The 68,797-nt window shown below is 35.1% G+C and overlaps 6 protein-coding genes across 6 annotated transcripts in view; 2 read left to right on the top strand and 4 right to left on the bottom strand.

The window, feature by feature from the left end:
- The first annotated feature begins 1,709 nt into the window (after window positions 1-1,709).
- Window positions 1,710-14,085, top strand: LOC133199172 (uncharacterized). The gene is made up of 11 exons (XM_061335028.1): window positions 1,710-1,881; window positions 3,447-3,480; window positions 3,919-4,086; window positions 5,953-6,065; window positions 7,040-7,157; window positions 8,498-8,715; window positions 8,994-9,041; window positions 11,303-11,417; window positions 11,702-12,355; window positions 12,470-12,511; window positions 12,596-14,085. Exons 1-11 carry the CDS (start codon window positions 1,786-1,788, stop codon window positions 13,612-13,614), a joined length of 2,625 nt encoding a protein of 874 aa, XP_061191012.1. The 5' UTR covers window positions 1,710-1,785; the 3' UTR covers window positions 13,615-14,085.
- Window positions 14,086-25,681: 11,596 nt separating this feature from the next.
- LOC133198860 (uncharacterized) lies at window positions 25,682-32,151 on the top strand. Its single transcript, XM_061334813.1, has 8 exons — window positions 25,682-25,825; window positions 27,491-27,654; window positions 28,096-28,217; window positions 29,189-29,343; window positions 29,816-29,876; window positions 29,995-30,154; window positions 31,365-31,566; window positions 31,916-32,151. Exons 2-8 carry the CDS (start codon window positions 27,511-27,513, stop codon window positions 32,143-32,145), a joined length of 1,074 nt encoding a protein of 357 aa, XP_061190797.1. The 5' UTR covers window positions 25,682-25,825; window positions 27,491-27,510; the 3' UTR covers window positions 32,146-32,151.
- Window positions 32,152-33,530: 1,379 nt separating this feature from the next.
- On the bottom strand, window positions 33,531-47,553 carry LOC133198435 (aggrecan core protein-like). Its single transcript, XM_061334529.1, is given in 19 exon segments — window positions 33,531-33,541; window positions 35,213-35,302; window positions 35,560-35,730; window positions 35,934-36,215; window positions 36,306-36,503; window positions 37,658-37,777; window positions 37,945-38,055; window positions 38,367-39,899; window positions 40,152-40,607; window positions 41,203-41,346; window positions 41,565-41,684; window positions 42,421-42,561; window positions 42,782-42,916; window positions 43,454-43,609; window positions 43,786-43,954; window positions 44,744-44,814; window positions 45,127-45,165; window positions 45,772-45,864; window positions 47,526-47,553. Coding segments are annotated over 19 exon segments (4,068 nt in total).
- Window positions 47,554-47,637: 84 nt separating this feature from the next.
- On the bottom strand, window positions 47,638-51,481 carry LOC133198436 (uncharacterized). The gene is made up of 5 exons (XM_061334530.1): window positions 51,430-51,481; window positions 50,873-51,049; window positions 48,698-49,162; window positions 48,082-48,125; window positions 47,638-47,843 (listed from the first exon to the last, which is right to left on the bottom strand). The coding sequence occupies exons 1-5, from the start codon at window positions 51,479-51,481 to the stop codon at window positions 47,640-47,642; spliced, it is 942 nt and encodes a 313-aa protein (XP_061190514.1). The 3' UTR covers window positions 47,638-47,639.
- A 4,761-nt stretch (window positions 51,482-56,242) lies between these two features.
- LOC133198861 (uncharacterized) lies at window positions 56,243-58,188 on the bottom strand. Its single transcript, XM_061334814.1, has 6 exons — window positions 58,140-58,188; window positions 57,654-57,845; window positions 57,323-57,460; window positions 57,038-57,097; window positions 56,586-56,666; window positions 56,243-56,370 (listed from the first exon to the last, which is right to left on the bottom strand). The coding sequence occupies exons 1-6, from the start codon at window positions 58,186-58,188 to the stop codon at window positions 56,243-56,245; spliced, it is 648 nt and encodes a 215-aa protein (XP_061190798.1).
- An 8,111-nt stretch (window positions 58,189-66,299) lies between these two features.
- The window catches only part of LOC133199173 (uncharacterized), a 5,944-nt gene continuing 3,446 nt past the window's right edge, over window positions 66,300-68,797 (bottom strand). The window contains exons 4-5 of the mRNA XM_061335030.1: window positions 68,150-68,337; window positions 66,300-67,116 (exon numbers count right to left, since the gene is read on the bottom strand). Of these exons, the coding sequence (XP_061191014.1) occupies window positions 66,320-67,116; window positions 68,150-68,337 (985 nt within the window). The 3' untranslated portion in view covers window positions 66,300-66,319. The remainder of the gene's footprint in view (window positions 67,117-68,149; window positions 68,338-68,797) is intronic.

Raw genomic sequence — 68,797 nt, forward strand, 5'->3', positions numbered from 1 at the left:
ACATTGAAATATATTTGAAAAAATCTTTAAATTCCTCTTCTCCAGAACCACTTGGCTATAAAACCTGAAATTTACGTTAAAGCTTTCTTGATAAAATGTAAATTATTAGAATAACTTGAAATTAAAATTGCATCAATTATATCTACAGTTCTATTACAAAACACTAATACTAGGTTCATTCTAACAAAAGATAAAAATGGAGGTCATATAATATTGATCGCTGCTGTGATTGAATTTCAAACAATATAAAAAGACAGGTGTCTAAGGTGCTTTTACTGGAAATGTTGTCTAAACTAAAAATAAGAGATATTGATCAATAGAATAATATCCTTCCGAGGTCTTCAACTTACTAAAAGGAGATGCGTTAATTATTTAAACAAGAACAGACGTCCATATTTGTTTACTTTCGAATGCGTCTCGTTAATTGATACCATATTTAATTCTGACCATTTGCAACTATAATTGTGGTCTTCCGCTAACTATGTATAATTTTATATTTAATTCAAAAGAACTTATGAAATTGTTTTTCATGTTCGAAGCCATTGAAGCCTTTCAGACTTTTGATTCTTAAGTTATGAACCCAGGGTTTATGTTTAGGATCAAAAATATTTTGCATTCGACTTTTCTAAGTTTTTTCCTGTTTTTTCTCTACCCATCTTTCAAAAACCTACCTACCTATTCGCAAAAAACAAACAAGCCAAAAACTAAAAAACAGACTTTAAACTCATGAAAATGACGTCATTACAAGGATTTGAATTATTATTTATTTTTTCTCGCAGAAATATCTTTTCTTTGGCAAAATCAACATAGTAAATGCTTAATATATACCTTATAAGATATATAGTAGGCAAATGTTTAGAGCAATTGACAGAATTCATAGATTTCGACCAGAATTATCAATTTCACGAGTCCTTAATTTGTTTGTTTTTTTTCTGATATGGGGTGTCAAAACCAAAGCTTATAGATTCATTGGCCCTCTGATAAGAGAGATAACTCTCACTGAGATAAATGACTATTATTCCTTAATAAAATTATCAAGTTGAAAGACCGGTCACGGTAGTCTAGTGGTAGGGCGCTCCTTTCGTGATCGGGAGGCCCGGGTTCGATTCTCGTTCGCCGCGCCGCGTCAAACCTAAGACGTAAACATAGGCAGTGACTGTTCCTTCGCCTAGCGCCTGGCACTAGAAGTGGAAGTCATGGGTCTTTCGGACGAGACCTTAAAAACCGAGGTCGCGTGTCACGGTAGGCGTTGGCACGTTAAAGAACCCTCACTGCTCAATGGCTCTGGATTCCGAGTATAGGTCTAAATTTGAAGCCCTTCACCGGTATATGGTGACGTCTCTCTATGAGTGATATATTCTCGAATTGGACGTTAAACAATATACAATCAATCAATCAAGTTGAAAGCCATTTTTATAAAATTTTGCCATGCAAGGTATGGTGAAATTGAGTGCAATTTAGTTATAAATTTAATTTCTTGTGGAAAATTGAATACTTTCAGTCCTTTGAATAATTTCAGTACTTTGATTAATTACTACGTACAGTTGCTGAGATAAGGTAGAAGTGTTTTTCCGTCCGATCTAGCAGCTCTATGCGACGTTTCCGGCTGCTCGGCCCTTTCCGTTGATAGTAACGCTGTTCATTTATGATATAACCGTCGTACTCATCCTCGCCACAGTAGATTCTTTTGTGATAAATGGCCGCGGTACTCAAGAGTTTAAATCAGATAAATGACGCTCTACTTTTTCTGCTTTTATTATTCATTGGAAATGCTCGGGAGAGGAGATGGGACCACTTACTCGTGTGTTCCTCTTGACTGTGAGCTGTATCGCTGTTATTGATACCAGAAGGGTATCGGAGAAGTATTGTACCTTAGTCCAGGTAAGTCAGTAGAAACCTAAGGCGGATCAAGCGGGGAAAGGGGGTTGTCTGATCACGATATAAGAATTAATATATTAAAAAAATATATATTAATATATTAAAAAAAACATTTTTTTTAAAGAAATAATACTTGTGCCATACAGACACGGAAGCAATATGGGGGGGGGGGGGGGAGCCAGAAATTCCTTGCTGAGCAAAGAAGAAAATAAAAGGATCATCGGGTTATCATAATCATCATCATTGTTATTATTTTGAATGTTGTTGTTTTTGTTGACGGGGAGCAATTGCATATTTATAAATTCATTGTTTAGGATATGTTGGATGCACCCACCCCCATTTCTTAAGGGCCTGCGATGATCTGCTTATGATTAGTGAATTTATATAGTAGTTAATAACTACACCGTCAGCATTTATGTTTGAAAGACAAAAAAAAATTAAAATCATTGGGGAAAAATTTAACGAAACAGACAAAAAGCAGACAAGTTCTTAGATACTGACAAAAAATTCTATTTACTATAAAATCATATGTTTATTACAAAGAAAGCAAAAGTGCTCAAAAAAAAGTCCTTGGAATTGTGTTTTTGCTTCCTTTAATTTTGCTGATTTGCAGCAACGGGAAATACTGGCACTTGACACCAATAATAAGTACTTAAGATAGTCCATAATATTATTCTGCGAACTGAAAATCGCTGCCTGTGACGTATATGTTCACTGATTTTAAATAATGATACGCTATGATGTTTTTGTGGTTTTTCTCTTTGAGGAAATCATGTTAGATTCTGAGAATTTGCACTTAAATATTATAAAGCGCTGTGATTTCTGAAGAGATATTCTACCTTATCTAATTTAATTTAAACATTTTTTATTTACAAAAGTGAATGGGTTTGGATAGCAGGCTCAGCCTATTTTAGCCTTTTGTCTTAGCCTTCTATTTAATTTGACGATTATAACATAAAACGAAACAAAAAACAAACAACCCAACAAAACACACAAACAAACAAACGAAAACTACTGTTGCAAAAGTAAACTTGTCTTCTTTTATTAACCCACCCTTATTCCGTGGTCCTTATATTAAGGAAGTTTTTATTTATATTTATTTTATAAAAGATTATAGTTGTTACTTAGACACCTTGCTTGACAGCTTAAAAAGTAAAAAGTAAAACAAAATATTAAGGGGGTGCAGCGGATGTGCTTATTTTTAGAGTATTAAAACCTTTTTAAATAAAATAAAACTCTCTGTATAAAATTATAAGAAATCGCATAAAACATATTTGTGTGTGAGTGTTGGGGGGGGGGGGGTACTTAACAATTGTTTATGGTGTGAAAAATCATATATCATTTTTTGGATGAATGTGTTGTTGTAGACATCCGGCTTCCTTAAATAAGGAATAATAATCTTTTTTTTTTTTTTTTTCAAATAGTATTTTTGACTATATATGTTGGATAAGTGATGCAAAAACAATTTTTACTTTAATGATAGACAGACTTTAGAAATTAGATATGAAAATGATATTAATTCGTTCGTTAATTTATTCATGTTTCACTATCTACTTTTGTGTTTTTAGTCTGGAGAGAAATGCAGAGCGGTGTTCTATACAGGTATGAAACTCTCTCTCTCTCTGTTTCTCTCTCTCTCTCTCTCTAATATAGTTGTTATCTCAAGAGAATCCCAGAGCTATTGGTTAGTAAAACAAAATGTTTCTTTTCTTTATTTTTTTATTTTCTTTTTTTTTTTTTTTTTTTTTTTTTTTTTTCTTTTTTTGTTTACCAAATAATTCTACACCAACACATAAAAGCAAATTCTTCAAAATTGATACACATCAAATGAACTTGATTTCTGTATTAAATTACAACTCCCATGGGTGGATACAGGATTATCACTGTCAATTACTTGGGAGGGGGGGGGGGGCAGTTTTTAAAACTAAATCAGAAACAATGCTTGTCCTTAGTAAGAGTTCAGTGACAGTCTGGTAAAGATTTGGGGTGGGGGGGGGGGTTAATTTTTTTCACCTTCAACAGATCAATTTATTTAAGTAGAATGCACAGCAGAGTTCCTTCAGAGGGAGTATCCGGGTCTTTATTACCATGGCAACACTACGATGGCGGCTCCTAACCTCACAATAACAACCACGGACAAAAGTTACGGGAGAGGACCGGAAGTCAAATGGTACTCGGAAGTTGACGTCATCATTCGACCAGATTCAAGTAATTGTTTTATTATGTTTGAATAAAGAAGGAAAGGAAAGTAAAAGATAAAAAGAATGTTCTACTTATCACAGCTGAAAAAGATGTACATCATTTTAATTTTAAAAAGTTGTATATATATATATATATACTTAAATAAATGAAAACAGAATGCTACAGTCCAAATTAAATAAAATCTTTACTGTTAGCGCTTTCAGCCATGTTGGCTCTTCAGACAGTTATAACAGTTATAGCCAACATGGCTGAAAGCGCTAACAGTAAAGATTTTATTTAATTTGGACTGTAGCATTCTGTTTTCATTTATTTAAGTATTTTTTACTGTACCAAGAATTTAACTTATCAACGTATATATATATATATATATATATATATATATATATATATATATATATATATATATATATATATATATATATATATATATATATATACTAATGATATGATGGGGACGCTTTGTTCGTTTATTTTTTAACATTGAGAGAACTTGTTTGAGAGACGTGAGTTACTGTAAGTTTGGATTTCATGAATTATCAAAAAGTTCGCGGACTGACTCCATTAAATTAATGCTATGTTAGTGGGAAAATGATTTCCAAAAGAAATCTTATGTAGAAATAATTAGAGCAAATTCCAATATATCTTGCCAGTCTTGGCAAAATTTGACAGAAATGACTCTTTACTAAGACAATTTTGAACAGGAACAATAGTCATTTATCCCAGTGAGAGTTATCTCTCTTATCAGAGGGTCAGTGAACTTTAATCAAGGGTTCGAATTTAACTTTTGTAAGCACTGGTCCGTACGGACTTGTGTCTTCCAGTTTTCACTAGTCTGCAAAGCATTTGACTAGTCCACCTTTTGTCTTACGATAAAGATAACATACCCATGATAAACCTTCTTTGTTACTTTACCCCCCCCCCCCGATCTACTTTTATGAGATAAAATTATTTTTTGAATACAAAATTGAATTCTAATTCATCTGTAGCTAAAAAAAAATTGCAAGGTATTAAACATATAAATATTTTTTTTTAATTAGATCATTATGAAAAAAAATAGTTAAACTTAGCAGTGATATACTTTTAAAAAAAAATTCCCAGAAATGTCAGTAAACAGAGTATCAAAAAGTGTCAATAAACAATTAAAACAATGAATAAATGTTTTTATGAATTGATTGTATCACTGAGTGAGAAAGAAAAAAAAAATGGAGAAAAAGGTTGGTTGACATTTTTGGGGCATTGCTGGTATTAGTCTCACCCCTGACCTAATTATGTCTATAATATTACAGAATGACAATTGTCTTCATAACTGTGATCTGTGTGATTAAATAATTTTCTAATAATGTTTATTCCTTTTGTATCCTTACAAATCATCTGTGAGCATTTACCAGATGTGTTGCAACAATAACTTAATTATAACTTTTTATTGCTTGAAGATATATATATGTTACGATTTTGGGAACTTGCAGGCTGTAAAAACAGCTTTAAAACATACAGAAATTTTCAATACATTTACTATAATTTAAATAATCTAAGACGATTTTGTGAATGTTAATAATAATGCACTTGGCAGTTAACCTCTCCCTGACGGCCATCTTCTCGTGAAAATCTGTTGTTTTAATTTTTTGGCAAAATCGTCTCTGGTAATGCTAGCAACTTATCTAAAGCTTGTTATTGTTGATAAAACTGCAGGCTCTTTTGCTTAAACAGGCATTCATTTGAAAGAAAACATTGAGGAAAAAAATACTAAGATTAAATTTATAGTCGGCTTTTTCACAAGTCCGTACGGACTAGTAGTACATGAACTTGACTCAATTTTTACTAGTCTCGGACTTCCGGACATGAGCTAATTTCGAACCCTGTAATCTCTTACAGATTCTACGACGAAAATCCACGGATTTGAGGTGTGGATCCAGTCGATTGAAGGAACACGTTGTATGGTGGTGACTCTCTCTGATAATGGGACGTTGTCAGATATCAATTCAATGGTGAGTTTAAAGGTCCATAATGAGAGAATAGGTCATGAGCCAATGCGCAATGTGTTAACAGTTCACGGGTGAGTATTGAGTGTACGTATACGTGTAGGTCAGAGGTCAATGATGAGCATAGGTAACAGCTCAGTGGTTAGAGTATAGGTCATGGGTCAATATTGACAAGTCAATTGTTGGTGTATAGGTTATGGTCAATAATTTGTATAGATCACGGGTCAATGGTTAGTGTGAAGGTCACAGGTCAATGATGAGCATAGGTAACAGGTCAATGGTCACTGTATAAGTCCCGGTTCAATGGTTAGTTTGTAAGTCACGGGTCAATAATAGGTGTATAGGTGTCAATTATGAGCATAGGTAATAGGTCAGTGGTTAGTGTATAAGTCACGGGTCAATGATGAGCATTGGTCCCGGTTCAATGGTTATTGTATGAGTCACGGGTCAATGATGAACATAGGTCCCGGTTCAATGGTTAGTATATGAGTCACGGGTCAATGATGAACATAGGTACCGGTTCTCTCTTAGATAAGTTAGCGTCCGGCTCCTGCAACAAGTGTCAAACCCTGACTACTATTTAGGCATAGTGCATGCAAAGTACAACACTATTATATCTGTACATCGACGAAAAACAAAGTAATTAATAACTAACCACAATTAAAAACCTCTGTAGAATGATTAAGTGGATTAATGTACATGTACGTATAATTATGTACATTTTGTGTTTATTTCCACTCCACCGCGCAAATTCAAAATTTACATCAGGATTAATGTACCGATCAGGAAAAAATATTTTTGCTCTGAAATTATCATATAAGTTAAGCCGTACAAACTCGAATTTACATTTTTTTTTTACACTTATTCAGTGAATAAAGTAATTTTTAAAAAAAAACTGTACAAATCATATAAAGATTGGAAGGATAATTTATATAAGTATTGCCCCAAACAAATTTTAATTCAGTGTTTTCCATTTTCAGAGAGGAATAAATGTCTCGCTGAAACTTCGGATGTCCGCCAACATCACTGTGTGGCAACTTCCCAAATCAGCATCTTCTTCTCCGGCTAGAAGCTTGATCCGCGCCGGAATAAACCGAGGTAAGGTACTACTTCCCAAGTCTCCAACTTCTCTTCTATATAGTTAGAATTTTGATCCACCGAGAGATAAAGCAAGATAAATAAATCTCCAAAGTCACCGGTTTCTCCTCTAGCTAGACGCTTGATCCACTTCGGGATAAACCGAATTAAGGTAAAACACCTCCTGTGGTAAGATAAAGCAAAGTCCTCTCCATCTAAAGGCTCGATCCACGCCGGAATAAACCTGGATTAGATACAACTTCCAAAACCAGCAGCTTTTCCTACAGTTAGAAGCTTGATCCAGGCTAGGATTACTCTGGAACCAATTTTAACCAATGTGCATTCATGTATAAAAGTGAATAAAAGAATTGATTTTCATGGTCTCGCTCCCCTTGGGCCTAAGGGATGGGGCAAAAAGCATCAAAATTAATTCAATCTTCAAAAATCTTCTTCTTTACCATGGACCTCAAGCAATCAAACTGTTGGCATGATGTAATAAGCATTGAGTCCTCTAAATTATAAAATTCATATCCTCGGGGTAGGGGGCTCTGGAGTTAGGGTCGGGATCCGTTGATCTTATAGTGAAAATGCGTACATTTTTTAAAATCTTCTCTGTTCTGTGTTCATTATTGTTTTGATTGGTCTGCATGGTAATAATGTCAAGTTATGGGAATGTATTAGCACTGGCAAGTACAGGCAAGTAAATAGATCAACTTTAAACTGAGTATAAGACTAAGTATTTTACTGATTCCTGACCATCTTATTTTGATTTTGGGAAACTCATCTATCAGTTTATTTTTTTTTATTTATACTCGTAATCCCTGGTTCCTTTACAGTATTTTTTCACGCAGATGACCGTTAAGACCCCTTGACATCTTCTTTTGCATATGTTTATAATATTGATTTACCAGACTATTAACAATCGCTCCTTCCCCCGATGCCCAAGAAGAGTATCAGGTGTCTGACAGATTAATCAGTGCATGATAAATACCATTATGAATTGTAAACTGAAAATAAAGTTGTGAAAGTTTTATTAATTAATATCTGCTTATATCAGTGGGGAAAATTTAATACGTGTACTCAGTGTATACTTATAAATAATTATAGCGAAGTCGTACATGTAACAATATGCGACGTTATCCACTCAAATACTCTAATGTCTATGTGAGTTTTTAAGAAGTTTAATGGTGATTCATTATGTAATTGTCATTGTTTCTGAACGTAATTCTATGTATCAAAAGAAAGAGAAGAAAGTTCTCTTTTTAAATCAGTGGAAATCAGAAAATGTGATAATTTTCATTTAAGCCTGGTTTTACATCGCATGCACGTTTATAGTTATAGAAACATAATTTTTTTTAAAGAAATTCCAACCGAAAACTCCTCGCTCTGGTACAGTGAGATCTTATTCAGAAACAAGTCACGCGACCGAATCGTGGAGGTTCAGTTTCAGTCAGCTCCAGAGAACTATGGAATAAAGTATTACAACATACAACTCCGGAGAGTCACACAACTCACCACCAGGGGCGCTAGTTATCGCACCACCTCCCACTCCTGGATGGAATACGTCCGCTCCCCGTGGGTAAGTGTGACATAAACAAGTAGAGAAATTGGACGCCCTTTATAATCTTTAACTTTACCGGCGGAAATTAGCTTATAAAGCAAGTCAGTTTATCGAGCAATATGCATTTGACGGTTTAATGACGTAGTACACAAATTCGATATGCAGTCTGTATTTTTTTTTTCTTCTTTTTTTTTATCTTTCGCTAATTAACTTCTTACATCGATGAAGTACATAAACATCCCGATATCTGAACATAAATCTTAAATTCTAACATATTTCCTTTTTTTTTCTTAAAGGTCTACGTCAAATTTAGGGACGTGAAGCCAGGGACATACGATGTAATGGTTGGTATAACTAGGTGAATTTTGTTAGGAGGAAGTGGGTATCATTATGTGAAAGTCGGTACAAAGAAATGAAAGTTTGTTTTGTAAGGAATTTCGGTATAATAAAGTAAATATTGATACATTAAAATGAGGTGAGAGAAAAGGATTTTATGATTAGGGAAGAGTCGGTACATTATAATGACGTCATGTTTTGTATAAGTACAAATGTACTTTTAATACTGGAAAGGGTAATATGATTTAATGAAAAACGGCAAATGAAGTGATGGTTAAGTGTATTGAAGGGTGGAGTGAATAGGTTAAAGTAAAGGTTGATTTATTGAAAGGTGGAGTGAATAGGTTAGAGTAAAGGTTGGTATATTGAAGTTAAGGATGCTGTATAATTAGATAGAGGTCGATGTGATAAAGTAAGAATTGTTATAACGATGTAAAGGTTGGCTTATTATTAGAGTTTAGTTAAACCGAATGAAGAAATCGGTATAAAGAAGTGACGTTTGGTTGAATTATTTGAATTGGTCATATAAGAAGTGAAGTTTGGTTTAACTAAGTGAAGGGGTTATATAAGAAGTGTAGTTTGTTTTAACTAAGTGAAGAGATCGGCGTACTTGAGTGCGGTTGAAAAAAAAGAAGAAATGAAGCGGTTTAAAGTAAGGAAGTTTATCCACACTTCAGACGTAATGTCTTACTACCTATTCAAAAACTGGTGTAAATTAAATATGGATTCTAAAAAATTGCAAAGAAAATTTTCAAAAACTGTCAATATGTTTCAAACATCAAAAGCATCAAAACATATGACTTTTCTATGCTTTTTATTTAAAATCAATCCTCACATCTTATTAAACAGCAGGCTTTTTGACATCATAGACAACTGCTTTCTCAATGAAATTGGAATTCGTAAATTTTCATATCTTGTGATTTGTCATCTATTACTATGTCTAAAATTATTCTGATACAAGTACTCTGAAGTTGATATTATAAAGGATGCTGAACTTCCACATAAACAATGTCCAAGTCGTCTCTTGAGACCTGGTCTTCAAACAATATCTGTTGGAATATGGGTACTAATTATGACCCTTTATCCTGCAACTACCCCTTGCATTGACCTAATAAAGGTAACCTAACAAACCAAAGCTTTATTCGGTCAATGCCCTAATAAAGCCTCGTCCATGTTAGTCCGAAATATCTGACGTTTTCCTGGCTTTTTTACGATTTTGATATTTTACGTGCCAGGAAAACGTCAGAACCGGCGCCATTACGAAAACTGGAAATTCGCCGCCTCCAACTGGAGGCGGCATTCTCGGGTTGATTTTCGATACTTGCGAACCGAATTACATGCTGAATTCACAACTTATCAATAGAACAATGCCTTTAGTACTCATCAACATCGTTTTTATGGTTTGTTTACAAAATATACAGCCCGGTGAAAACATTTTATCAGACCCTCGAATTTTGTTTACAATTCGTGCATTTTAAAATCTTGCAAGACCTGTATCGAAATGTAGAGTGATCTTTCCTTTTCATCGATATTGGTGAGTATTAGAAGCATTGTGCTATTGATAAATTGTAAGTTCGGCATTTAATTCAGTTCGCAAGTATCTAAAATCAGGTCCGATTGAAGACGGCGAAATTTCCAGTTTTCGTAATGGCGCCGGTTCTGACGTTTTCCTGGCACGTAAAAGACCAAAATCGTGAAAAAAGCCTGGAAAACGTCAGATATTTCGGACTACGTCCATGTATTCCGATGTTCTAAAAGCAATGTGACGTCATACACATTTCAATGTTTACGCCGTGGTATCTTAGTTTCAACTGCAGAGATGTACCTAAATCAGTTGAAAATAGCTCGTTTTGGAGGTCTGATGTAAAAATATATTGCAGGATAAACAATATACATGGATGCTGTCTTGAAATATAAGCGATATTTGGGTCGGGTCGAAAACGTGATAGGGGCTCGGCAAGCCTCGCCCTCTATCACGTTTCTTACCCTCGCCCAAATATCGCCTTGTATTTTATAATTATTAGCCGACCTGGTTTTTTGTATTCACATAAAACAGAATTTATTCAAAAACTTTTACATGAGGAGAAGAATGCTGTGGCCTTCGACTGGAAAATGAGATATATCGACGACGTTTAATCAATTAATAAAAGTTACTTTCATTTATATGTCGACTTTATATATCCCAGTGAACTCGAAATTAAAGGCACAGAACTTTAGTTGTATATTGGTAATTTTGTATAAAGTTTTTTCGTTGACCTCTGACCTGTAGGTGGAGCCTTATGATGACCTTGAGAAGAGCAAAAATAACACGTGTCGCTGTAAGAAGTCTGCTAAGTGTTATCCATGTAGAAGCACACGGAGCCCTATTTTTACCATTACAGAAAGTAAGAAATTAGAGAGGATAAATGCTAAAAGCAGGCGATTTTTTATTTTTGAAAAAAGTCCATTGAAATTCACGGGAGAGGGAGGTTTGAAGTCAATGACAAGTTATTTTAGGAATTTGTAATGGGAATTGAATTGAATCTATCTTTGAAGTGTTCATTTTGAGCATCCAAGATGGACTTGTTTGCTGTCTTGTTGTTTTTGGGTTCATTATTCTCACCCCTAGTCGTTGTAGATAAAAGTCAAACGTTTCAATTCAATATTATCAAATTACTGTTTTATTTAGCTCCATTGTATACCACTGATGCCGAGATAAAGACGTCTGTAACGATGCTCTCCTTGACCCCATCTGACCTCCAAAAATCGGTTAATAAACTAACGTCCTCTAACCACACAACTGTCATCAAAAAACAAGACCAGATCTCTGATGGGGCCCAGTCAGCTGGCGACATCACTGTCATCGAAACTCCATACAAGTCTTTCAATCCACACTCAAATGACGGTCCAACTCTCATCAAAACTCCAAACAGGGTCTCCAATTGGTCCCGGTCAACAGATGGTACAAATGTCACGAAAACTCCAAATGGAATCTTCAATAGGCCACACTCAGCTGATAGTACAAGTCTCATCAAAACTCTTAACAAGATTTCCAATAGGGTCCGGTCAACTGATGTCCCATCTGTCACCAAAACTCCGTACGAGATTATCACTAACCCAGTGGTACCCCTCAGACCGTCTTCTATTCTGAATCCCAGTTTGTCTGAAGTGTCCGAAAATAATAGCCATATGGGGAGGAATTTTGAGGCGGATGTCGAAGATTCTGGTGGATCACAGCTGAGCGGGAAAGAGTGGGAGATCCCCGTCAGTGTTTTATCTGTGTTAGGGATTACTGTTGGGGCAGTATTGTCTATCTTTGCTGTGGTCAAGTTCAGAAGGAGAGGTAAGTGAACTCAGTTTTTTTTTCTTTTTATTCATCTATCAATCTTTGTAAAAATCCTGAAATAAGCCATACTTAACTTAAATACACTTACTCACCTTGATTTTCTTTTCACAGGTCAATTTGTTGTCTCGAAATCAAGCTCTGCCATTCAACCACGTAAGTATATACGCTCAGTGGAATTGCTGTCGAATGTCATCATAATACGTCTGATAAGCATGTCCCTATCATCCTCTTTTTCAGGAACCGAAACATCTGTGTTGATCGTGCATGACATTAAACACTCCGAAGATGCCGAAGGCCTGATGAGTTTGATAATCAAGGACCTACATATTAGCGTGGAGAATGTGCTGTTTCCCAACAAAAGCAGCTTGATAAACAACTCAGATTTTTCCATATTTGTTCTCTGGATGAATCCACGTTCGTTTACAAAGTTTGAATGCAGCTTTTTGAAAGACAAAGAAATACCTTCTGTGGCGCAGACTCATCTTCAGAGTCGATTTGTCGTCGTTGAATCAAGGAATGCTGAACGTCCTATCCTGCCGAGGATACAATATTGGACAAAGTTTGTCTTAGACACGGAACTGGACTTGTTTCTCGAATTTCTGCGTAACAACACAAAAGAAGAGCTGCAGAAAAGCTGGACAGCCGATCAGCATGTTAGTACTGAAATACCAGAGAAATCCAACGCGATTCCGGTACCATACAATCGAATGGACTCGGGTATCCATAGTGAATACGAAAACGAAACTGATTATCCTTTCTTTGAGGACAAAAGCCACGAGGAATATGCAAGTATTGCAGCTGTTACCATAGGAGAATATCAGATGGGTGTACCAGTTGGACATCCAAATAAGGTCACAGCCTCGTTTCCACAGTTGAATCTTTCAAATTCAACAGTTGCTAAAAATGTGAGTATATCGAATGGACGTGGACAAATTCATGATATTTCACGATTGAACACAAGAGAAAGCTTTATTCCTCCGGAGACCACGTCCTACTATGATGCAGACGGCAGTCTTTTTTCGGAAGCAATTATGCTCTTCAACGAACGAAACATAAAGCAAACGGGACCTTCCGAAGATCCCCTCTCTCTGATTGAGGAGAACGTGGGTACGCATTGCAACTCGACGAATCGTCGAATAGAAACACCTGTCTGCTACCAGAACATGCTCGGATTTGACGACGAGGAAAGGGAGTCGGAGGATGAGGAGAGATTTATGGATAAAGACACAATCAGTGTCGGAGGCCAGAGCTGTTAACCGTCAGATTTAATTTGTCTACCTCAATATTTGATCCCTACCATAATGTACGGGGACTTGCCTCCATAACTGGTTTTCCAATACACACAGGCACGTATTTCTGTAACTGATACACTATTGACAAACATACGGGGACTTATTTCAGTGACTGTTATATATAATCTACTGCCAATATATATACCGGTACCTACCTCCTTAAACTTCTTACAACGTACCCTACCATCCAATATTTTCAGGTACCTCTATGTTATGACTTATTCCCTACCATCCGATATATACAGAAACCTCTACTGTTGTAACTTGTACCCTACCATCCAATATATACAGAAACCTCTACTGTTATTTTAGCATTGAATTCTTATTTTTGCCGGTCCTATAACACACCTGGCCGTGCCGACAAATTGAATACCGCGCGTTAACGCGGTATGATAATTTGTCGGCACGGCCAGCTCTGTTGTAGGACCGACGACATCCAAAAATAAGAATTCAATGCTTATATTTACTTTCTTTGATTTTCTCTATTTATAATTGTTTATTTCGTTAATCTTTATTATGAATTTAGTGCCTGCAAGAACTGGTGTGCTTCATTGAAGTAAGAGCCGTTTGTGACTTTGGAAAGTTAAATAACGCAAATGAACATTGCGAGAAAAAAAAGACGAATTCATTTTAAGCGCACATTTATTATATTTTACGTTAATTTATCAGGGTAGTTGATTTTTTTTTTTATTAAATTGAGTCAAAACAATATACATTTTGGTGTTTCTAGATATTGAAAATGCATATAGTTCCTGCTGTGTATTTTACCGCGCGGTGACAAGGTTTTGCCTGTGTTATAAAGATTCGAAAGTCGTAGATTTTTAATGGATTTCATAAAGAAAATTACACTGAATGTAAATATAACTTATTCCCTTCCATCCGATATAAACAGGAACCACTTGTACCTCCTTCAATCATCCAATATAGAGGAAGCACCCCCTACTAATATTGGGTTAAAGGATGTATTCACTATTACAAAAGAATTGACCTATAGGAGAGAACAATTTCCCGGAAAAAGTGACATTTAAAAATCAATCTTTATTTGTTGTTTTTTACCATATATATGTCTAGATTTTTCAAATTTGTATTTTACAAGTAAAATTTTTTATTTACAACTTTACAATAAACCTCCAAAATTGGCCGAAACACCATTTTGTCCGTCAAAGCGTTGATTTTTGCATGAATTTTGGCCTAGAAGTCCTTCAGGGCAGGCCTGCCCCCAAATGAAATTGTGATATTTTGATAGGTTGGGATGTAAGGAATAATTTAAGATAGGATTTTTTTAGGGGCACCCCTGCCCTAGGGTCGAAATCCACAAAAAACCTACAAAAAATAAGTAAACTTGATTTTGACTATCTGCTTCAAATTTATACCTTTTGATCTTATAGTCAGAATAGCTCAGTTGATATATGAGCTGACTGTTATATCGGTGGTACTTTCTTTTTAAAATCGGGGTTCGAATCCACCTGGTGCCACACTTTTATAGTTTTAAATTTTCGCCTTTTCAAAGACTATTTTAAATTTTTTATAGGCTTGTTTATTTTCCTTCAATTATCTATCCTTTCTGCATTTCCATTCTTGATATAAGAAACACTAGAGAGAGAATCCAATGTACAGTTGTCAGTCAGGCGGAACAAATCTCAGTATAAGCACACTTTCCCCGAGGACAAGAATAACTCACTCTGTGTTACTCGACGATACAGGTATTCTCGGCAGCATTGAGCTACGATGAATTTCAATTGTATACATGTATATTCCTTAGAATTTAATCACATTGCTTTTATTTTTTCTGTGCTACTAGTGCTTGTCTGGGTTACATGTAATATGTTATGTATTGCTTGAATTATTTGAGCTTAATACATGCATATTTAGAATAACATACATGTACTTTTGCTATCAGTCAATGTTCTAAGATCTTAAGTTTTGAAACAGTAGGTCTACATATATCAGTAACTGTACTCCCTTGGATTTCATTTAGGCCTATATAATTTGCACACATTAATGGCATGTTTTATTATATCCAGCGGAAATGTGTTGTAAAATAAATAGCCTAGACATAAAGAATAGAATTCCAGAGACAGTAGACATTACCATTATGTACAATGAGAAGTAAAGAAAAATATCAATTATTACATTTGGAGATAACAAACTCAGAATATCAATGAAAGTGTTCCTCCTACCTTTACTCACTAAAATAAAGATTATGAAAAACAAATTGTTACATGTATTCAGCCTAATGTCATTAATCGGAACGGAAATCCACAAGCTTTTTGTAGAGAAAAAAACCAAGCCCGGCCCTATAGGTCAGTTCCCTATTTATATAGAAGTGAACCTTTCTTTAGATATGAATTTGAAATGGTTACACAAACATATTTAGCCTAACATTATTTTCCTCTGTACAACCTTCCTTAAGCGAGTTTGAAAAAGCTACTAAAAATGCCTTTTTTTGGCAAAAGGTTTCAGATTATTGTATTGGAAGTAAAGACATACATTGTGGAATCATATTATATCATTGGGGGGGGGGGGGGGGGCAAACAAAAATTTATTGTTTCGTTAGGATATAATTTCGTGAAAAAAGATTCAGTCATTTTATGCATGGATAGCTATCGTTTGCTGGGATGTCTGTAGGTTCGTTATCTTCACCTTTTACATTTCATTGTTATAGGCGCGGATCCAGGCAACAACTTATGGGTGGGATTCCTGTTTTGTCATGTATGAATTTAAATTGACAGCAGTTTAATACAAAGAAAAACCGTTGAGTTTCTTTTATAGGTGTGAGAAGATGTATAGTTAGATATATAATTAAAATATACTTATATAGATGTATAATTAGGGCAATATGATGATCTCAGGTTAGCATATATGCAAAGCTGGATCTGCGCGAATGTTTTGTTTTTTTTAGTTTCAATCATATTTTTTTCGAAAACATCTTTATTTTTGTACATCATTTTTCATGCCAGTATTTTCTTGAATTTATCATTTACACTTTTGCACTGATTATTTTATGAACAATGGTTTTTAATTTATCGTCAACACGTTAAGTTAGTAACGTTTTTGTAAATTTACTTTGTCATTTCCTTTAAAAAAAAATTAAGTACTGTGTCATTCCTATATCTTTATGCACTTATAAGTAGAAGCAATTTTTTGTTATTTCAGAAAATTTCTGACTAGATATTTGGGATTCTGTTTTGTTTAAGTCTTGACTTTTTTATGCAGCTGTTTACATATGTTGGAGTATATGTTTGTCTAATAAATCTTCTTAATTGAAAGCTTTATCATTTGTTAAGTATCACTAATTCCGGGCATTGAGTTCTAGCTATGTAACACCAGATGGCGATGTGAACTAGACTTCCTGTCATATGATGTTCTATCTTTATCTCGCAATCGGCAATCCTCGGTTGACTCCGCTACGCTCCATGTAAACCTCGGATGTGATTGGTATAGGAATATGCATCAAATCGATGTTTCAGTAATGTCAAATTACTTTGTGATTTTACTTATTGCTGTACCATCAAGAATGTTCAGTTGTTTCTTATGGAAAGAAGCGTTGCATAATAAGTAAAATTTACTGATTTTTAAACATTCCTCATTCCAACGAATCTACATGTCTACAGTTAAAAACTCGGATACTATCATCTAGCTTTGATTGACTGTTAAAACTATGATAAAAGCAATTTACTGCTTTTGGCGTTGTACATAATGTAACAACGCAAAATATAAGAAACTACGAAAAATGTAGTAAACCGGGGTTATTACATCTTGCGTTATTATGTTTTGCATCGAGATCAACGCAGAATGTTATAATGCAAAATGTAATAACAATTTTCTAGGATTATTACATTTTGCGTTATTACATTTTGCGTCAAGATCAACGCAAAATGTAATACGACAAAATGCTATAACACAATTTTTGGATTATTACGTTTTGCGTTGTTACATTTTGCGTCGAGATTAGGCAAAATGCAACATTGCAAAATATAATAATCCTAGTTTATTACATTTTGTGTTGTTATTACATGCATTTCGCGTTGTACATAACACAACTTCTTCATTTAATCAATTTTGAATCCCTTGGCTTTCCATATTTTGTAAGAAATACATGTAGTGAACTGTTAATTTAGATTATTCTAAACACAGTAGACATAATTGATTTCTCGAGTATAACACTAGCCATTGTTACTGTGCATTGTTCATTAAAATATCAAGTATAAATTACACAGAGCCTGTCTTATCGGCGACAAAGTCTACCAATACAGAGAGAGCCTGTGTATTGTTGATTCCTATGTCTGGAAACAATGGTCAAGTAAAGAGTTGACCAATTGTTTTGACAGAAGCTTTTCTGTTTCGGTTAGACCATAAAAGTATTATACATAGAGGTCGAATACGGGTCACCAATCTCCTCTGTAAGGGATTTAATGCTATCTTTATAAGACCATCTGTTATAATCACAACTCCTAGTGTTTGTTTAAAGAGCACACAACTTGAAGATCAAGTACCACCGTCGTATAAATTAAGTACTTTATGAAAGTGTTACATAACATCACTCGATAAGCATCGGCCTATTCCGTCACCTGCCCCTAACGATGAGGTTCATAGGTACGGAATGTACCGAGGGTTGTCGAGTGGAAATTTCAAATGACCTTCAAAATTACACGTCATATTTGTCTCTGTTTATTAAGTGTATAAATTAAAACTCAATATTACTATTATATTTTAAAATAAATTTACTTTAAACGTTTATTATTTTTATATAAAAAAAGGAATTGGTCTCTTTTTAGGTAGTTCGAAACCCATGCCTTATCAGGGGCGGATCCAAGGTTTCCTGTTGGAAATATTATCTAAATATTATAAATGACAAATAACACAAAGAGGCAATGATTATAGGAAACTTGAAGTTGATAGTTGATGGAATATGACTTATAAGGAATTTTTAAACTTTTTTGGGTTAAACTTTCTCAAATGCAAATCAAATATTTTGGTACCCAAGGTAAGGTCTTGTCTCGAGGAATATACCTGTGAAATATGAGAACCCTAGCAGCAACCATTGAAAAGATATGGAAAAGGTAAAAGTTTTTCAAAAGTAAGTCAAACATCAAGGTCAAGGTCAAATGGTAAAAAATAATGCTGCCTAAGGAAAAGCCTTCTCACAAGAAATATACTGGTGAAATATGAAAGCTGAATCACCAATCGTTCAAAAGTTATAACCAAGGTTTAAGTTTTCCAAAAGTACGTCAAACTCCAAGGTCAAGGTCATTGGATTACAATTGTTGGTATCCAAATGAAGGTCTTGTCACAAGGGTTACATATGTGAAGTATGAAAGCCCTAGCACCAACGGTTCAAAAGTTATGGCTAAGGTTAAAGTTTTCCAAAAGAAGGTCAAACTCCAAGGTCAATGGGTCAAAGTTGTTGGTATCCAAAGGAAGGTCTTGTCACAAGGATTACATATGTGAAGTATGAAAGCCCTAGCACCAACGGTTCGCAAGTTATGGCCAAGGTTAAAGTTTTTCAAATGTAGGTCAAACTCCAAGGTCAAGGTAAAAGTGTCAAAGTTGTTGATATCCAAAGGAAGGACTTGTCACAGTGATTATATATGTGAAGTATGAAAGCCTTAGCACCAACCGTTCAAAAGTTATGGCCAATGTTAAAGTTTTTCAAAAGTAGGTCAAACTCCAAGGTCAAAGGGTGAAAGTTGTTGGTTTCCAAAGGAAGGTCCTGTCAAAAGGATTACACTTGTGAAGTATGAAAGCTGTAACTCAAACTGTTCAAAAGTTATGGCCAAGATTAAAGTTGGGTAAAACGTTGTAAAACTAGGTCAAACTCCAAGGACAAAAGGTCAAATATGGTGGTACCCAAAGAAAGGTCTTGTCACAAGAAATACACATGTGAAATATGAAAGCCATAGCTCCAACCAATCAAAAGTAATGGGCAATTTTAAAGTTTTGCGGACGAACAGATAAACAGACAAACGGACGGACAGGGCAAAAACTATATACCCCCGAATCTTCGATACGGGGGCATAAAAACTGTAAGAATCGCTTATAGATTATGATTACATGACTATTCATGTATTGACAAAGACTCCGGGATAGGAAATTGGATAAAAAATCAAATTAAAAACCACAAATGTGGTAATATAAAATAAAAAAAAAAAAAGAAGCGCTTGTTTGTTTTACTTTCTATAAAACAGAATAAAATGATATTTAAGAGGAAGTACAAACTAATTCTGAATAATCTAAAATTCAGATAAATCCACAAACAAATTGATATGACTAATATTAGAAAGTCCGATTACCTAGCATTATTCGTCATATAATTAAGAATTGCCTATAGATTATGATTACATGACTATTCATGTATTGACAAAGACTCAGGGATAGGAAATTTGATAAAAAAAAAAATCAAATTAAAAACCACAAATGTAAATTGATGAAATATGAAGCCAAATGTGCCTTTTATAAGAAAGATCTGTTGTTTCCATATCTACACATACACAAACATGCATTTGATTATTGTTTACATTGGTTACAGGATAGGCTAAGTATATGAATTTTCAAAGTTTATAAATGCATGAAAGGTAAACTCATCAATATCTTCGCCCAAACCTCATCATGGGTTTCCTTACTGGAGATATCACTACAGTTTACAATGTGTGCTTTGAACATTATTGCATGCACTGGCATAAAGGGGTGGGGGTTATCGCAAACCGACTGTCGCCTTCCACCTCCCCTATTTCTAAAATGAAGAAAATGGAGATTATTGCATGCCATTTAACTCGCACCTAATACAAGTACTGTGATTTTCTGTTTTGCCCTTACACTTTTTAACTTCCACCCCAACCAAACCCAAGATCAGAGATCCACCCCTTGGTTTTATATTAGACATTAATGTTTATTTCCTTGTCATACTTTCTTCTATAAATACTACTACTCCTTCCTTATTTTCGTGTCCTTGAACTACTTTAATGAAGTCTTTCGGGATCTATAAAATAAATAAACTTGAAATATATATTTGGTTACCACTATGCATGTTAATGCATTCTGTCCTTTTACATTTTTTATTTCAAAAAAATATTTATTGCAAAAGAGAATAGTAGTGACACCAATTTTATTTCAGATAAAAATTGTGTGATGGCAATATATATACATGTATATTTATGTGTTTACACAATCAATGAACGTTTTCTTGAGAAATTCATCTTCTAGGCGTTCCAGGTAACACCAGTTTTAACTATAACCTCAGTCGCTCAGTCACTGAAAAATGCGGATAAAATCACTTAATAATAAAAGAAAGACACATTTATAAATGAAAATCAATGTGTGATTATATGTTAGTCGCTCCGTCACTGATTAAATCACTTTAAGAAAAAGATACATTGATGTGTGACTCTATCTCAGTCGGTCAGTCATTGAAAGATGCGGATTAAATCACTTTAAGAAAGAGACACATTTATAAATGAAAATCAATGTGTGAATTTATCTTCTTTCAGTAAAAATTAGTAAACATCCGTTTTAAGTTGGTAAACATCCAGTGCAAATTAGTGCATCAACATAAACTTTCCTTGTTTACATGTGATTGAAAAACACTGATAAATTCAATTTTATTACTTTCTTAAATACTAATAAAATTGGGTCAAGAAAAGTAAACAGGGCTTTTACAAAGTTTTATCAATTTATTTGTATTTTTTTTTTTATTAAAAGGTTTATCAAACTTACACACATTTGGATATAAATAGAAGTACTTGAGGTCTGACACTTCATACCTTTTTGTATTTGTTTTGTTTAATTATTATATTGTTTGTTTCTAACTGCTTGTTCGTTTGTGTGTGTGTTTTTTAAAATGTTTTATTTTATTTATTTATTTTTGTTTCTCAATCACTCTTGCACCCCAAAGCATTAACCATTAAAGTAGAACTTTACATAATTATACCAAATAAAATAAAAAACACACACTGTTTCTCCAATCTTATTAAAATCAGACTTCTCAAAATTTTACCAAAATCAATAACATCAAAACGTACGACTTTTCAACAATTTATACAACCATTCCCCACGAAAAATTAAAGTCTAGGCTTTTTACAATAAAATTGTGTAAAATAAAAACCTTTATTGAAACAGTCTCTATATCATTTAGACAGCTGCTTTTTCAATAAAAAATGGAACTCGTAAATATACTTACCTTGTCATTGGTCATTTGCAAATTTATTTTGTTAAAAACATTCTGATTATACACACAGGTACTCTGGGGCTGATATTAAAAGATGCTTGAGTTTCTGATTGACAATATCTTTGTAGTATTTGGAGATCAAGTCTTCCAACAATCTGTTGGAATTCCCAAGGGGTATCAATCTGGCCCCGTTATTAGCAGACCTATTTTTGTATTCATATGAAACAGAATTTATTCAAGATCTTCTACATAAGAAGAAGAAAACGCTTGCTGTGGCCTTCAACTCGACATTTAGATTTATCAACGGCGTAATATCAATTAACAATAGTTACTTTCATTCAGATGTTGATTCGATATATCCTAGTGAACTTGACACAAGCATTCAGAGAGTATTGCATTAGCAATACTAGTCCCCTACAGGCGAGTGTAATCTGGTTCCCGTTAAAAATTGAAAATGCCATAATTCCGTCAAAAAATCAATGAAGCGGAACGAAATGCAAAATTGATCTATAACTCATCAAGGTAAAGTCACATACAAAAATCAGCTCAATATCTGCAAGCGTTTAAAAAATTGCGGAAAACCCGGAATTTTTTTTTTTTAAAAGTCGCAATTCCGTCAAAAATCATTGAAGCGGAACGAAAGGCAAACTTGATCTGTAACTAATCAAGATTCACTGACATACCAAAAATCAGCTTAATATCTGCAAGCGTTTAGAAAATAAGTGCGGAAAACCAAGTAGGACAGACTGACAGACAGACAGAGGGACGGCTAGACGGACAGACAGTCAGTCAGACGGACGGACGGACAGCCTCAAGGAAACGTATAGTCCCCTCCGGTTTCACCGGTAGGGGACAAATAAAAGACACCACAGAGTCTGGCACATCTGTTTCGTATTTGGATATTTTACTAGGGAAACCTAACAACAAAACTTTATGATGATTAACGTGATGACTTCATATTTTTTATCGTCAACTTCCTTTATTTATGTTGCAAAACACCCTTATCACCTGCATATGGGGTTTATATCTCCCAGTTGATTCGATACATAAGAGCATGCTCTACGTACGGTATTTTTTTTAAACGAGAAAAGCTATTAACTAACAAGTTGATGAAACAAGGATATCAACAGTCTCGTTTGAAGTCATCATTTCGCAAGTTATACGGTCGATACAACGACCTCAGCAAATACAATCTATCATAAACTCAAATACTGATTGACGTTTTTCATTATACTAATTGTTAGGCCATTATTTACACACTGAAATTTCTACGGATTTTTTTCCCCCGTTTACCCGATCATGACAAGGAGCATACATGTTGCTGGTGTGACCATTCGACAGGGGTTGCTTACTCCTCCATGGCATCTAATTCGCCTCTGATGTTTTTGGAGGTCTGTGTTTGCTCTGCTTCCGAGTTATATTGATTTAATGGACTTTGGGCGTCGTTATCTCCATATTTCATTAGATCCTTGCCGTATACACTCTGCCTTCCTACTCAGTGTGTATACGGCGCGGATCTAAGACATCTTATTTTGGTTAGATTTGATGTTTATCAGGTTTATCAGTTTCAAGGAAAAACCACAGTACTTTTTCTTTATCGAGTGTGTTGGGAGTAGACCTTTTTTTCTCTAAACCCTGACCTACCACCACCCTCCATCCCCTACTATTCTTTTTCACTTTCACTTCTGTCGTCTTCCTTACCTTTTCTTCCTAGCCCCCCCCCCCCGCCCCTTTCATTTACCTGGACTACCCTCAAATAATTCAGGAGTTACATTAGCAGGCACGTAGTATCGTGTGTTTTTCTAAACAAAATTTTGCTATTGAAAGTGTTCATTGAAGGACCAGTTAGCCCCCCCCCCCCCCCAAATATTCTATCAGTAAAGTCAAACCGTCCCCTGGGTATATATTAATAAAGTGTATTTGTGGAGAAAATTGGAATAGTTGGGAAAAAAGTTGGAATCTACCCCAACCCCTCCCCCAATGAAATAGGAGTTTGGACAATTTTCCTTTTCTTCTGCTTGTCGAAGATTTTTCAGTTGTCAAAGATTATTTTTCTGCCCCCCCCCCCCCAATACACAATTTCAAAAAAAATACTTCATGCTTGATTAGTATACGGAATGAGAGAAAGAAATGTTCAAACTAATAAGAGTAAGGGAAAAAACGCGCGCCAACGATCAAGTTTGATTTGATGGTAGATAAAAAATTTAGTATGAAAAAAGTAAAGATAACGGACAGTGATCAATCTCATAAATTCAGTAAATAAAACTCCGAATCATGAAGAGGACAAAACACGAACCGCTGGACTTCAGAGGTGGGATCAGGTGCCCAAGAGGAATGAACATCCTCACTTGATCGTTCACAATGCCATGAGCCCTCTATCATTGTAAATTATATCTTTCCAGGTGTTGTGATAAATTCAAAAAATAAAAGACATTAAATTCAGATTTTTCACTATGATTAGTCTCTGATAAGAAAAGAAAACGAAATATAAACTGAATATTTCTGAAAGTGTTTTCAAGGACTTATCGCATGCTCTTAAAAATTGTAAATTTATGAATAATATTATCTACAACCTTGTTTATTAAAATACTGAATTCAGTAAACGCGTTGTTGTATGCATATCTTAACCGATATTGAGAGATGAAATTCAAATACGGCAATATGCATTCGCGAAAAATGACGTCATAGGCGACATTTCAGTGATAGAGAGATGAGGAATTGCACACTGTTAACGGAGTTATCAACGACAAACGCAGTCTCATTACAAAAAATGCTGAAAAATTTAATTCCTAAAGTGTATTTCAAAAACTATAGAAATACGAACTAGTTCTAAGGTATAAGTTTTTGTAATATTTTCGTTTTTTTTTATTCTTATCTTTCAGAATCTGTAGAATCTGTAGCCCTGATTACGGTAACGTTTTGTGATGGAGAAATTATTTTTTCCTGTCCGTCAGCCTTTGTAAACTACATGTACTTGCAAAAAAAGTTTTATAATGAAAATGAACAATAAAAAGTACTTTGATGTTAATTTTGTGAATAAAATTGGTTAATACGTGTGATAAGATGAAAAAATCAAACTATTGTGAGACAAGTTTCTTCGTCTTTGCCGGGTCTCCCTCGCTATCTTCGCTATTATTGTACAAATGTTGACAGATTCTGCGGATTTTCTATTGGCTGACAGTTAAAAACTATAAGGTTGGATAACCAAATTCATATCGAACGTTGACGTTGAAATGAAAAACACACCCTGAAAAATTAGATGCATCAAATCTTCTTAATCTTCAAAATATTTTTCACAGAAAAGGAGAGACAACTCGTCTAAAGGATGATGACTTCGTACACGTGGTCGTGGAGTTATATAAAGAGTTACTACTTCACGTGTACGGTATTAGAAACTATGCTTAATTCAATAATCACAAACATACATATAAAATATCGACAGAGTTCATAGAGTAATTAGAAGTATATAAATAATTAAAATGTCGCTGCTCTGAATCGATTTTTAATACACAATACACTAATGGCCGAAAGAATAAAACAATGTACACTTCAGGTAAGATTATGTTTTTATTGTAAAACCTTCCAGACATAAAAAAAGTATCTATAACAATCTGAGCACATTGGTTTAAATCGTCATTTTCATATTTATTTATTTTTATTTTTTTTATATTTCTTTACCGAATTCTCATACTTTGATTATAATTCAAAGCATTATGTTTGTTTTTAATATATGAAAAATAAAATCTTAATGATCATCAATTTTGTTTTAGCGAATTAATGTACAGTAGGATCTTTTTATACGGGAGTCTAATAATTGATTTGCCTGGTTTACACGCCTGATTGTTTACATCTGAGCTTGAATTGATTACAAACACGCATACATAAAATAAGCTAATACACAAATTGACCATCTTAATATCAATCTTTTACTTATTACAGGTGTTTATGTTTTACTTGGAGCCTTCCTTTTGGGTTGTTTTACCAATAATCCCCAGGCTTTTAACGCAGAATGTAAGTTGTTTATTTATTTATTGTAATTTTTTTATGTAAACTATTGAGAGATGGAGCGGGAAGGTGAGAAGTGTTGTTGAAAATATCTATATCACAGTTGTGGTTGTTGTTACTGATTTGTTGTTGCTGTTGTTATTATTATTGTTGTTCGTTGTTGTAGCTGTAATAATAACTGTTATCGTCACTGTTGTTATTATTATTGTTGTTCGTTGTTGTAGCTGTTATAATAACTGTTATCGTCACTGTTGTTATCATTATTGTTGTTCGTTGTTGTAGCTGTTATAATAACTGTTATCGTCACTGTTGTTATCATTATTGTTGTTCGTTGTTGTAGCTGTTATAATAACTGTTATCGTCACTGTTGTTATCTTTATTGTTGTTCGTTGTTGTAGCTGTTATAATAACTGTTATCGTCACTGTTGTTATCATTATTGTTGTTCGTTGTTGTAGCTGTTATAATAACTGTTATCGTCACTGTTGTTATCATTATTGTTGTTCGTTGTTGTAGCTGTTATAATAACTGTTATCGTCACTGTTGTTATCTTTATTGTTGTTCGTTGTTGTAGCTGTTATAATAACTGTTATCGTCACTGTTGTTATTATTATTGTTGTTCGTTGTTGTAGCTGTTATAATAACTGTTATCGTCACTGTTGTTATTATTATTGTTGTTCGTTGTTGTAGCTGTTATAATAACTGTTATCGTCACTGTTGTTTTAATTGCTGTTATCACTTGTTGTGTTTGTTGTGTTTGTTGTAGAATTTTTTCTGCAGTTACATCGGTATTGATATTACTTTTGTTGTTGCCGCTGTTTTAATTGTTGCGGCTGCTGAAGTTTTTCTGCTGTTGTAATGTTGCTTTCATTTCAAGTAAAACTCTCTGCAAAAATTCACAAGACACATAAACGCCAGTGTTCAAGTTAGATCGCAATTCCCGTTTTTCTGCAAAATTCAAAAAAACATTCAAGAATGGATAGAAAACTATATGTTTCTGTTTGTATTCTGTTTTGTTTGGACGGAAACATAAAAAAAAATAATAGCAAAGGAAATTGCCACCATGTGTGTTATGTCTGGGAGAAGAGAAAAATTCAGGCCTCAGCACAATTGATGCAATAGAATTTTTATCTGCAATTATATCGGTACTAGCTACCCAGAATGGTTTGCAAATAGAATGTTTCTCCAGAAATACTGTACTGCTATCTTGCTTACGTTCTCAAGGTATAACCAAAAGAAAAGTTCGCAATTATTAAAAAAATAACCCAGTGTTTTTAATGGTAATTGCAAATAGATATTAGATTAAAAGCTCTTTGTAAAAAAAAAAATGCGCATTTGTAGACTTTGTTATGGAAATGCAACTTACATATCTTCCAAATTACTCTTGCGGTTTGGAGAGGCAAAAGTGAATATCTATCTAGTAATTATTTAAACACAACTGCGCTCGCCTAAACGGTCGCATCCTCAACATACATGTATAATGCTGGAAACTATCTAGTATTTATTAAACAGGTGCGCTCGTCCCAACGCGATGGTGGCATCGTCAATATGCATATTGTGCTGGAAACTATATCTTGTACGTAGAATTAACCCAGGATTAAAAAAAGATCTCTAGTTAATTTCTTAAAATCTTATTTTGAGTTGGGATAAAGAGCTTCTTTTTTGTCTTTCAGTAACAGTTATAAGTTGTACAATGGACACCCTTGTTGTCAGGGTAACAAACGCCTCAAGCACTGGGATCATATACATTCTTGGTCAAGGTGACGCTTGTCGACTAGAGACATCTCCTCAGAAAGTATTGTATCAGTTTGATTTCGCCTCGTGTGGCATATCCTGGGTAAGAATGATGTACCTCTTAATAAATTATCAATGAGTTATTAGCCATAGAAATCGGAAGCAAAACAGGGGCCGGAGAGAGTTAATTTAGACAATAAAATGCTTTCTTTGGCTGTTAGTACGGGAATTAATGTCGCAGCTGTTGCAGAAAAAATACATAACGCGTACGCGGGTTATGTGATTTTTTTCTGCAATAGCTGCGGCGTTAATTCCCGTACTAACAAACAAAGAAAGACATTTTATTGTTTATATTTATATCTTTATAAAAATTCACTTTTCAGAATGCTATAAAATTTTAGTGGGGCATTTGCCTCAATGGTAGTTACGGCCCTGCACCCCTCCCACACCACCCCACCCCTAGCCATATTTTATACTTTTGTTAATTTATGATTTAAAAGTGATTCAGTTTGCTTTGTTCATATTTTTTCTTTCCTCTTCCAAGCAATTGGTCCTGAGGATCATTATACAGAAGGAGAGGGGCTACCAGACTGGAGGGGACAAGAAAATTCCCGTGTTGTGTGTCGCCGACACAAGTGACATCGTCGCCTCTAACCTACTGGGGGCGTAAGTACCGTAAGGCCAAATAAAAAAAATATGTGTTACTTCCGGTGATATGCCAAAAAAAAATAAGATAAGTGTTAACTTTTTTTTTAAACTTTGCATTTTTATTTTGAAAAGCATCAATTGATTTGAATATTGAACATATACAACAAAACAAGTGTACTCTTTAAAACTGTTAGACACGGTTTTACAGTATCTGAGACATGCATTTTATTGACTCACTATGAGAAAAATGTACTTGTGAACAAAAGTACAGTTAAAAATCCGGATTTGGAAAAAAAGTAGTAGGGCGAGTGGGTAAAAGTTAGGGTCGGTCGGGTTACCAGATATGTAAATAGGGGTGGGGCATCTTGGGTTTACCCCTTTTGGGTGTTACTAATGTATATACAGCACTGTATAAAGGTATGGAGACATATTTGTTGGTTAAATGTGAAGATAACGATTGTGGTCCAATTAAATAATTGAGACAACACGGAACTCTTAAAACAGACGTGGGATCAATAGCCATGGAGGAGTAAGCATCCCCTGTCGATTGGTCACACCCGACATGTGCCTCTTGTCCTAATCGGGTAAATCGGAAAACTCTGTAGAGGATTCTGCGTGAAAAAAAATGTCCTAACAAATTGTATGACAGACGTCAGTCAACATTCGACTTAGCAACAGATTGTATTTACAAACAGGGCCATTGTATCGACAATAAAATTTGCGAATTCTTGATTTTAAACGTGATTGTTGATAGCCTTGTTTCATCAACTTATTTGTCCAAGCTTCAGGGGCACGAGTAATGAAATATATAATAATTAAGAATATCGAGCGACATCTTGACTGTTGTAAATAATGGATTCTGACGTGTAAATGGCTAGCGACATCGAACATCTACCTGTAAAGTGATCAGTGTTATAAAATTAAGCAGTAACAAGAGAATAAAAAGACACATTGTTTTATTGTACTTTCTATTTGTACTTTCTTTTTAGTGACACAGTGGACAGCGCCGGACTTAATGTCACAGTACGTCCAAACGCCGGAATGCAGTTCTTCAAGGCCGTGTCAGAGATAGAGGTCAGCGGACACGAAGTCAAACTATCTGATCGCCTATTTATGGCTTTGAAATTAGAAGCCGAGTATCAAGGTCAGGGTCACTTAAAGATCAAAATGTTCACAGAATTCTGGACGTTAAGGAATCAAGTTAAGAATGCGACGCATATGGAAAAGGAAAATAACAACAGTCTGAAAAATGTTACCGTAAACGTACTCAAAATGATAAGAATAACGCATTCAAAATATAGTTTTATTGCCCTCATCAACTGTAAAGCGCGATCATATATATTATCGCATTTGAAGCCAGATCTCTATATATAATTGGTTTATTCACATATTACACTTGAATTAGCGAAAAAAGCAGCACTAAAGACCGAAGTTACATGTATTTATGATCACCGCTTAATATATTAAGTATTAAGTATAGTATGTTAACAAGAATCATGCTAGTGAAGTAAAAATGATTCGATATTAAAGCTCAAAAAGAGCGACATTTTGATAATTCTTAAATAAAAATGTTAAGTTTCATACAAACAATACACATGTATTTCATTTATTTTAAGATGACTTCGACATAAAGGCGAAATACTGCGCAGCCGGAAGTATCATCATAATCGACAACTAGTACGTGACGTTCTGTTGTTACAACAAAGGTTCAAAATTAATGAAAACTTCATCTTCACATCTTTAAATAAAAAAGAGATAAAGAATGAAAAACTAAATTTATTTGATATTTTATTAGTTGTGCTACTGATCCGGGCCTTTTCCCGAACTTCTGGCGATTCAGACGGGGTTTTCTCATCTCCGAGTTCGGAGCCTTTCGGGAAACATCGTTACAAGGGGGCGTGGTCACAATGAACTTCACGTGTGTTCTGGAACTCTGCAAAAATTACTGTAATCCGGTAAGTTGTATGTTCTTGTGATCTGGATTTTTATATATATGTCATTATAAGAGAGGTCGTAATATCTCGCAAACTAACGAAATGATAAACCGTAGTATTATAATTAACTTAAATAAAGGCTCCATCTAAAACGTCACTGATTGGGAGTTAACAGTCAAAGGTGAATATCATTGAAGGAAATTAAGTTCTGTATTTGGAGGGACAATAATGGATTCAAGTGATATTGACTGTGTTAGGGAAATATTATTTAATTGCGTCTTAGTGTAATTATTCCAGTTTGGATTGATAAAAGAATGCAGTGTTTCTCCCAAACACTAATGTATAGTGTTAAATACATAATAAATTCACTATACTAGCCCTTTCCTGCAATTCTTACATAGAGTTCAGGTGCCTGAAGAAAGCGAACAATAGTAATGCTCAAAAGTCCATTTAAAAACAAACTGACTGCAGAACAAATGCGGACCTCATAAAAACGTCAAGTGGCATGAGTAAGGAAGCATCCTCTGTCAACCGGGCACACCCACCTTGAGCTCTTTGTCTTGAATTTGCAAACGGAATAATCTATAAATAATTTAGAATGAAAAAGAAATGCCGAACAATTTGCATTAAATATTTGTAAACATTCGACCTAATCGTATGTTGTAATTGCAAACAAAGTTATCGTCTCGACCAAAGATATTACGAACTGTTTATCTTAAAAGAGATTGTTTATACCCTTGTAATATCAACTTATTTGTCAGTCGCCTGCTTCGGTTAAACATTTTTTTAGTATGCATAGACTTGTGTATGGAATCAACTAGGGGACATGATACCAATCTTTGAAGATTGAAAATAGAATAGTTGAAGCCTTCACGTTTAAATGTCGAATTGAAGGCCACAGCAAAATATTTCTTTTTTCATGTTTTTACTATCCACATTTGATTACCATCACTTCTCGTATATATTGTTCACTACTGCATATTTATTTGTTTTTCAAGATCTACCTGTCTACAGATGTAGTTTCAAAATTCCTTATTTTAGGATATAATAATCCAGATGTTGTCAATATTTTAACAGTATAAATTAATCAGGAGCTCCTTATACGGCAGATCATGTGTTAATTTTGTAATAAATTTCATAAATTTTCTACTAATATTTTGAAACACTTTCAGTTTTGAAAAATTAATCTGAAATATGAAAAAAATATTGAAAAGAAAGATTTTTTTTCAAGTCGTTATGTGGGGATGTGTACGAGGGATGGGGTCGAAAAAGGCGGGGAACAAAAGAAATAGGGAGTCATCTTGGATATATTATTACTTCCGGTTCATCACGTGACTTCCGACGCAGCCGGAAGAAGCGTCAGTCAAGACGGAGAGATGACGACATCGATGTCGGAGCAAGAATTGATATCGTGGACAAATATTCCAGGATAAGTAAGTAATGTTTATCCTCATCAGTTAATTAACGAGGGACAATTTAACAAATGTTTCTTCAAGCTGTTAATTTGTAGGCTGCATGTACGGATGTACACTTTCAGAATCTTTCTTTAAACAGTTTAGAAATCTAAATCTCGATTACCAATTTTAAAGACATCTTTCATATTATGCATATGAGATGATATGAGATCTATTCTAAACTTTTTACAGATAAACTGTTAGATTTAAACTGTCTTTAATTCCAGCTGAACTCAGGGGAAATAAATCTAGAAAGTCATCATAAAAGCCATCATTATTCTTTGATATATGGTCATACTAATTAGACGTTGTAATCTTCTATTTTCAGAAGTTATAACCAAAGATGATTTTTGCTGGCAGATCTCTTCCTTCGTTTTCTTAAATGTCGGGCTCGGTCTCTGTTTATTGGCAACAACTGGGGGATGCATGTACCTCAAATTTCGCATATCAATTTACAAGAATATCATACAGAACCTAAAAGCAAGTATGAATGGATTTTCAGCCCGTGACGTACTGGATCTAAAACAAGGTCATAGCCTTCGCGGGAATAAGTGTTGAGGCTAAGAAAGCTTTTCATTTTAATATCAAGAGTTTCTCAATATAGGGCTTAGTTTTCATTCTTTATCTTATTTTTCTTCATCGTATATTGTTTCCAAAATGTAATAAAAATGGAGACCTGATTGTTTTGTATTTGATAGGATTTCAAAGTGAGAATCAAAATAAAAGGGAGCGATTTATTTGTCTATACCGGACACAAAGTGTACACTTTTTTTCATAATCAAGTGCCCAAGTTTTACACTTTTTGGTGTACACCATTTATACCCTGCAGAGAGCATGTGTTGCCTTGGTAAACACACTGAAAATTCAATACGACTGAAAAATGTCGAGACGGTAAAACTGTAGAATTTTATTTTTCAGTATTTCAGACTATTGTCAAGTTTTTAATAAGTAGATTGCAGTGAATTGTGTTTGGTAATTTTTTCTAGTGTTCAATGCATCTTATGTAAAAATGAAAACGCTTGGTATTTTGTTAATCATCCACAACAATTTTTTTTTTGTAATGTCATGGTGATAAAGTCACAATATATTTTACAGTATGGCTAGATATTTATTAGCTATATGGTTATTCATAGGTGGATATCAATATGTTTCATTCAAAATTATTTGCCTTTTCATAAATGCGATGTTTTTCAAATGGATTTAAGAAACTGTACACAATAGCAACATATAATATTTTTTTTAAAAATCTGCTGCAAAATGGATCCCCTCAGCTGATCGAAATTTCGACGTTCATATTGAATACATGTATGCGCCACTACACCAAATTTCACTTGATTATAAGGTGAAAATCGTCTACACCAGATGTACTAGATGTATGATAGACAAATCAAGCGCACCTTAAATCATCACTATACCAAGATACCATAAGGATAATCATCAAATTCTAAGACATGAGTGGCGGATCTAGTGGGGGGGGGGGGTGTCATGGTGGTTCGGACCCCTTCCCTTCCGTGAATTTTCAGTTATTTTTCTACAGAAAAGTAACACATAATGACTTTGAAATACCACCTTTCCAATAAGAGGCACGGATTCCTCGTTTGTTAGTAAGCAAAGTCAGATATATATGAATGGAATCATCTTTTTATGATAGGTATTCCATTAACCTTATCCCTTATTGAATATTTTATATCAACCCTAACCATGCTAGCGGTATAACCATGGATATCAAAAATATAAAAAAAAATGTGTTATTTATAATAGATGTTTAATACAATATGCAGTGATGCGTAACAAAGAAATCGGAATACTTGTAACAGTAGAAATGTTTACTCATCCATGAATGGGTTCTGTAAGAAAACGAAAAGAAAAGATATAAGACGATGTCGTTGAAAAGATACAAACACATAATTGTTCATAATAGCAATAAATCAAATATTTATCTGTTACAAATATCCTATTTAACACATAGTTTGACTCATATAACAAATATTAAATAAACTTACCTGAATTTTGTCGAATACGTGGCACTTTAACAATGCACAGTCGACAATAATTTACATTAAACTTTATACTTAATTCACATTATTTTCAGGGTAATTTTCCCGTTTCGTGTTCGCCCTTGTGGCAAATGGGCGAATTCAAAAAGGGGTTGATTAAAAAAAATCAAATTATCTCTTTGACACAAGTGTTTCTCAACGAGTTTAAAACGAAGCAATATTGTTTGCAAGTGTGAAAAGGCGAAAATAAAACAGGGCGGAAATAACCCTGTATACAGTAGCACTTTCATACATGAGCAGTCGGCAATGTTTGTTTGTTGTTTAACGTCCCTCTTGAGAATTTTTCACTCATATGGAGACGCCACCACTTGCCGGTGGAGGGCTACAAATTTTGACCTATGCTCGGCACTCAGGGCCATTGAGCAGTGAGGGATATTTTACGTGCCAGCATCTACTGTGACCAGCATTTACTGTAACACGGGACCTCGGTTTATACGGTCTCATCCGAAGGACGGGTCTCCATTTCCCGCAGTGGGATTCGAACCCGCGACGTAAGGATCAACTCCTTACTCTGCAACTCTAGAGCAGACGCTCTAACCACTTCGCCTTGTTGGCTACAGCTGTCGGCAATGATTTTAGTCCTATGTTATTATACTTACCACTTTCACACATGTGCAGTCGGCATTAATTTTCACGGTACTTTATGATACTTAAATTTTCACATACGTATAGTCAGCTGTTTATATACATTGGGGATGGCAATTTATAATTACCACTTTCACATTTCGCGCTGTCGACAGTTATCCACGTCATACTTTATTGTACCTACCATTTTCACACACGCACAGTCGGCAGTCTTTATACAGTGGGTAATTATATTTATTATACTTTCATGTTAAATACTAAAATCTGATTGGTTTAGAAGCATTTAACAATCCGTAATGTTACCCTCAGCGTTAGCAACACACTTGACAACGGGTAACATTACGAAAATATCACATGCGTTCAAATCATGCGCGTACGGTTCACCGTAGAATTCTCAAAACGTCGGTTGTGCGTTTGAAAGAAGCCAAATAAACGACGTCAATTAAAGCTTGCGTCCGATGTAGCTTACTTGAAAACAACAAACGACAGACGAAACATCCTTGCGAGTGCAAACTTTAGATGATAAAGTACTTTTTGAGTAGCAAACAAACGATAAAGAGGTTGGTAAATCTTTTCCGAAGCTTTCTTATTGACAAAAATAGAAGCGGGGATTTTGAAAGCTTTCTAAGCGTGAACTTAACGACGATCTCCGAATTTTTTTTATGACACCCGAAATCAATAAGACATTCAGTATAATAAAATAAATAGTGCACGTTTTTGAGGGTAACAGTTGAAATTGACACCCCTCGGAAAACCATTGTCAACCTCCGCTGACGCGTCGGTTGACAATGGTTTTCCTTGGGGTGTCATTTTCAACTGTTACCCTCAAAAACGTGCACTATTTATATAATACTTAACCAAATTCACACATATACTGTCGAAAGTGATTATATAGTTACCACTTTCACACAATCGAGAACGATTTACATCATACTGGAACAGTGACTCATACTATTTACAGTGAAGAAAAAAAAAACACTTACCACTTTCACACATGCAAAGTCGACAGTGAGCTACATCATACTTTATACAATGTGGATGACAATTTGGAGGAAGAGGTTTACACTGAGCACCTATGGGGAAAATGTATACTAATCAAAGTACTAAAAGTACTGAAAGCCGGTCAATTTTCACAATAGGCAGATCACTATGTCATACTCTATACAGAAAGATTGATCGTCTCTCATAACTGTTTTGATGGAGAAGTGATAAAATGTAAGCATCTGTTTATAAGCTACTTTGTACGTTCAAATCAAGTCAGCTCTAACTGTAATAATAAGAAAATGGAACAGACACGCTTCAAATGCTTTTAAATGGATATTAATATTACCTCCCCCGCTTCCACCAGCCGCCATTCCTCCTGCCGACATACCGCCGCCTCCTGCCGACATACCGCCACCTCCTGCTGAAAGACCACTGGATGTGCCACTATATCCGCCACTGCCACCCGCGGCACCACCAGAGGTACCTCCACTAGATCCACTCACAGCCACATATGTTTCTGGAATAAATTTTACTATTTTATACTGTTACCGTTTTACTGTTTGATTTGGTGATAAAAATCTTGGTAATGACTATTTTTAAAAAAAGTTCCAAATTTTGTGATTATCAAATCACTTTTACTGAATAAATCTTACTTTGACTAAATTATTAAAATGGAAATGAAAATAAAAAATCTTACATATTGAAATAATTTAGACATACGTGTTTTGTGCCCGCAGTTCTCTGTACATTCTGGGGTCTTTTGAACCACAACCACTGGCTTCTGTTCACAGTTGTGACATTCATCTACCTTCTGTACTACGATGGGATGAGTTTCGCACGTAGTGCATTTTGCTTCACATCTACACGCAGGGCAACCGTCGTGACCTTTCTCTCCTAGTGTGTAGCCATGGTCACATGATGTCATACAAGAAATTGTTGCGTCACATGTTTTGACTGCGATTGCTGTTGGTTGTTTTGCACATCCAGTTTTGCAATTGTCAGCTTGAAGGATCAAAAAATAAAATAAAGCATTGAAAACAATGGAACGCTCCTTTGCATATTTAACAAAATGAAACTAAAAGTTTTTCATACTTTTCTGTATCTTTGCGCATGAACAGCTCGGGCATCCCTTTGCATCAGTTCCACCGAGTGTATATCCTTCCTTGCATGACGTCATGCAGTTCATAGTAGTTGGGCAATGTGCCAGAATGGCGTGGGCGTCGATGTGGGTAGGCTGTGGTTGAGGCTGAGGTTGGCGTTGAGGCTGAGGTTGAGGTTTGGGTTTGGAAACTGAAAGAGAGGATGTGATTTAGTTTTATAAGTGCACGTAACGCAAACAAGCGACATCGATGATAATATTCTATAGGAAAAATAAGAACAACAGAATAGAGTATTATGTATAATACAACTGTGTTTAAAAAAATAAAGCATCTGATACAGTGTGATGAATGACCGAACAGCTAATTTTTTAATGAGTAAACAGAAGAACTGAAATTAGGAAATGAAAAGAATGGTTCTAGGTGTGAAAAATGATACTGTGATTTCTTGCAAGGCTCGAGATAAAGCTTTGTGTTTTTCAGCTACCACTTTCGATTGTTATCATATCGTTTTCTCTAAAGGCATATAAATAAGACTTCCAATACTGCTTTTGTTGCTCCTCTATCCTCTATCTACACCTAAACACAACTATTTTTTTGTGATAAGACAATTTACTTCACCAATGATTTTGTGTTATTAGTGAGAAATAAGTATGAAAATGACAATTCGCTCCTCGTTTACATGAGACAGATAAATCTTGATGACATATATGTATTCCGAGAAGTCACGTCAAAGTCAATCCGGAAACAAGTACTAGTTAAGCAAAAAATTAAAAAAAACTATGCTGGGTGGAAAAAAAATTTCAGCCTTAGACAAGGAAAATAGTTGTTTCGCCTGGCTACACAAGGAGACTTAATGCCTTAGTTTCCGACGGAGCAGGGAGGCTTTATGTGGTTTTGGGGAATGTGTTTTGGTAAAAAAGACAACATTTAGGGAAAACTTTGTTGAAGGAAGTTTACAACCACATACATTGTAATTCTAACAGTCAAACCATACACGAGTTCCTTCTTTGCTTGGTATCTTATACGTACAAGACTGCACCTACCCGGTCGTTCATCCCACTTTTGCAATTTGAGTTGATGAAAAACACAGTAAAGCATTACAAGATCGTACAGCATATTTGTAATGAAAAATACTTTTTTCAGAATTTACAATAAAAACAAATAAAGCACTTTCAAGCAGTACACTGGATATTTGTGAGAAAATGATGGGTTCTGATGAAGGTAAAGGAACATATACAAGATGAAGACAAAGATGGTAGACAGGTTTAGGCGAGATAAACACGTAACATCTTCACGGATGTTTAGTCCATTTCTGATTCCAAGCGTGCATGATCAAACACGCACCCGGCACACAGTCGCACTGCGGACATCCATCACTTCCGCTTATGTAAGCTGTCTGGCATTTATCGGAGCAGAAGAAGTGGCCTTGACATTTGATGGAGGAGAGAGATGCGGAGGTGGAATCTGACATCATAAGAGAAAGAAATATAAATGTATGGCAAATTTCTAAACAAGATAGTATTTTGAACAGTATTAAAATGGTCATTTCTTATTATTTTAAGGCAATAAATTGATCATTCATATGTATCTCAATGATATCAGATTCACCATAACTTAAAAAAATGGAATACCTGGGACCATGTGACATGAACATGAGGGGCAACCGTTAGGGTCTGGCACGTATCCATGAAGACAAGTGAGCGAACATGAAAATGATGGCGGGCAAAGAATCGACGTAGATTCTGCTAGACAAATGATCAAGAATATACATCATCTTTGAGCAGAGATCAACATTTTAAAATCTTTAAGATGTGTTTATTGATTGCTGGATCAATGCAGTGTTGTGAGGTTTATAGTGCGAAGATATTATTAACTTTTTTGTTTCTTGATTCTTAAAAATTATGTTTATTCAGAATATATAAACAGCAGTATTTTTACAAATCAAATTGCACTGGCATCGTATATTATAAATATCATCAATATCATAAATTTTCGTTATAGAAAGAGGCTTTATGCTTATGTATTTGAACAGAAAATTACAAGTTTCAAACACACATACTTGCTTTTTGTCCTGCCGTTTTCCCTGTTTCTATTCCCTTCTGAAGGTTCCCAAGTCCATTTAGTGTGTTTTGGTGAGGAAGCCCCTGCATCGTTTCCCCTTGTTTTCCCAGACACGTACAAAGTGGGCATCCATCCTTCCCTTCTCCCCCGAGACTGTATCCCAAGGGACACATGGTCATACAGTGCATTGTTTCTGGACATTTTTTAATCACGAACTGGACATCTATTTTACTTCCGTGTCCACCTGCTGTAGATCCGCCCATCGTTTGACTACCACCAGCAGATCCACCCATCATTGGCCCTCCTCCCGTTGATCCACCATATCCGCTCGGTGTGTGGAAGTTTCCCATTGGCCCTTGTCCTCCGCTTCCCAAAGTACCACCTCCTATGCCTGGTCCTGATCCGCCTCCAAAACCTGTAGGTCTGTTTCCTCCTGCACCACCCTGTAATGGATTAAAACTTCCTGCTATTCCTCCTCCAGTATTTGGTTTGTTTCCTACAGTACTAACAGCACCACCTCCTTGTGACGGATTCATCCCACCACTAGTTGCTCCAGGGCGTCCATTTCCTGCGCCACCGGACATCATTCCACTTGATCCACCCAAAGAAGGCTGAGGTCCTTGACTGAATCCCGTTGCTTGGAAAGGATTACCTCCAAATCCTGTTGTGCCTGTGGCCCCATTATTTCCTGCGGCATTACCCCCCGTTCCACCGGTTGTTTGGAAAGGATTTGAAAAAGTATTTTCTGAAAATCCTGCATTAACATTTCCGCCTACTGTAGCAAAAGGACCAACAGAAGTCGCGTTATTGGAAGTCATGGCTCCAGCAAAGGGTCCACTTCCACCATTTTGTCCTGCTGCCTGCATGAAAGGGCTCGGTTTGAATCCCTCATTAGTAAAAGCACCATTTCCTGATGCCACAAATGGATTTGAGAAATTTCCGCCAGCTTGTCCGTTTGTATTAGTAGCCACAATTCCTGTCTGCTGTCCATTATATTGACTGTTATCAACTTGATGACCGTACGACTGTTCAGTGTTGATTTGTGTGAGACTACCACCAGTACCACCAGCAGTGAAATCCACGTTTCCAGCTCCGGGTTCTGTCCCTCCTGCAATAGTTTGATGGGCGTTCATTCCACTGCTTCCTTGCAAGAATTGAGGCAAAAGAGGATTAGTACCAGAATTTTCTGATGAAGATCCAGAAACTCCCAGCAATCCTGGAGAAAAAGATCCTGCACCGTTCCCATTACCACCAGTACCTCCTGTGTTAGGCTTAAATGGCGAAGACATTCCACCTCCATTAAGGTTTTCAGACGATGAAATCCCGCCACCATTGGTTCCCGGGTTGAAAGGTGAAGGCATTCCAGATCCGATAGAACTTCCGGATCCTTCTCCCGTGCCTTTACCACCGTTTATGTTTGGATTAAAAGGGGAAGTTATTCCTGAACCAGTTCCCATTCCACCGTTTGTGTTTGGATTAAAAGGGGAAGTTATTCCTGATCCGGTTCCCGTTCCTCCGTTAGCGTCTGGATTAAAAGGGGAAGTTATTCCTGAACCAGTTCCCGTTCCACCGTTTGTGTTTGGATTAAAAGTGGAAGTTATTCCTGATCCGGTTCCCGTTCCTCCGTTTGTGTTTGGATTAAAAGGGGAAGTTATTCCTGAACCAGTTCCCGTTCCACTGTTTGTGTTTGGATTAAATGGTGAAGTTATTCCTGAACCACTTCCTTTTCCTCCGTTTGTGTTTGGATTAAAAGGTGAAGTTATTCCTGAACCAGTACCAGATCCTCCGTTGGTTGCAGGATTGAATGGAGAGGGCATACCTGATCCACTGCTTCCCGACATGCCCCCATTTGTGTTGGGATTAAATGGAGAAGTCATACCGGACCCATTAGCTGTTCCGCTTCCTCCATTAGCATTTGGAGAAGGCGCCCCTCCTCCATTTCCCGTGACCGATCCCGGCTTGAAGTTTGATGGCATTCCTCCTCCGTTTCCTGTGAATGATCCCGGCTTGAAGTTTGAAGACATTCCTCCTGATCCCATTGTTGTAGACTGCGAACTTTCACTTGAGTGTCCCGAGTTATCACATCCATTGTGACAAGTTTCACCAGTAGAGACATGAGACACTATTTGTTCATGCCCTGTATCACAGTTGTTACAGTGATCTGTTTGTGATGGCTGTGGGACAGCTATCCCACCATTGCAGTCTTGACAAGGCTCAGATGTTGTCTGAGGAACTGTATTTCCAGTCAAAAGTCAGGACATGTTTTTTTTTTTAGTAAAACTGTTATTCAGTTTTTCCTTGCAGTACCTTATATTTGTTTAAAATGCCTCTCTTTTAAGCAGACACAAGTATTATTAATGGATGAACATTTTAAACATTCACAGATAACTCTTGAAAGAAAATAACAATCATGCCTGTATGGTTTGACTATGGTCTATTTCCTATGATGGAGGAAAATTCTGAATTGTATGATAAGTGAAAAAGGGAAGATAACAAAATGAAAATTGCCACTAACTATGAAATTTTGGATATTGTTGGACTCTAGTTATGATTCGTACAGTAGTAGCATAATAGGCTCACATAATTTCAACGAAATACTTGAGGAATATTACCTAACAAGGAAGCAAGGTACATCTAGAAATTCTTTTTTTTTTAAGTACATATACTATTGCCTTGCTAAAGCAAAGTAATGTTAATTATAGTGTGGTTTACAGCATTAAACACGGTAATTTCTCGTAAGGAAGCGGTATAAAATCCCTCGCCATGTTAGCTGGATTTGGATATTGCCCTTTGACCATTTATTGGCTTCCCAAAGTTAACATACAAACCTGTTTGTATAGCGATCAAACACTCGCACGTCGGACAACCATCTGAACCACACTTATATCCGAGTTCACAGGAGGCAGGACAAGAGAAGGCTGTAGTGCAGCGTACTGGCTGCTTAACCACCTCCACAACGGTCAGACCCACAGCTGTAATGACGTCATAATAGGTATACGTCATCAAGACAGGTCATATATTGCATAAAACTGAACAGTTCCAAAACGAGGCAAAAGAAATTTACATACGAGTACATGTACATATGGAATAGAGGACCATATTGTTAGACTTGTCATTTTTGAGCAACTAATCAGAAATTATATGGGTTAAAAGTACATATCGCTTGATATCATTTGCCCTTTTAACTTACTCGCTGGTTTGACACAGTCGCACGTTGGACATCCGTCGGTTCCACACTTATATCCGGCGCCACAACCTGAGTTACATTGTATATTCTTTGCACAGGTCAACACTTGTACCACTTTCGTTGCTGTCAGTAATAGAAAGGAATTGCAAAATGGAAGTTTCTTGCTTTGCATAAGGTCCAAACTAAAACTTCCTCATAAAGGGAAAGCAACAGGAACAATAATACATGTAGTGTTACCTTAGGTCAAAGCAGACTCTCTCAACTGCATGTAATTTTTCACTGTATGACCTTGACGACACCCCTTTTATTAATATTAAACATATCACATGCAATGGTTAACCCTTCAAACAACTTCAAAGATTATATATATCATTATTATCGTATCGAAGTTTTTGATTTATGAATAATTTTGTACACATCTTTTCATCCAATAACCTTGAGCTTTGAGATATGAACTGGAATGGTTCACACAAAATTTCCAGGGACCTTTGAATGTATCCTTGATTAAACTTTATGATACAATTTAAGGTAGTCAAAATATATTCTCAACTGAACACATCATAGCAATCAAAAGTTCTAGAAAATAGACTCCAATACAAATAGCCGTGGATCGGTGAAGGACAGACAGGGAGATAGACTACAGTATACCTTTTCCTGTTTGAAGTGGTGTGATATAGACGGTTCTCTCACTTTTATATTTACTAAGACATTGTAATACAAATGTATGTAATTAGAGAAGAGTATTTTCATTATTTTCCATCTGTTTTCGATTTAATCAGAGTTCTCTCGTTGTGTTATAAATTTTAGACAATCTATTTGCGTACGGAATAGGAAAGCTTAATTCAAATGATTTACTTACGAACTATGCATGCGCATTGTGGACATCCGTCAGTTCCGGTGTTTCCAAGAGTGTACCCTTGTTTACAGTTAAGCATACACTCTATCGTGTGGGTGCAAGTCAGGACCTTTGGAGCCGGGGTTGTGGGAGGTTGGGTGGGTGCTTTAAATGAAAACAAATATATGATTGTTACTGTGCGTGCGCAGGTCAAAGGTTATATTCATTATATATAAGTATACAACATTATATTCAAATGATTATATTCATTTGTTCGGATAGATTACATTATCATTCGAAATTAGAAACAGGAACTATAAAAAAAAAAGAATTGCTGCTTTGCAAAGCATTTGGAGCATAGCAATTTCAACCTATATATACTCACGTGCAATACACGTGCAAGTCTGACAACCGTCACGGCCAGTTGCACCCAGTGAATATCCAGTCTTGCAAGATAACATACACAAAACGGTGGACATGCATGACTTCGTGGGGGCAGGTTTCGGGGCCTCTGTTGGGGCTGTTGTCATAAACCATTTGAGTTTGTGTCAAAATATGTTGCATGTAAAGTATATAGAGTGTACTTTTTATCTGAATAATCTCAAGACTTTTATATACAAGGGTTGTCCAACAAAAATGTAAACATTTTAAAGATCTTTTCTTTTTTTGGTTTCACTAACAATATAATGTTTTTGAATTGGCATGCAATATCATCAACATTTTTAAATAGTACATAGAACTTTTAAAGAAATATCTCTATAAATCACATTTTACTCTTAGATAAACGAATCTTACGTAAAAGGTAAAAAAAAAATACGTAAAAAAAAAATTGAAAAAAAAAATGACTCAAAACTTTTGAATTCATAGGGATACATCTATTTCTAGTAAGCAGAACTCATCAGACGTTCTCTAAATGGTCATTGGTATATATTTACAGCACTTGGACTTTCATGATTCTTTCTCCATTTTAATTCTAAATCGAAGTTTACGATACCCTGGTAAAAAAAGTCAAAAATAGCATTAATCGGATCCACCTCTGCGGTATGCGTATGATTACCTGGAAGACATGTACAGGAGTGGCATCCATCGGCACCCCTCTCCCCCAGCATATACCTCGTGTGGCAGGTCATCATACAGAGTTTTGTGCCCGCACAGTCGTGGTGGGAAGATGTGTGAGAGTTAGTGTGAGACGACGTTTGTACCACTACCACAGCTTAAAAAAACATGCGTCAAAGAGAGGAAAATTTATATATACCTCTACTTACTTCAAAGTGGTCTTTTAAAAAATTACTGTCAGCGTACAGTTTTTTTAATGGATAGAAATTATTATGATAAAAATTCACACGTCCGCTTAAATGCGTAGACTCGCATTTAGTTTTAAAGAAATACTGTTATGTAAATTACCATGTGATGACGTTTCGTGGTGGGTGGGACATGTGCATGATCGACAGCCGTTACTGCCTACGTCACCAAGAGTGTAGTGCTCTTTACACGTCATCATACACAGCATGGTTCCGGGGCACTCCTTCAATGGCCGCTCAGACACGTGTTTAGCTCCCTGTAATAGCGTAAAATAAGTCAGAACATTTACTAATCAGAATAACCATGTATGCTTTATATTATGTCACTTTTTATTTTAACTGATAACGTCTGTAAATTTTCAGATTATGATAATAACTACATGTACATATATGACTTAAGTTTAAATATAATCATTGTATGGAGAAAAAGACTTTCTAAAGAAATTGGTTATTAAATTAGCCACATAAATAGAGATCAATACCAAACGTGTAGTTAGCAAAGATTAGTCTCTTTTCAATTCTTGCTGTATTACAACCAACCAAATAATCAAACGATTTATTTAGTTGTTATTTGTTAGGCGGAGTAAGAAGAATTGATTCACCCCCTCACAGGAAGATACTACGCCTGCATTTAAAGACGTGCTGTTATTATTGTGCCGTTTAAATCTTGCAAGATTAGAAGTCAAGAATACGAATAAACTAAAACAGAGAATATTTGTGACATGACATAAGAATTATAAAGAGATATTTTGAAATGAACTATATTCAATTTAGATCATAATCAAAGTTACTTATTTTAATAGGCAATTTTTGGAAGGTTAGAACTTTTTTTTTAATTTACGTCTTCACTCATACATTTTTAAAAGGAAAATTCCAAGTGATAGGGTTAAATAAGTTTAACACTTTAAAACATTCTTATAGCAAAGGTTTTGTTTACAATCTTCAAGCAGTGACAACCACAATGAGTTGAAGCTTCTGTCATGCTCTAATCTTTGTATTTTCACTTGTCCAGGTAAATCAAATAATTCGAACTTAAGCAACCATACCTGCATCCCTCCGAAAGGACTACCTCCTCCCATAGAACCAGGTTGGAATCCCCCAAAGTCCCCCATCATTCCTGTAAACATAAAATTAAGTGACTGAAAATTCTTGAATTCTTTGTAATAGTTAGGCAGATTCAATAAAAACTTATAAAAACGCACAATATTGACTTTGACACATATAATAAATTAATGATTTTGGATTCATTCGCATGATGAAATTGAATATCGAAGGTCCTTTTTTTCTAAAATTAGTGTGTATTCTTTACAAGTTGTATCACTGTAAACTATAATTACTATGCTTGCAGACGGAGATATGGTCAAATGTTGCCATGAACAAGTTCATATAAAAAGTTAAATTGTTACTTCTTGGAAAAAAATATTTTTACCTTTTGGCATTCCCACGTACCCTCCAGGATGGAACATTCCTAAAATAAAACGTAAATTTTTATATATTTTTTTTTTATTTTTCAATGTAATTCTTTTTTTTTAAAGTTTAATAAGTTCAAATTAACTTTAATTAAAGTTAAATTATTTCAACTTAATTCCTTTCCCGTTGTGATCATTTCTTTACTTTTTTAAGATTCTGTTTATCGTTAACATTCTTAGAAATCTGATCTCTCAGAATGTCAATACATAACATACACATCTGCAATTAATATCTTTCGGTTACCCTTTTGCCCTCTTTCAAAGTTGGAAATGTAGGGAAGATTTTTTTCCTTTAATAAAAATATATTTCAATAGACATTTACAGGGGTTTAAATATGATAGGAAAACATACGAATCTAAATTTCGTAATAGAACGTAGTCTCTTTTGAATAAGTTTAACTTCGCGTAAATCAAAATTAATTTTCATGCGTTTTCAATAAAATACTTTCAAGAACGATATTTGATACGGAATTTTTTTTTTTAGCCAGTAGGGCGAAGGCATTTTCTCCCATTGAAGCAAATACTACTGAAAAAAAATTATCAAAGCATTATTGTTGTGTTCAGTTGTTCATACACAATGCTATTTTAGGTAATGTTGTACTCACCAGGCCCACATGCGCAGAGCTTACATCCTCTTGTATCTATTTTAGTACATCCGGGCGGGCACTGCACGTTTTGGGGACAAAGATAATATCCGGCTTTGAAAAATAAATGAATTATATTTTATTGAATGATTAGCAAAAGTCAGGGTACGTTGCAATTTATGTACGTTTTTTTTTTAATCTTCACATCAATTCAGTAGGGACCAAGAAATGCTATAAAATATACTTCAAACTTTTAAACTTTAACCCGAATCTTCCCAATACTCGATCAGAATTTTTATTCAACGGTAAAAACAACTTTTTAGTCTCCTAAATAATTAACACTCTACTTACATGTACAGGTGAAAAGTATAGGTAATAATCCTAAAACTTGTAAAGAAAACATTTTTGACGAGTTTAATTTTCTCTGCGTAACAATTAATTATTTATCTTTTATTCAGCCCGCGGTGTTATTGGGACTAGCCAGTCTTTAGTAGGGCCGTGCTCTTTAACATTGCAGTGTGCAGGTGTCAGTAATGGGAGATAACTCTGGACCCTTGTGATAAGTTATCGTTCCTACGTGTCTTCCTAAACACGGTATTTTTATTTAAATTCACTACCGCTCTCGATAACAAAACAGCGCGTAAATCTTCATCCGGGCTATAGGTTAGTCAAAGTTATTTTTGTCGTTGATAATCTGTGTCATAAGAGATAAACTATGTCAGTTATTTTTGAAAGGGAATCTGTTTTGGGGCTCATAATAATAACAAAATCGTACTTTTTCTTTCAGCGGCTTTTGCCAACAACAACGTTGGCTCGAATGATTGTAACGTGTTATGTAACATTATTTTCAGGAATTATCGTTCGTTGCTGAGGGTTGTATTTCCCTAAATAACAAAACGAAAAACGAAAATCTCATTCGTCAGAACGGTCATATATATAAATACATATTTTTTTCTTGGGCTTTACTGGTACCATGCTATTGCATTATATTACGTATTTATAAAAGTTATGGCTTTCATGAATTTTTGAAAATTTGATTAAGTTATCAAGATGCTAAAATTACAAAATGTCTCTGCTAACAAGGTCGTTATTATCACCCAGGAAGTTTTGGAATACTGACTTTGATTAAGACATTTGAAAATCCTGTTACATCAATTTTTTTTGTCACTAGGCTGCCTCTTTTCAATAATTGATCGTACTCAGAGCATAATCTAGCGTACCGAATAAATTTAGAGACATAAACAGAATATGCAGGCGATAGTGGAATATTATTATGACTATTACAATACTTAAGGTTGTCTCATGACTATGGCCAATGTATTTGAGCAAGTACTGAGTTATAGGCAAATGAAAAGTAAAAAAAATGCACGACGTGGACATCACTTGATCTATTGATATCCTAAAAAGAAAAGAACGTTAATGTATTCTTTAATACACAACTCTTGTTTATGACCAAAGGTGTATCATGACTTTGACCCAATGAAATTAGGACAACTTAAGGTCATTAATCGTTATTAGATACATGTAATACATCTGTTAAATTGAAGATGTTTCTTACATTGACTTGAAGTAATTATAACATTTCAAAATGTCCGTTCTCTGGTTGAAAACAAAAAGATTATAGGTCATATACTGTTTACAGTCTTGAATGTGTCGTCAGCCTCACCCAGTGTTATTTACATAAGGTCAAGCTTTATTTGGGGTACATAATGTACATATCAGTTTTGACCATGCTGACAGTATTTAGGATTTCATTGAGCGTATGCTCTAGTTACTGTTCTGTGTCGTATTATCTGAGACCATTTGTCTCCAAATACACCAACTTTACAACAATATAGAACACACACCAAAACATATATGTTTTTTTTTTTAAATTTAATTCAAAGTTTTCATGGCAGCCCTGTGGGTTGTGGTGCACATTCACACAGTGGACATCCCTGAGAGTCTAGGCGGTATCCAGTGTAACAGGTCTTGGAGCAATTGAACACCCCCGGACATACGATTCTACGTAGAGTGCTGCTAGGTGGACGTGTCGTGGTGGTAGGCGTGGTTACTGAAGGCGAGATCGTGATGTGAGCTGGGAAACTGACAGGCTAAGGAAATATTCAAGTAATATTTAAGTCATATTGAAACATTGGTTATATTAAAATTACATTTGCTTACAGGTGTATTTATGTTTCCCTAGTCAGTGTGAAATAATACTGAAATCTGAAAACATAAGAAGTCAGGTTTCAAGAACAAAAAGAAAAAAAGTTTAAAGCCCAGTTAAGAGAATTGAAATCTGGATATAAGACCAGTACTTGCTTTTATTTGATTTCAGACAATGTTTACCTTAAATGACGTAGAGGACATATTTGTCTTTAGCGTCGTTGGAACTGAAATGAAATTATATTGAACTACTAAACATGAGTTGAATGGTGCGTTATTACTATATACATTGTAAATTTAAATGAAAACGTTTGATTATGTTAGTTAGTGGAAAAAAAAGTAGATATTTTATGACGGAGTTATTCCAAGTTAGTATATGGTTTTTTATATATATATATATACGTACGACAACAAAAAATAGAAATATTAGTTTTGTTTATTTTTATTGTCCAATGAAATCCTTGTTCTCTCAATGCGTTCGGCTTGGACTTTAGTAGACAACCAAGAAAGATGGCAAATTTAAAAGAGTTTTATCATTTAATAAAGGAATCAAGGAATTATACTTTATAATAAAACAATGAATGATTTCTTTGTTCCAAAACGGTGATTTAATGAAATTCATGCAAATTAAACATATCATATACGTTCCGCAGTGTCAGAAAAATCATTGATGAAGATGAAAATTGTATTAACGAAACATACATGAAGTAAACAATGTACTAGTATTCCAAAGTATTTTCTCTTACAAGGCCATTCTTTACAGAAGTAAAAGTCTCTCTATGATTTTTTATTTAATTACCCGTTTTACATGAACAGCTAGGACATCCATCGGGGCCTGGTGTAGGATCGATAACAAACCCATTCTTACAGCTGAGAATACACTGAATAGCGCCCTGACAAGAATTGAAAGATTTAGTGGAAGAAGGCGAAGAGACAGAGGAAGACGATATTGTAGTGTTTGAGATTGTACTCGAAGATAAAGCCGGAGTCATCGATGGTGTTGTGAGTTTCGTAGAAGATGGTTGTGACTTAGTGCTAAACACAGGTGACGTAATAGCCTTTTGTGACGTATTAACTGATGGTGTTGTGGCTCTTGTGGAAGATGTTTGTGACGTGTGACTAGATACATGTGAGGTAGTTGCCTTTCCTGTCGTCGTCGCATGTGATGTAACCGTTGATGTTATGGATGTCTGTGCTGCGGTGCTTCTGAATGAGGTCGTGATTGTCGGTGATTGTGTGACCGCAGATGACGTCATAATTTGGGCTGTAAAAATACGGATAAAAAATCATTTAGGGCTATATGAAGAAAAATGAGATCAAACTTTATCTTAGTATTTCGTATTATTTTTAGATTAGGGAACAGTCATGCCTTTTTCGCATTATAATCATACGTTCTCTTTCTGATTGGTTTAGTGTAGCTAAACGAAGCATAACTTACGGCAGTTACATTCTACACAACCGGAAGTGGGGTTGACAGCTGCTGCGCAAGGTGACCGACAATTGATCCAGTTTGTGCTACAACCAGTGCCTATCAGCGTTCCTTGACCTTACAATGAATCAAAGCATTGATACGGACATTAATGTACAATAATATACTAGGATAGATTAGGAAAACAATTTGTGTTGCTGATGCACCTTCCAAGAAAAAAGTAATGGGTTGAGTCTGAGGAACATTAACGTTGAAATGGGAACAAGCTTATCTTTTAAAAAGATTGGTGAGCTAGCGCTGTAGCATAATAAGATACAGAAGAAGATATCTGAACCATTGTTAAATTTGCTGAATCGATTAATTATTAATAGGAAGGCAGATTGGTGCACTGGGGGTTGAGTTGGGGGGTGTCACAATTCAGAATGGTGAATCTAAGAGTGTGCTTCACGTCGGCTATGGCATAACTCCTAACTGTGCTTTAAGCATTCTGTATTTTACTGTAATTTTAATTTCGAGGTGAAAAATAAAAGGTCAGTAGAACCAATAAGCATCTTCGGGCCTTTCCGGCAAGCTCGGAAAACATATCCTAGGTTGCCGCGGTTTTTCGAGCTTGCCGGAAAGATCCATGAAGGTAGATTAGAAAAGCTATGTATTCATTACAACTTTAGAAATAACAGTCTTGGTTTTATAAGACCTGAGTTACTGTTACTTTTTGTTCATTTACGTGCAGGTTAGACAACAAAACACGAAACTTCAGATCATATGTATTTTCAGATGATAAACACTAAATTGACATGTCTTTCCGACATACTCTGAAAAAGATTTTTGTTGTTGTTTTTTCCGAGCTTGCCGGAATTATCCAGGTGGTAAAACTGTAAGGAAAGCTAGATGTCTAGAATCTTGGCATTATATGGCCAAATTTTTTCTTGTACTTTTATGTGTAGGTTAGACAATAAATTAATAAAAAAATCAGAATCCGGATCTAGACTGGTATTTAGTCAGCCCGGTCTCTAACCTACGAAATGTATATCGCGCATATCAGACAGGAAAGGCCAGTGTAAATTCGGATCATTTCTATTTTTGTATGACAAAACGAAATTGTTATCGTACAGTCTATCTATATTAGTTTTCCCAGAATCCCCGACCGTGAAGACGAGCATGCGTATTTCAGAAATATAGACTAACGTAGTTGCTAGCGCTCGAGAGCGCTAGCAATAATTGTAAAGGAAAAGTTGAAGAAGAGTTGTTACGTACTACAGGAAGAAAAAATAAGAGGAAACAATAATAATGTAAAAAATATGATGCCTCTACAGAAAATAGTTACATGTATCCTATAGAATCCCTTCAAAGATGGGGCTTTCTTCTCTGACATTACCCCTTGAAATATTTTCAAAAAGAAATATAATCAAAACTTTGAAGCACAATATGTATGGGGTCAATGTTCATACTTATTCGTAGTTCTACGGAGAGTGGCTCTATGATTCTCGATTCGTGTTTCTTGTCTCTCAAACCCTGGGTTTATTTTTTATTTATCAACACTAATACCTGCCGAATTGATCTGTTGGTTCGGATTAATTCCGAGATTCCCCGGATGAGAAGGATCCATGCTGCTACAGTCACAGTTACAACCGGAAGTGGTCTTTTTCAAACACATGGGAGGACAGAGAAAATTCGGTTGACATGATCCCAAAGCGTTGTTCTTATTAATTGTAAACAGGAAGGCTGCGATAAATGATAAAGAGACGTCTGATTCTGATACAATGAAGATAAATATATATTCTTAGTTTCATGTAATATGTTATAAAGTTGTTCTGTAAAATATCTGTATTTACAAACATACACGTGTATTACTAAATAAATACAATTTAATTTTCTCTTGTGGTATAGTTAAAGTTTGTTGTTGATTTCGTCACGTTTAGATCTCTGACTCGAACTTAATGAAAAGACAAAGAACAGTCAGATTGAACGCTTCTTTCTTTTTTTTCAATCTTACAGGGTGTTTTATTTGTATAAATGTTAAATTTAAACAAACTTAAGTCATTGTTTGTTAACACACTAACGATAAACTATTAGAACCAGTCGTACATGGAAAGAGGCCCTACCTTCAGAAAATCCAATAAATAACCAAAGAACAGGTAAAATAATATATCCCATCACGAGCAAACGCTATTCACACGAAGTCATGTGATTAATTCGGTCCTAATGTCGCTTGTTTTTGAGCGCCATTAGATTTATCAACAAAAATTCACAATGTTCGACCCTATGACATGATAATATATGACGGATACTCAATTCGTTTTAATATTCTTGTGGAGGATTTGTAGATAAGTCATACAGTCGGGCGCGGATCTCAAGACAAAAGAGTATATGGATACAAAGCTTATAGAAACTTCCACTGCAGGTGTGTATTGCTGGATAACAATATGTCATTTTGGCTCAGATTTCGTTGTTAATTTGTGATTTTAGTAACGATACCAGTAGAAGACAACTGTTCTTATTGGTTTACTTTTACAGGAAATAAAACACATCTCATTAATACCTTTATGCCCTTGAGCTGGCGAAGTTCGATGCAACTGAAACTGCAACGCTGTAATCTGCTGGTCAAAATGACATCTGTTCCCAGGGCCATCCCGGCTGTTATGCCAAACAAGAGGTCAAAAATATGCATATGAATAAAAAAATTTTTTAAAAAGACTTAATTTTTTTGAGTATCCTTACATTTCATATCTTGTACTTTATTAGGTATAAGAGAGCAAATTCACACATGAGTGGTAGTCACTTAATATTCATAACAACCACTAATAAATTCGCCGTGTTTTGGATTACCTTTGCTCAAATGGTATAATTACAGTTTCAAATAGTCTACAAAAATTTAATTAAGCCCCCAAGTCTACCGTTCTAGATTTCAATGACCTTCGACAAAAAAAACGAAAAATTAATGTCCATTACTGACAACAAAATGTTACACTCACAGAGAAGCACTGTAATCTGCAGATAACTGTAACAATCATGGCAGGTGTTAGAATCGACACGCCCCTGTTACAATTTCTCTTTTTGTCATATCATGGTAATAGAAGGTGTTGTTTGGAAATATTTTCAAAAATACGTCATGACAGTCAGCCAATTTACGCATGCGTGACTACAGATTAGTTCTTGAGATCGATTGAACAAATTACGCAACATGTTAATTTTTATGATTTATTGTTTAATGGAAATTCTGTTCACAGCAGGTATGGATTTATTGTTTTTTATAATATCGCAGTTTACCTAGTCTTGCTCTCTCATAAGTAGGTTATTGTTTTAAACATGTAGATCTTTATACATGGTGTCGTTTTTTCCACAATATTTTGCAAATGTAAGCATGAATTAATTTCGTTTAATATAGTTATAATTCTTTAAATATAGAAATAGTTATTGAAATGACGGGTTTATGATGTAATTTTCACTTGCAGTATTAAGAGGACTGGGTGGTTGTGGCCATTTTCAGACTATATTGATCTCCTTTAGAAGAAGAGCTCCATATAAAGATATACAAAAATGATCAAATTTTAAAACTAAAACGTATGAAATTTTTGTTTGCAAAATGATAGTTGACAGCTTAAGATATCATATCTAAAAAATTAAGTTATATCTGATGGTTAATTTGTTGACTCCCCAGCCTCCTTAATTGAAAACGGACTTCTATTACAGTTGCGGGACACAAACCACTTAGTCTTAGAAGCAGCAACCATGTGTATCATCCTAGTCATGAAATAGACATTTATGGTGGACATATTCTGACGACTAAAGAAATATTCGGAGAAAATCTTGAACAAGATGATTTCGTACTTTCCCATATTAAGGTTTGTTATTAATCTTGAACAAGATGATTTCGTACTTTCCCATATTAAGGTTTGTTATTAATCTTGAACAAGATGATTTCGTACTTTCCCATATTAAGGTTTGTTATTAATAAGTGATAAATAAAAGTTTTTCTAAGGCAACAACAGATCGCAACTTCTCTGGCCTTACCAACAAACGGGAAAACATCCTCGTGTTCGGATGAATTACTTAGGTAGCATCAATGACCCCCCCCCCCTTTTTAATTATTAAAATGCAATACAAACTTGTCTGTTTGTAAAGACACTCAGCACGATTACCTGAAATTTAGAAAAGAATCGTGTAGAACTCTATACTTACTATTCTATAACCTGGCGGGAATTCTTGGTCTCATCTTTTTTGTATGAAATTCTAACATCCATTTAATATGTTCGAGGTGTTTTTGTGCTTGCTGAAAAGGCCCGAGAAGATGCGATTTTACAACACAGTTACATTTAACACAGAACCTGAGGGGGAAAATAGGAAAAGGGGGGAATCGGAGAAAGAAAATCAAACAAAACGAATTCGTCGAGATTGAAAAGCACAACATCCGGAACGTTAAACCACCAGAGGAAATACAAACGGTCTCGGATATGAAAGAGCAGAGAAGAAATCGCCGCGGGGGCGGTATGATGAGTCAAATGTCACTAGGATTTGGAGGTATTCTACATCGCTTATTTGAACAATGTTGTAATATTGAACGATATTTTTTCACATAAAACGAAAGTAAATGGTTGGGCATATAACACGACTACCATTTAACATCTCTCTATCTTTCAGGTCTGGCCGACAAATCCCTTATTTACGGTCCTAGACCTCTGACTTCCGGAAACATTCCCGGAAGTGGCCAAGGCGGTAGTGATCAAAGCTTAGGAATGTCCTCCACAAATTCTGGTCCTTTTGCCAATAAAGGGATGTCACAATCTATGTTCCCTGCTGGTCTATCTAATAGGGGCGAAGGATTACCGAACGGTTTGTCAAATGGAGGCACCGGAATGTCACCATTTTCAGGGTCAGGATCTATGGGTGGAGGTTCAAACCAAACGCCTTTCAATATGGCGATGCTTTCCATGCGCAGTCAGGCTGATCTGTCGCCCTCCATGGGAGGAATGTCAATGAATAGCGGAGGAGCGCAGAGTATAATGGGTGGGTCCTTCGACAAAAACAAAGAAAATTCAGACTCGGAAAATCTAGGTAACAAAAAAATCATTAACAAAATAAAATAAAAAAGATTATTTTTCATTGTGAAATATGAATGGGATCTTCTCAATTGAGTAACCAGAAGTTGTGACCAGTGAAAAGAAAACTCATTGATTGATTGATTGATTTTTCTTCTTCTTAAATCGTGCTGTATTATATTACATGTATATTTGGATCTACAGAGAGGAAAATTGTATTTGGGGACACGGTCTCTATCCAGTATGTGAATGGTAAAATCATCGTTCCCAGGTCGTGGACCATGGAAAGGGTCAGGACCCTGCAGGCACAAATCACATCAGGTAAAATAATCGAGCACACTTTGTGGACAAGAGATTTAAGTCCACGTATCCCCATATTGCATGAGGTAAAAATCCTCGTACACATGATATGGGACAGAATTAAAGTCAAGTTTGGTCTTGGGGGAAATCATTGCTCAACATTACATATCAACAAGATCACCAATCAAAACTCTCTAGGAATAACACGTGCCAGCTAAGATCTTCGTCCGAAGTCGTGGTCGATGGAGAAAACCAAGACAATGCTTTATTTTATACTAATTTATGAATTAGGAAATAATGAGAGTTTTACATTATGTCAAGGACATTATTAGAATTCACTTAATGCAAAAAAAAAAAACACAGTATCTTCATATGTATTCAAATCTCGTCTGCAGGTCACATGAACAGTCATGATAGCAGCAGCTACACCAATGGTATGACAGCCAGCCACATACACACAGGTAGCCATAGCAATAGCCCTATCCCTAGTGGCAGCCACACACATCAAGGGTGTCCCCAGATCTCACGTGACTGCCCACAGTCCTGCGTGGAATTCAATAACCAAGGTTGTCCAATTTGTTCCTGTGGTATGTATCATATTGCCCCCCCCCCCTCCCCCCGGATTCCAATACCCAGCCTAAATCTTCACAATTTACAAATCAAAGTGGTGATATGCTTTTGGTGTGCATATCAAGTACCATGTTAAATGGTCCACCCCTGCAGCCAAATTAAGACAATTTGTCAACTGTTTCATTTTATGATGAATGTGCTGATGTCACATACTGTATATCTAATAAACCGTGATCTAATAACAGGCAGCGACATTTGCCCAGCCTTTCCTGCCGGATGTCAACGAGGACGCGTGCGCATTGACAAAGATGGCTGCCCGGTATGTGTATCAAAACGTACGTATTTCTTACAATTTTGCTATGAAGTTTAAAACTTTAGAATTCCACAAATCCTTTGTTACGTTTTCCTTGTTTTTTAGCAATATGATTAAGATTATATCCTTCTCTCCACTCTTGTAAATCGCCAGACTTCTTTAATATAAATAAGTTACTTATTTTTTTGCAGACCAGGAGGAGAATTGGTATAACAAGATATGGAACTCTGGGGATCAATTTAACATAAATTATTAAAAGAATTATTTGAATTTCTTGTTTTACTTGGTGACTTTGTTTCGTGTATATATTTTGTGTGAGATTAAAATTTATCCCCCTATAAAGTGTCAAACTTAATTCACGAATCCGCTTAAAACTTATTCAATCACTTGTTATTATGTATAAAGCAGAATTTGTAATTGATGTAAATCTAGATATCTTATTTTTAACATACATACTGAGATAAATCTATAAAGTCCACTTTTTAGATATTGAAAAAAATAGAATGTAGAAATTTACACTATGTGTATGTACTTCAATATTCACTATCAATTGCGACTCCTCTCATGGTATCACAAGGAATTGAACCAAAGATTTTGATGAAAATCAGTAAATTATATATTTATTAAAAAAAAGACATTACTATAGCAAACACAAGGAGGGACCAGCAGATGGAATGTGACGCCATGATGACGTCATTAGCAGACACACACCGGACATCCATCTGAACCCAACATAATGCCTTTGTTACATGGCGTCACACACCTCACCGGAGCACATGTAGACGGCGCTTGCGCAGTCGTAGTCTGTTGAGTTGCAAGTTGTGCTGAAAACAAGGTTTGAGATATGAGGTGTGTAGAACTTGAATTATTTAGGTATTCTCTTATACCTCTCTCATCCCTAAGGAAATGTCTTTATAAATGTTTTCATTCAACAAAAATATATTCGTTTGAGAAGCATAACTGCTGTCATGTACAAATAAACACAAATATACGTGACCAATCAACCAAAAGATAATATGTATCAAATACGCCGTCTTACCGGTACAAATCGGACATCCATTTACCACGGCCACACTTCCGCGTGGACAGGTGCCCGGAAACGCTGGACACATCGGCGACGCTTTTTAAAAAACGAATTCAGAAGAGGAGATAAAATGCATATTTCTTGAGTTATTCCCCCTTCTTTTAATGTGTCACTAATAAATCTGTGAAACTTTTATCTCTTTTGATGCTATACAAATTCCTTCATAAGAATAACACTCGATTCTAAGTTTAATAGAAATTAAAAGAAGACACTTATATACTGTGTATGCATGTACATATACATGTAAGATGCCATGTTTGATTATCCCAAAACCACCCTCAGACTGCAATTCCCCAGTCATACAGTTTAAAAACTTTAAACAACAGAGATTTCAAATCCAGATTCTATTTTGTTGGAATTAAACATTCATTACGAGTAAACATATTAATGTCGCAATTATGTTATACCTGTAGTTGAGATTGAAGTAACAGATGATACACCACCAGATGTCGCTTGAGTGTTACTTCCTGTTTCAAAGCAAAGCAAATAAATGCAGGAAATGGTGGAATGATGCTAAAATCTAAAATTCATATACATGTATTAGAGCTGAATTTTTGATAATGTTGCAGAAGCAAGAATTAAATCAATGGTAATAATGTCTGGTTCCGTGTTAAGGTAATCTTTAGAGGTTTATGTCCAAAATATAGTTTGGATAAAAACTGCTTGGACTATTATATAAAAACATTTCTTACGACACCCAGACTTGCACGTCACACAACCAGTTACAGAGTCAATTTGCCTGCAGTCTATGTCGCAATGTGTCGTTATGAACTGGTCACATTTACCAGGGAGTGAATTCATATTGGAGCCCCCTGTCTGTAAATTGAAGGCTACGGAGAAAAGTGATTGAAAACAGTCATGTTATCCGGGGGTATGATTTGAGAAAATTCGCGTTTCCTAGTTAGATATGTAAGATTTAAAGATATAATTATTAACAAAAAATGGCGAACACAATAATGGGTCTTTGTAAAGTATACTAATTCTGTTTTCTGCTTAAAAGAAACGAGAACTCATAAAACCTACATCCAGGACCATTGTGATTCTGATGTTGCACATATCCGGTTCCTGTTGCGGCTGCGCTCTGCTGTTGGTGGGAGATGTCTAAATACCCCGTTGCATCCCCTGGTACTTTAATGTTATAGAGACCGGAAAGGTCAGCTGGGTTAGGTATTGAAATACCAAACAGACCTAGAAACCGCTTGTTTAGGGGACCTCCTGCAAAACGTATCTGCATTTGTGTTATTATTGTGTGCATGTTAAATTCGGACGTGCATTGTTTAAACGATATTTGTAAATATGGTATCGATTTGTTATCATTATGGACATTCATCATCAGATAAGCCAGTGACACGGTTCTGTTTTGTTCATTTATCATTCTTAATGAAAGCGTACGACATTTGACATGCATATCACTACTGGTTCCTATGGGAAATTCGGTATTACAAGCATTATATCAAAAATGGAAGGATTTTATTTTAATTTACTTGTGAAGAAAAAACACTGACCTACCATATAGAGAAGGTATAAAACAAAACAAAACAACGAGTGTAGTCTCCATTTGTATCAGGTCTGGAGGAATGTCAGTAATGGTCAGATCAGAGAAGATAAGGCAGGCACTATAGTCCTCTTCGTGTGGAATTAAGCCGAGGAATGTTCAATTTTATTCTTGTGATAAGTTAATGAGTGAATCATTGGTGGGTACTTATGCATATACATATAATGTGCAGAGAAAATCCTACTTACATTTTGGTCAGAGATGTTAACAGAGTTGAAAAATGAGCTAAACTATAGCTGTATAATGCAGTTATACATCTTGTAACACATTGTATCCCGTCAAACTGGGTATCTAAGGCAAGTATTTTGTGTTTGGAGACTGTAGTACCAAGGACACTGTGTTGTGATTGGAGACTGTAGTAATAAGACCAGTATTTTGTGTTTGTAGACTGTAGTACTAAGGCCAGTATTTTGTGTTTGTAGACTGTAGTACTAAGGCCAGTATTTTGTGTTTGTAGACTGTAGTACTAAGGTCAGTATTTTGTGTTTGGAGACTGTAGTACTAAGGTCAGTATTTTGTGTTTGTAGACTGTAGTACTAAGGCCAGTATTTTGTGTTTGTAGACTGTAATACTAAGGCCAGTATTTTGTGTTTGTAGACTGTAGTACTAAGGTCAGTATTTTGTGTTTGTAGACTGTAGTACTAAGGCAAGTATTTTGTGTTTGGAGACTGTATTTATAAGACCAGTATTTTGTGTTTGGAGACTGTAGTACTAAGGCCAGTATTTTGTGTTTGGAGACTGTAGTACTAAGGTCAGTATTTTGTGTTTGGAGACTGTAGTACTAAGGTCAGTATTTTGTGTTTGTAGACTGTAGTACTAAGGCAAGTATTTTGTGTTTGGAGCCTGTATTTATAAGACCAGTATTTTGTGTTTGTAGACTGTAGTACTAAGGTCAGTATTTTGTGTTTGTAGACTGTAGTACTAAGGTCAGTATTTTGTGTTTGTAGACTGTAGTACTAAGGTCAGTATTTTGTGTTTGTAGACTGTAGTACTAAGGTCAGTATTTTGTGTTTGTAGACTGTAGTACTAAGATCTGTATTTTGTGTTTGTAGACTGTAGTACTAAGGCCAGTATTTTGTGTTTGTAGACTGTAGTACTAAGGCCAGTATTTTGTGTTTGTAGACTGTAGTACTAAGGCCAGTATTTTGTGTTTGTAGACTGTAGTACTAAGGCCAGTATTTTGTGTTTGTAGACTGTAGTACTAAGGCCAGTATTTTGTGTTTGTAGCCTGTAGTACTAAGGCCAGTATTTTGTGTTTGTAGACTGTAGTACTAAGGCCAGTATTTTGTGTTTGTAGACTGTAGTACTAAGGCCAGTATTTTGTGTTTGTAGACTGTAGTACTAAGGCCAGTATTTTGTGTTTGTAGACTGTAGTACTAAGGTCAGTATTTTGTGTTTGTAGACTGCAGTACTAAGGTCAGTATTTTGTGTTTGTAGACTATATATATATATATATATATATATATATATATATATATATATATATATATATATATATATATATATATATATATATATATATATATATATTCTAATTGAATCTAAAACTATTATAGTTGAATTTGAAATAATCCTTGGAATTTCAGGATTATTTTACTTTATGTCAAAACTCTTGACGCGAATCCATTGCAGAAGTGTCTGAGAGAGTAAAGAGCGACAACTCGGCATGGGAAATTGATCACCACCCTGTTATTCTTTAGTTCTATCGAGTATTGATGTTTGTACAATAAAATTATACCGCAATAAGCTAGTTGATGAACAAACAGTAAAAGTGCTGGTAGGGTAATAGAAGACTTAATCAGGCAAAGCGGACGTGAATATTAATTCTCAGTGATCAAGGCCTTCCCGTGATCAGTACCCTACCCTTTGTAACTACTATCCTATGGAATAAGTCAACTTAGACTCTCAGTAGCAAAACAAAATAAAATGCCATGACTCCAGAGTTTGTCTCCTGTATCGATATTCGCGGTGTACACATGGTAGATTTATCAATCGTTGCCTATACATGCACCTTTTCCAAACATAATGTTTACCTTTTAATATGAATGAAAAATTTTCTTTGAAAAACCACTTGTTCAAGCCCAATTCACCCCCTCCCCTCCCCTTGCTTTGCTACTCAAAATCTCTCATGTTTATGTATTCAAAAAAAATTGGAGCCCCTTCCATCTTCCTAAAAGAATTTTCGAGTTTGGACAGTTTTACTTGTTTTGTCAAAGATATTTTCAGGTAATTTGTTTAATTATTCTCCACCCCCCTTTTCAGAAACGATTCTACGTAGCTGCTATATTCGACATGGATACAAGATGTGTGCTGATCACGGATAAGATATTGAATCTAACAGAGGATATTTGTATATTTTGTACAATCGTGTACTGTATTTTGTTTGAATCAGCTTTGGTCTTTAAAAAAATGCCAGTTACGCATCGACAGGCGTTTGTTTCATTAAATGTTGGAGGATATTTTAGAATTAGAATGTTTTAGAATTATAATTCATTTAAAATACCTTCGTTGTTATATTTTTTTTAAACGTCACACAAAAGGAGACTACTTTAAGAAAAATAAATACGAATGTACGCTTTTTTTTCAAATGGCAAAAGAACATATGTTTTTATTAAAATTATCTCCCTTAAGTTTACACATTATCTTTTCAATAAATATAGATTGACACAGATAAGGCCAAACAAAAAAAAATATGTGTGGTTCCGGTTACACCTCCAAAAAAAATTAGGGTAGGTAGGTAGGGTGTTTTTTTTTTGTTTGTTTTTTTTTGATTTTGATTTTTTTTTTTTTTTTTTTTTTTTTTAAACAAAATGATTTTCTTACTTTTCCTAAATAATACCTATCACTGCTTCGCAAATGACATTTAGATGTGGTGTGATAATATACTAGTCAATATTGGTAGAAGATACCTACATGCTAGATTTCTTTGGATTTAACACTGTTAAGCACTTGCACTATGTTGTGCAAGGAGGCCGTCATTGCTGAAGCTAAAACTTAAACCGGAGCCATTGATGGAAATTGGGGAAAATTCCGGAAAAAATATGAAAATTGCCAAAAAAAAGTTTAGGGTCGGGGGTATAAAATAGGGACCGTCGGGTAACCGGAACCACACATATTTTTTTATTTGGCCTAATGAACAAGTAGCCTCCCGTTCTTATTGCAGAAAATGTTTTTTTAATTGTAAGCATTGATGTTACAAAAGGAGTTGTGAAGTTTTGTTTTTATATAATAAAATCAGTGAATTCTCCCAAAATATGATTCTTACTTCTAAGCAATTTACTTAAGTGTTGAAAACTTTCTACATCCACTGTAAGACTTTCCCATGTTAGGAATATAATAATAGAATGGAAAGTGATAAGTTTCTATGATCCCGAAAGCCCAAGTTGACCTTACTTGGGCAATATTTGTAAACCTGTATAAATTACAGGTTACACGGGAAACACAAATTTAGAATATTGTATTGATAGCTTTGGACGTGTTCGAAACCTCAGCTTGCATCACGTGATCTTGGTAAGTGTGAACAGTAATTTGCGCACATCAAGTGGCAACAATAAATAGTTTATAGGACAATACAAACGTTATCATAGGTCTTGTCAGGCAATTCCAAAGTTGAAACTGTGGTTTGTTTGTGTTTTTTTTTTATCAATTATAAAAGGTTGATATGCTTTAGGTTAGATTATCATAGATAAAGACTGAACCTTGAAAAAACATCTCTTTAAATGGAATATCAAGAAGAAAAATTTAAAAATTGTAAAAGAAAACTGCACACCGAGGTTCCGAAATATCAGTAAGAGTTGTCTCTCCTGGATTACGAGATGGATATTCAAAAGAAATATTAATTTAAAAGAGATGTCAATTAGAATCTATTTAAAAATATCAAAACTATAGTAAATGTCTTATGGAATGTCCTCTACGATGTTTTTCTGGCCAGTATGTGTTTTTGAGAAGTTCTACATTTATAAGATTTTTTTTTCTAAAAACTATACGCTTAACAATGCTCAAGCGAGTTTTTCCAGTGGACGCTTTTAAGTCGTTCGTCTGTCTGCTAATTTTTACATTTTAGACTTCTACAAATCACCAGTGATAGGACATATGATACAAACAAACGTTTGTCAAAATGCTCGAAAATAACAACTAAAGTCATGTTTATATAAGTTAAATTAATAAGTTTAACCGCATAGATTTTAATTTGCGTTGTTTTTTTTTTTCATTCAAAGTTTCATAATAAAAAGATTTATAGTGCCATCTTTAAAAAAAAATGTTTGCATGCCCTATCCCGACTAAGGATAAAAAAAAATTGGGTAGGTAGGTAAGGGGACATTTTTATTCTTATTCAAAAACACCTGCAAATATGCAGTTAAAATACTTATTAATGGAATGAGAAAACTTCGGAATTAGTGAAAAAAAAATTAATAATTTGTTTCCTGGAGGTTAAAAAAAAGTTTTGAGTCGGGCCGTTTTTAGTCAGTCTGTCGAGAGAGGGCAAACATACACATTTTTTTTAAAAAGATGGTCTAGAATTTAAAATATTTTTTTTTTATTTTCAAGAAAAGGTCTAACTCTAGATAAATTAAAAGGTTCAAAAACCCTCAGATAAGAGGGTATATGAATCTTAACATTATATATTGTGCCATTTAGTGCAGATTCAGGTATTCTTAAATCTTATTCCCCTCGGTTGTTTTTTAGAAAGTAAAGGTAAAAATAGAAAACTATTCTCTAGACGTCTTCTGTGGTGTGTAAATGTCCGTGTTCCACGATGAGGTCTGCAACAAAGTGACGCGTGCGTCACGGTGACGTCTAAACCACGTTGACATCTGAACCACAGTGACGTCTGAACCACGGAGACTTCTGAACCATGGAGACTTCTGAATCTCACGGTGACATCTGAACCACGGTGACATCTGAACCACGGTGACTTCTGAACCACGGTGACATCTGAACCACGGTGACGTCTAAACCACGGTGACTTCTGAATCCCACTGTGACATCTGAATCACGGTGACATCTAAACCACGGTGACACCTGAACCACGGAGACTTCTGAATCTCACGGTGACATCTGAACCACTGTGACTTCTGAACCATGGTGACATTTGAATCTCAAGGTGATTCTGATGCACTGTGAAGTCTGATTCACGGTGATGTCTGAAGCACGATGACGTTTGAACCATGCATTGTCTGGTCAAGGTAACACTCGAACCATGATGACGTCTTTGCCAATGTGACGTCTGAGCTACAGTGACGCCTCAACCACGGTTTTGTCTGAATCATGGTAACCAAAGGTATGAACTATAGGAGAATGTTGGGACCCCGGGACCTTTCGTTAAGCCTAAGCATATTTTCGTTTTTCAGATATTTTCATCATTAAAACATTTCTCTGTACAATTCACTGTTAGAACTACTAACAACGTTTTTGCCTAAGGTCAAGATCTAGTAAATGAGTTTAAACTTTCTTCTTGGTGCTAGATTCATTATGACGTCATAATTGATTTAAACTTTACTTTACGGCTTCAATAGAATTATGTAGAAAATAAAGCACTTTCATGGAATTCAATTTGAAATCATGTCAAATATAACTCCGAAACCCTTATTCCGTTTAAGGTGTTTGGCTTCTGACAACAAAAATAATTAAAAATTTAATTTTTCTTTTTTAATTGTAAGAATAAACATAATTAATTATTTTAAGCCAAAAAAATGCATATGTATATGATTTGGTTTACAAGCTATAGGCGTTTATGCCAAAGGGAGGTAAATCTCTCATTTTAGTAAAGAAAAAGACCAAAAATGCGTCCAACGTATTTAATATTCCCTTTAACCTAAAAAATATTTTCAAATCATTTTGACTTTTTGTTATCTTTTAAAAGTAGTCATAAGGAAAATAAATATTGATGAAATAATGATGGTAATCAACCGAAGATAAAATTAATTCTTTAAAAAAATGCACACACCCCTGTGCAAAAATTCGCTTATTTTTCCTTTTGGGGGCTTGTAAAATAAGCTTGGAAAATGAATTAGAAATAATTAAAAAGTTAATTTTTTTCTAGTTAATTATTTCTTAGTTGTAGTGCTTTCAAACAATGTGAAATATTGTATATCTACATGAGTTACTTTAAAAGATATTTTCATTTGAATTTCCTCTGACCGAATTTTCCTCAAATTTTGAACAGAGGAAATTCGGATTGATTATATTTGCTTCCTACATTATTTATTTTTGATGAATTTTCTATTTGCATGAATGTATGATTGTATTAAAACTCATTCTTTCTCTTAAAAAAAGGACATTAAAATATATTAGTGAACGACTATATTTGATATTGAGGGGGAAAGAGGGGGGGAGGGGGGGTATCGAGTCAGATTATTTTCGTGCCCTCTCAAGACAGAATATTTATTTGCAAGAAGACCGGATACAGATTATTAAATTTCATTCTTGGAAAAATTCTGAAAACTCTACTTCTTTGGGTTTTAATCTTTCATATTACAAAGCTGGTCTCACAGTATATAAACTTCCCAGATTAACAAAACTTAAATCTACAGTAATGAGTATGTAATGATGCTTTCACACAAGTTTCATCTTCTCTTGCCCAGTGGTTCTTGAGAAATTTTTTTAAAGATGCTACCAAATTCTTAATTATCTTCCCTTGAAAGAGGGCGTGGCACTCCTGTGAACAAACTTAAATCCCCTTACCCCAAGGATGCTTTGTGGCAAGTTTGGTTGAAATTGGTCCAGTGGTTCTTGAGAAGAAATCAAAAATGTGAAAAGTTTACAGACATTGTGATAGTTATCGGTATTTCAAATTGTTACCGGTACATGTAACATACAAAAATTTAATGGCACTGCTGTTTACTGTAAACATAAAGGTTTTTTATCGTCTTTGACAGAAAGCTGCTTCCGCTATATCAAGAACATCACAAACTTTATGACGTGTATATTTATTGGTACACAATCAGAAATGTGCCAAAATCAAACATAGCTTGACTTGTTGAAAAATTAATCACCACCAAGTATAGTGCATGCACAATATACATTTGCAGTATGTCCTTTCATATTCATTTGTGCATATTTCAATTTATGCACATAGCTTTCTTCAATAAATATCAATGAACAGAATTTAAATTCTCATGTATGGTCAATAAATCATTGTCAATTCAGTTTCTAAATTGGATTTATTTTGAATGGAAAGAAAATGTTTTGTTCAACTACAAACTACCAATAACACTAGACATTGAAACATGTTTCATATACAACAGTACATTGCATAATTATACCCCCGCTCCGAAGGAGAGGGAGTATATACTGTTTTATCCTTGTGTGTCTGTCTGTCCATAACAAATTTTTGTCGCAGTTTTCTCAGCAACCACTTATAGCAGATACTTGAAGTTTTAACACTCACTTTGCTTAGGCATGCCATATAGTAAGATTTATTTTGTACGAATCCAATTTCAACTTCCTGTTTATCTGTGCGTCTGTCAATACCATGCATAACAAATTTTCGTCACAGTTTTCTCAGCAACTACTCATTGGAGATGTTTGAAGTCTTAGCACACTCTTTGTTTAGGCATGCCATTTGGTGGGATTCATTTTTGTACGAATCCAGTGTCAACTTCCTGTTTATTCCTGTGTCTGTCCATAGCTGAACTTGTGTATATTCACATCAGAGGGTATATTCACATCAGTGCTCAGAGCGGGGGTATTACTAGTGAGCATTGGCTCACCTACTTCTTTACTTTATCTATTCTTAATAACTTATTATGACTGTATACTTTTTTGGAAGTGAGGACCAGTCCTTTGGATGAGACAGTATAAACTAAGGTTTAATGTTGCAGTAGGTGCTGCCACAGAAAGATCCCTCATTGCTCAATGGCCTCAAGTGCAGAATACAGGTCTATATTTGCAGCCATCGGTCGACAACTGGTTGGTCCAAACATGAGTGAAAAATTTTCAAAGGGACGTAAAAAAACGCTCACTACCGGTAGTTCAAATAGTCTCAAGAGCAGAGTACAGGTCTATATTTGCATCCTGACATCAACAACTCGTGGGGTTCCAATTTGAGTGAAAAATTCTCAAAGGGACATAAAACAAACAAACAAACAATAACAAACAAAGAACATCATACATTCACAAACAAATAACTGCATTACTGCTCAGATCTGAAATAATCTGCAACAGAATCAATGATTTTTTTAGATTTTGTCACACGCACACTATTATCAGCTATCTCTGACAGCACATCCTGCACTCCCTCCCTACCATTTCTCTGATATGCAAGTTGTAAGTGGGATAAGGAGAGTCCACTGCCGGCAATCTTATTTCCCATTCCATTCGAAATTACCTTTTGGTCCAATAAAGGCCTTAGTGTACTCATTAGATGCTTTGTTGTGTTCTTGTGATGAAAAACGGCAACGGCAGAGTTCAAGGTGAAGGATGCAGCAACTTTGACTTCATGGGAGGGTCCTGTATGATCGACCAATCTCTTCAAGGCTATGACATCCTGTAATGAGTCATGCGCACTGTATTTGTCTTGTAGAATTTCTGCAAAGAGGTGTAACTGCGAGTATGACGAAAGGTTTGGATGTGACATTTTGAAAAGAGGAATTGTATCAATGAAGCCAGTGACTGCAGATGAAAATGTCTCCAAAATGTTTAGTTTACTCAAAATGTTGAAGAGCACAGGAAGGTCAAACACTTTAGAGTTATGCCCAACTAGAACAACATCTGGACCCGACATCTTCATGAAGTCCATAAACTGGATCAGAGCATCTTTAATGCTGACTGTCTCAACTTCCTCATGATTGTGGTACATTTTATTGTTGACTACTTGTATTCCAGTTATTTCTGTAGCTTTTGATGTCATTGGTTTTTTTGGAATGATGTACTTGTTGAATACCTCATCATTTCTAACTGCAGATAACTGCACAATATGAGAATCCCTTGCTGAAAATAAAAACAAGTATATTCAAGTTTTTGAAATTCAAAACATAAAATATCCAAACAAATCCATTGATATATGCACTATTTCAAAAATTTTGAAACAATGAAATACTAGTGCCCCTCTTCCCCAAGCCTTAACTCCTGTCGAAAATGCTTGAACTCTTTCAGAGTATGCATTTTCTTTTAATTCAGTGTTGTCAGATTAGGAAAAGTAAAGTTTTGAAAGAACGATATAAAACATGCTCAACTACCAATACCAGAATCATAGAGGTTTAAAAACTTCTTTTATGCCATTTCAAAATATGCATTTGCTTTTATTCAATATTAGCAACAGAAAATATATAATTTTTGAAAAACATATATTACCTCTGTATAAATTATGTGCATTTAGTTTCATTGGTTTTTGTCCCACCCACAGGCCTCTGAGGTGCAAGAGTCATAACATTTAAATTCCTCTTTACTCTGAAGATGCTTTATACCAAACATCGGGGGGGGGGGGGGGGGGGGGGGGGGGGGGGGGAGCCATATAGTTTTCAGGAAGTTAAAAATGTTTATTAGTTTACACATGGCAGACAGTGGACAGGGACCAATTACAAAAGGTCATATGAGTGTCTCAAATCTTCGAAATTAATCATGTTTTCATACATTCCTTTTGCATATGCTTCCCATACATCTGGTGGATATCAATCAGGAAATAAATTTTGAGATTACATGGGTGTGATATCACAATTGTTTATGACTGAAAGTGTTGTCATGGAGTTTTGCTGCTAAGGCTCGGAGATAGAATATCATATTCAATCATTTCCAACCGCAAAACATGATAGATCCTTCTTTTATAGAATTGTTTACTTGATCGTGATTCCCATATCTTGTGATAAACACTTCTTGGTGGTTTTTGTGACAAACAGATTAGAAATTTTCTTGCTGTTTATAAAATGCTGGGTTTATTCCTTCGACATGCATATAGAAGAAATACTGGAAGAGTGCCATAACCATCAGCATTGACTAGACATTCAAAACTCATTTAGGTTCTTACCGAGTCCAGTAGTTTCCAAGTCGAAATAGATCTCTTCAGCATTTAACAACTGACTTGAAGGAAGATGATCATACTTTGGAATTGTTTTTGGAGCTGGAATTTCATCAATGTCCGAGGCATGGTGGAGATCACATCCTGTCAAATAACTGACGCCTTCCCTTGTCTCTTTTGTAGAAAGACTTTGAATTCTGTAAAGAAGTTGTATATTGTAAAACAAATAATTCCAAATTGAGGTCTTACAAGAGGCCTAGCAAAATAAACACTCACCTGATGTACAGCCAATAAAAAAAATTTACTTAGTAAAGACTGGTTGCACAGTTCTGATAGAACGTTTCAAGCTATTCTAAACCACAATTTTGTACATTACAGGGTGAAAGAAATTTCAGTGATCACTTGGCAAAGCAAATAAATATGAAGCATAACCATTCATCTCAATGAAGATTTTGCTTGTCCCATATGACTCACTTTTCCAATATAAAATAAATATATAACAATATAGTGAAAAATATACCTCCAAATGAATTGGAAAAAAATATTTATCAAACCACTGGTTGATTCATTCCAGAAAATGTCCTCTTCATTAATTTTATACTTATATCAAACTTTTTATGACAATTTGCAACCAGAAGAGACTCACTATTTATAACA

Source organism: Saccostrea echinata, unplaced genomic scaffold (genome assembly GCF_033153115.1).
Source record: "Saccostrea echinata isolate AGI-Se365-2 ecotype Australia unplaced genomic scaffold, CSIRO_AGI_Sech_v1 ptg000033l, whole genome shotgun sequence".
In the NCBI taxonomy this organism is placed as follows: Eukaryota; Metazoa; Mollusca; class Bivalvia; order Ostreida; family Ostreidae; genus Saccostrea; species Saccostrea echinata.

Bases quoted from the DNA above. Each gene is read 5' to 3' on its own strand.
- LOC133199172 (XM_061335028.1), top strand. From the start codon at position 1,786: ATGGGACCACTTACTCGTGTGTTCCTCTTGACTGTGAGCTGTATCGCT. The intron at 6,066-7,039 runs GTGAGTTTAAAG...TTCCATTTTCAG, and splicing joins TGTCAGATATCAATTCAATG to AGAGGAATAAATGTCTCGCT. The intron at 7,158-8,497 runs GTAAGGTACTAC...TTTTTTTTAAAG, and splicing joins CCGCGCCGGAATAAACCGAG to AAATTCCAACCGAAAACTCC.
- LOC133198860 (XM_061334813.1), top strand. From the start codon at position 27,511: ATGGACACCCTTGTTGTCAGGGTAACAAACGCCTCAAGCACTGGGATC. The intron at 28,218-29,188 runs GTAAGTACCGTA...CTTTCTTTTTAG, and splicing joins GCCTCTAACCTACTGGGGGC to TGACACAGTGGACAGCGCCG. The intron at 29,344-29,815 runs GTCAGGGTCACT...ATTTATTTTAAG, and splicing joins ATTAGAAGCCGAGTATCAAG to ATGACTTCGACATAAAGGCG.
- LOC133198436 (XM_061334530.1), bottom strand. From the start codon at position 51,481: ATGGGATATATTATTTTACCTGTTCTTTGGTTATTTATTGGATTTTCT. The intron at 48,126-48,697 runs GTAATTAAATAA...ATTTCATTTCAG, and splicing joins TAGCTGTTCATGTAAAACGG to TTCCAACGACGCTAAAGACA. The intron at 47,844-48,081 runs GTAAACATTGTC...ATATTTCCTTAG, and splicing joins TGTCCTCTACGTCATTTAAG to CCTGTCAGTTTCCCAGCTCA.
- LOC133198861 (XM_061334814.1), bottom strand. From the start codon at position 58,188: ATGGAGACTACACTCGTTGTTTTGTTTTGTTTTATACCTTCTCTATAT. The intron at 57,098-57,322 runs GTAAGAAATGTT...GCTTTGAAACAG, and splicing joins GACGTGCAAGTCTGGGTGTC to GAAGTAACACTCAAGCGACA. The intron at 56,371-56,585 runs GTAAGACGGCGT...CCTTGTTTTCAG, and splicing joins TGGATGTCCGATTTGTACCG to CACAACTTGCAACTCAACAG.